Source organism: Populus trichocarpa, chromosome 14, assembly GCF_000002775.5.
Source record: "Populus trichocarpa isolate Nisqually-1 chromosome 14, P.trichocarpa_v4.1, whole genome shotgun sequence".
NCBI lineage: Eukaryota > Viridiplantae > Streptophyta > Magnoliopsida > Malpighiales > Salicaceae > Populus > Populus trichocarpa.
The window spans coordinates 2,938,112-2,992,655 of NC_037298.2; the positions used below are offsets into that span (position 1 = coordinate 2,938,112).

General features: G+C 34.8%; 8 protein-coding genes and 1 long non-coding RNA gene across 10 annotated transcripts; 5 read left to right on the forward strand and 4 right to left on the reverse strand.

Annotated features, from left to right (window-relative positions):
- Positions 1 to 3,865: 3,865 nt before the first annotated feature.
- On the forward strand, positions 3,866 to 12,844 carry LOC18105049 (protein ARABIDILLO 1). 2 transcript variants are annotated; one of them, XM_006375059.3, is made up of 13 exons: positions 3,866 to 4,286; positions 4,528 to 5,934; positions 6,186 to 6,344; positions 6,431 to 6,511; positions 6,646 to 6,777; positions 7,351 to 7,478; positions 8,376 to 8,463; positions 9,925 to 10,019; positions 10,664 to 10,727; positions 10,957 to 11,132; positions 11,228 to 11,449; positions 12,078 to 12,162; positions 12,299 to 12,844. In XM_006375059.3, the coding sequence occupies exons 2-13, from the start codon at positions 4,585 to 4,587 to the stop codon at positions 12,473 to 12,475; spliced, it is 2,757 nt and encodes a 918-aa protein (XP_006375121.3). In that variant the 5' UTR covers positions 3,866 to 4,286; positions 4,528 to 4,584; the 3' UTR covers positions 12,476 to 12,844. The 2 variants fall into 2 exon arrangements, with proteins under 2 accessions (XP_006375121.3, XP_024441028.2); XM_024585260.2 differs by lacking the exon at positions 3,866 to 4,286 and adding an exon at positions 4,302 to 4,440.
- A 3,525-nt stretch (positions 12,845 to 16,369) lies between these two features.
- LOC18105051 (pentatricopeptide repeat-containing protein At2g44880) lies at positions 16,370 to 18,760 on the reverse strand. Its single transcript, XM_024584303.2, has one exon. The coding sequence runs from the start codon at positions 18,583 to 18,585 to the stop codon at positions 16,798 to 16,800; it is 1,788 nt and encodes a 595-aa protein (XP_024440071.1). The 5' UTR covers positions 18,586 to 18,760; the 3' UTR covers positions 16,370 to 16,797.
- Positions 18,761 to 19,497: 737 nt separating this feature from the next.
- LOC18105052 (plasma membrane ATPase 1) lies at positions 19,498 to 27,244 on the reverse strand. The gene is made up of 22 exons (XM_006375062.3): positions 26,538 to 27,244; positions 26,037 to 26,147; positions 25,761 to 25,880; positions 25,576 to 25,674; positions 25,303 to 25,440; positions 25,086 to 25,220; positions 24,738 to 24,917; positions 24,324 to 24,530; positions 24,076 to 24,195; positions 23,496 to 23,615; positions 23,080 to 23,202; positions 22,889 to 22,993; positions 22,652 to 22,796; positions 22,259 to 22,423; positions 21,935 to 22,173; positions 21,799 to 21,831; positions 21,620 to 21,701; positions 21,346 to 21,506; positions 20,923 to 21,135; positions 20,307 to 20,489; positions 19,947 to 20,125; positions 19,498 to 19,764 (listed from the first exon to the last, which is right to left on the reverse strand). Exons 2-22 carry the CDS (start codon positions 26,088 to 26,090, stop codon positions 19,668 to 19,670), a joined length of 2,898 nt encoding a protein of 965 aa, XP_006375124.3. The 5' UTR covers positions 26,091 to 26,147; positions 26,538 to 27,244; the 3' UTR covers positions 19,498 to 19,667.
- A 7,013-nt stretch (positions 27,245 to 34,257) lies between these two features.
- LOC7492779 (uncharacterized) lies at positions 34,258 to 35,122 on the reverse strand. The gene is made up of 3 exons (XR_002977580.2): positions 34,945 to 35,122; positions 34,701 to 34,819; positions 34,258 to 34,619 (listed from the first exon to the last, which is right to left on the reverse strand). It is a non-coding gene; the product is annotated as an uncharacterized LOC7492779 (long non-coding RNA).
- Positions 35,123 to 35,706: 584 nt separating this feature from the next.
- Positions 35,707 to 36,558, reverse strand: LOC18105053 (non-specific lipid-transfer protein A). The gene is made up of 2 exons (XM_006375063.3): positions 36,056 to 36,558; positions 35,707 to 35,937 (listed from the first exon to the last, which is right to left on the reverse strand). The coding sequence occupies exons 1-2, from the start codon at positions 36,397 to 36,399 to the stop codon at positions 35,928 to 35,930; spliced, it is 354 nt and encodes a 117-aa protein (XP_006375125.2). The 5' UTR covers positions 36,400 to 36,558; the 3' UTR covers positions 35,707 to 35,927.
- Positions 36,559 to 39,369: 2,811 nt separating this feature from the next.
- Positions 39,370 to 40,278, forward strand: LOC18105054 (ethylene-responsive transcription factor 13). Its single transcript, XM_006375064.3, has one exon. The coding sequence runs from the start codon at positions 39,438 to 39,440 to the stop codon at positions 40,116 to 40,118; it is 681 nt and encodes a 226-aa protein (XP_006375126.1). The 5' UTR covers positions 39,370 to 39,437; the 3' UTR covers positions 40,119 to 40,278.
- A 2,779-nt stretch (positions 40,279 to 43,057) lies between these two features.
- On the forward strand, positions 43,058 to 43,741 carry LOC18105055 (ethylene-responsive transcription factor 13). The gene has a single exon (XM_006375065.1). The coding sequence runs from the start codon at positions 43,058 to 43,060 to the stop codon at positions 43,739 to 43,741; it is 684 nt and encodes a 227-aa protein (XP_006375127.1).
- A 1,040-nt stretch (positions 43,742 to 44,781) lies between these two features.
- On the forward strand, positions 44,782 to 45,746 carry LOC18105056 (ethylene-responsive transcription factor 13). Its single transcript, XM_006375066.3, has one exon. It carries the CDS (start codon positions 45,017 to 45,019, stop codon positions 45,386 to 45,388), a length of 372 nt encoding a protein of 123 aa, XP_006375128.1. The 5' UTR covers positions 44,782 to 45,016; the 3' UTR covers positions 45,389 to 45,746.
- A 4,010-nt stretch (positions 45,747 to 49,756) lies between these two features.
- On the forward strand, positions 49,757 to 50,674 carry LOC18105057 (ethylene-responsive transcription factor 13). Its single transcript, XM_006375067.3, has one exon. The coding sequence runs from the start codon at positions 49,877 to 49,879 to the stop codon at positions 50,558 to 50,560; it is 684 nt and encodes a 227-aa protein (XP_006375129.1). The 5' UTR covers positions 49,757 to 49,876; the 3' UTR covers positions 50,561 to 50,674.
- Positions 50,675 to 54,544: the final 3,870 nt, after the last annotated feature.

Consider the following 54,544-nt stretch of genomic DNA (forward strand, 5'->3'; position numbering starts at 1 on the left):
AGTGTCAGATTTTACCATATTCAGAGATGCTTTACACCATTATCATGCAGTATGAAACTAGTAAGGATAAATATTCCACGTATGACACAACAATGAGCAGCAGTAGCAAGTATGTACAGCTGCCACAGCCAGAAAAATAAATGAAGCACTGAAACGGTGGAAGAGTCCAGCAGAAAAACTGCAGCAGGCAACTGTGATAAGGAAAAGAACACCTTCCCTCCACGCTGAAGTCCATCTTGAAGAAACTTGACTCGTCATCTTATCCTTCCAGAGAAGGGTTACGATGCATGCTGAAACAACAGAATAACATGTCTGCAACCAGTCTAATACAATTTCAGGTGCATATAACCCACTAATAAAAATCAAAGCACTCAAGCACTACTGATGACAACAAGCATGGAACCTTGATAATCAAAATGCTCAAGCACTGCTGATGACAACAAGAGTGAAGCTTTAAGAACTCAATTCCTGCCTATCACACAAACACATCATAGAATGCCGTGCCGTTTGTGCTTCCATCCATATTGCAGGAACTGGCAGGCACTCTGAGATGTGATTGGTAAGTGCAGGTAGCACTATTAAGGAGCGTCGTAAAAGGGCTGTCGTAAGTCCGGCAACAGCACCTATGCTGATGAAAACAGAAACATATTTGAAGCCCCTGGACATAAAAGCCTCAACCTAAGGAGCGTCTTCCCCAAGAAGATAGTAAAGTACCATCCCATTGATCACCAAACAGACTCCAAATACAAAGTGCAATGCATTTGAAAAGGCTTCGGATGATGCCTAATGGCAAGTCCCACTAAAAATCAAACAAATCAGGAAAACAAAATTTATACAATCAGATTATGTTCATGATGCTTAAAATCATGATTAGAATTTTGCATATTTAGCACCAAATCAACAAAACATGCCTGTGGTCTCCTAGATTCTTCAGCTGAATTTGCAACCGCATCAAACCCAACATATGCAAAGAACACTACAATGGTGACCGGTTTCGAACATCAACCTCGAAAGCAAATTTATCGAAAGAGTTCCTCCAAAGAACACTTCGCCACCATGTCCAATCCAATTTGGAATATTATCTTTAAGAACTGGGAACATCTCTAAAATCGTAACAACATAACTTGTTAAACTTCTTGCTATACTAGCCGCCTCGATGTGATAATCAATCACCAACTGCCCAAAAACAAGAAAAGCAGTCAGCTCATTGAAAGCTGGATATGCATACAAGTATGCTCCTCCAACAACAGCAGGTAAACGTTAAGCCAACTCTGCATAACACAGAGCATTTAACACAAGCTATAACCCAGCTAGTACAAAACTAAATGCCGCCCCTCCATTATAACAGGCCAAAAATATAATTAATAAACAAAATTCAATAAAACCAATCAATTTGGATAGCATTTGGTACATAGAATTGAACAAGACACATCCCGTCAATTCCATCTTGGCTGCAAGGTACTTTTAAGAATTTATCATTGTTTGACTTGCTCCAACCACGGATTACGAGGCCATTATACTAATCATGGCCCTGTGGTGGCCACTGCCATCTTGGCTGCAAGGACCGTCTTGTATAATGAGCGTATGATTTTCAAAATCTGTGTGGTAAGCTATGTAAAACCTATGTCTCTCTAGCAATGATGCAGAACCTTAACATCCTAGGTTCGACATTATTAGAGTATACGATACTCACTCGATTATCATTAACATTCTTTTATTCTAACTATCACAATATTTATAAATTAGCTTTCACATGTCTCTCAACGAACAATGATATTGAAAAATTACAATTTTTTTTTCAAGTAATGAATTTGAAGAGTCGTTGGGGGTCATGTTTTACTACGCTGTGAAAAAACTTCAAATAAAAATTGGATCTTTTACAGTCACGTATCAGGCTGTTGGAGTGATGAACGAAATTGTTCCCGGAAAGCTAATCATATGTTAAAATAGAGATTATTTAATGCTCAAATGAGTAAAATAAAGTTAAAGGGATGCGTATATGTCGAGTTTCTTGTATGCTTGAATGACACATGGCCATGCTGAATAGCCCTGACTTGCAGGCCTTGCTTTCAATGGGAGTAGCTTTGACGGTGGCTAAACTTTGTTCTGTATGGCTGCACGTTGAGCTTGTATTACTAGGAATTGCTTTGGTTTCTTGCCTGGCAATTGAATGTATTCATATGCCCAATACCTTTCTTTGTAGTAAAGAAAAATATATTTATAGAAAATATACTTATGGAAAATTGAATCATGCGTCATGCTCGTTCATGGGTTGAAGTGTCATGCTCTTTCTGGGTTGTTGTACCATGCACCATTGGCTGGAGATTGTGGCCAATTGTTGTGGGCATGGAGAGTAAGGTGGAGCAATTGGTGTAAAAACACGAAGATACCTTGCATAGAAAAACTTTTTGCATAAAAAAGTTTGTGTGAGCTAGAAAAGATTCTTGTTTATGAAAAGTTTGCGTGGTTGATCTAAACGGCTGAAAAAATATTTACATGTATATTTTTTTAATTTTTTTGGGTATTATCAATAGTTACTCTTCCTGTCAAAGAAATATTATTAGTGATCAAATAATTTCTCGAATAAGTCTTGACCATGTCATACATATTTGAATTTTGGCATCTATGGAGTTATTTTTCTCTTGAATTCAAATTCGAAACATAGAAAGCAAATTCACAAGGGTCAAACCTAATTAAGCTTATGAAGGATATAATGATGCCCTTTAAAACATACACATTCCTAGCCATTAATGAGGATTCACAAATTATTCAATGCAAATTATGAAAACGTTTTAATACAAATTAATATCCCCAGCAAAGAGAAATCCTCCATTTTCCCCCCCTGCAATAACTCCATCATTACCAGATTGTAAACAGTCCTCCAATCTCCCAAGTTAACTAAGCAAGAAGGACAAGAAGTAATGTTTTGCGTGCTCGTTTTGTTCTTTGCCATGAAATTTCCTTTATTCCAAGTTACCGCATGCATGCCCGTCACATATTTTTCCCATTCTTGTGGATTGCACGACTCTTCAACTTTCTTGGTCTGAATCTTCACCCAGAGAGAACTTTTGTTGACCACCTGTGCATGAGTAAAAACTTGCGGTTTTTTTAGGTTAGGTATTGCAACCAAACCCCAGTAATTTGAAATGAGAATTTGACTAGGAAAAAGGTTTGAGTAGGAGAGAATTTGAATTTCATTATTCCTACCACAAATGGTAATAAAAAAAATGTTATCCAAGACCATAGAACAACAACACTGAAACCTTGAGTATTGATCCGAAGCCAGAGGCAAGTAGATTTTACCATCTTCCATCATGTTTGATTTGCTATATTTCTCTTGTTTTTTTTTTTTTGCAATTCATTGTAAAAACCAAGACTATAGAGTTATAAAAGAACACATTTTTTATATCAAGTTTTAGATAAAATGATATCAATGAAAAAAATTAAAAGAGAGTAGTTCGAAAAATTTAGGACAATTTGAGATTTAAGATCTTCGTTTTGATTGTGTTTTGGTAGCGTTTCAAAATAAAAATGATATAAACATGTTTAATTAATATATATATTTTATAATAATTTTAAATTAAATTCTTTGTATTCAAAATACAAATTACATGTAAACGTGTCTCATATGTTTTTTTATATCAATTAACTTAGATAATCTATAAAAATTTCACTTTTGTATACCTATTTTAATAGAGTAAAAAACATACCTTTAACTATCATACTTACTCTCCTCTATAAAAGAAAAAAAAATAAAATCAATTGTGGATATCTTATCTTACCAAAACAAACTTGACACCTGATATGATGATTACATATTTTTGTTCTAATAAATAGTTAATCAGAGGAAAAAAAAGAAAAAAAAGAAAAACTATATGATGCAATGGAGGTGAATATGAGCTGTAACATCCATGCCATCCTCCCTTTCCTGACCCATCACAACCTCATTACAGTGAAGTAATTCAATCCCAATCCCATTTTTATCCCCCCACAAACCACAAAGACTCTCTCTTTCTCTCTCAAATTGCCTAATAAATAAAAAAAAGAAGAAAAGAGTAGAGGCATACAAGCCTTCTTGAGGGCTTCCTTTCTCTTCTCCCTTATTTTGCCACCTGAATTTTCTGCCTCTTTTCCTCAATTCTGTATCTCTTTTATAACTCATTGAATCTTCATTGACCCTTTATTGAATGCAGTTACCTTAAGAGAAGCTAACTGATTTAATCCACAAGAAAGCTTCAATCTTTCGGGGGTTCAGTCTTAAACAATCAAAAGTCCAAGCTACCCAGGTTCGGTTAAACCATTGATTTTATTGTATATAATGCTTTATTATTCTTGGTTTTGATGGTGTTGGGTTATATATTACAAATTTTCAATCTTTTAAGATTCGTATAAGCAATTCAGCATTCTGTGTCTACTTGTTTGTGGACTAGGGTTTTAGAGGTGAGAAATTGGTGTGTTTGTGCTTTGGGTTTCAAGTTTAAAGGGTTTATGTTAATGGGTTTTCGCCTGTCTTTTCATTGGCTATAGGGTCGAGGTGTTTTGAGGTGCGTGCAAAGTACTGGGGATTGGTGGCTTGATTGGGATATGAATCGTAGGGTGCGGCGAAAAGTGGCAAAGAAGAGTAAGGAGAAGGTGGGAGTACCTGGTAACCCTGAAATTGGAGATGCGGATTTGTGTCCGGATAGTAATGAGGACGTTGATTGGACTAGCTTGCCAGATGATACTGTCATTCAGTTATTTTCTTGTTTGAATTATCGTGACCGTGCAAGCTTGTCATCAACGTGTAAGATATGGAGGGTTTTAGGTCTCTCTTCGTGCTTGTGGACTTCATTGGATCTTCGTGCCCACAAATGTGATCCTGGGATGGCAGTTTCACTTGCTTCTAGGTGTGTGAATCTTCAGAAGCTTCGGTTTCGTGGAGCAGAGTGTGCTGATGCAATAATACATCTTCAAGCAAGGAATTTGCGTGAAATAAGTGGTGATTACTGTAGGAAAATAACGGACGCAACTCTTTCTATGATTGTTGCTCGGCATGAGGCACTTGAAACCCTCCAACTTGGGCCAGACTTCTGTGAGAGGATAAGTAGCGATGCTATTAAAGCAACAGCCTTTTGCTGTCCGAAACTAAAGAAACTTCGGCTGTCTGGATTAAGGGATGTTTCTGCTGAAGTCATCAATGCTTTAGCTAAGCATTGTCCGAATTTGATTGATATTGGGTTATTGGACTGTCTAAAGGTTGATGAAGTAGCATTGGGTAATGTAGTATCTGTTCTTTTCCTCTCAGTTGCAGGGACATCAAATATGAAGTGGGGTGTGGTCTCACATCTTTGGCACAAGCTGCCTAAACTGATCGGTTTGGATGTTTCAAGAACAGATATTGGTCCAAGTGCAGTTTCTAGATTGTTGTCATTATCACCTAGCTTGAAGGTTTTGTGTGCAATGAATTGCCCGGTTCTTGAAGAAGACAATAGCTTCAGTGTGAATAAATACAAAGGTAAATTGTTACTAGCCCTTTTCACCGACATTTTTAAAGGACTAGCTTCTTTATTTGCCGATACTACAAAGACGGGGAAAAATGTCCTTTTGGATTGGAGGAATTTAAAGACCAAGGACAAGAACTTAGATGAAATCATGACTTGGCTAGAATGGATCCTATCCCATACTCTTTTGCGTACCGCTGAGAGTAATCCACAAGGTTTGGATGCTTTCTGGCTCAAGCAAGGTGCAACAATATTACTTAGTTTAATGCAGAGCTCACAGGAGGAAGTTCAAGAAAGGGCGGCCACAGGACTTGCGACTTTTGTGGTCATTGATGATGAAAATGCTAGCATAGATTGTGGAAGGGCTGAAGCAGTTATGCGAGATGGCGGCATACGTCTTCTTCTAAACCTTGCAAAATCTTGGAGGGAAGGTCTTCAGTCAGAGGCTGCTAAGGTGAATTTCTTCATTGGATGTGCAGCAGCGCTGATTATAGCTCGATTACTGTTCACCCAAAAGATTTTTATAATTTTTTACCATAATCCAGTCTCCCAAATAGTTTAATTTGATATACTACATCCCGCTTTCTTATTCTTCTTATATTTTCTCTCTTCTGTGAAGACTATTGATTTCATGTCTCAATTTGATCTTGATTTTCACTTGAAAACATGGATCTGGATGAATATTCTAAGTTGTTAATGATACAGGCAATAGCAAACTTGTCCGTAAATGCAAATGTTGCAAAAGCTGTTGCAGAAGAAGGAGGAATCCAAATCCTTGCTGGGTTGGCAAGTTCCATGAACAGGCTGGTTGCTGAAGAGGCTGCTGGAGGGCTTTGGAATCTTTCAGTCGGAGAAGAGCACAAGGTTTAATATTTTGCTTTTCTTTATTTTATTATCAGAAGACATATGTCCTAAACTTCTAATTTTGGTAATTTTAAAATTATTGACAGGGTGCCATTGCTGAGGCTGGTGGAGTCAAAGCTCTGGTTGACCTTATATTCAAATGGTTCTCTGGTGGCGATGGAGTTCTGGTGCAGTCTTTAATATCCCGTTCTATGTTCTTAGCATATGAAAGTTTTTCCCTGCATGTGCATTACTTGTGTTAGATTCAAGTAAATATAGTATGACAATATTTTGAATTTGTTTCCAATTTTTCTGTGTCCAGGAACGTGCAGCTGGTGCTTTGGCAAATTTGGCGGCTGATGACAAGTGCAGCATGGAGGTTGCATTGGCAGGTGGTGTACATGCTTTGGTGATGCTTGCTCGTAATTGCAAGTTTGAGGGAGTACAAGAGCAGGTGTGCTATTTTCTATTATTAGGAGATATGTTATGTGAAAAGAAGGTGCATACTAAGATCTGGACAGGAGACACTGATCATTTTACTGTAGCTTGGAGGCTACATGTTTGAATTAGAATTTATTTGCTCTTAATATATACTTTTTAATTTTCTTCTTCTTGCACTGTTGTTTTATTCAACATGACAGCTCGACCAAGTTATAATCTCAGCTACATATAATTATCAAAATTTTTGAACTTTTCAGAAAAGAATGTGGCAAAGAGCCATCAAATGTTCATGATCATGGTGTTTTTGGCTTTGAAAATAACCTCATATGGTTCAGGTTCTGGTGACTTGTATATCCTTAATCATGGTGCTTGAAACTAAGGCTCACATGTACTCCATATTGAAATGCCTTTGCTATTCCTTTATGGTTTGCTGTGCTATGACTGAACGACTTCAATAAGGAGGTTCCTAATTTGAAATTTGAAATTTTAAGGGTCCTATTTATTTTCCGCTAATTATTTCTTTGAAAGATTTTTTCAGTGTGAAATTGATCTGTTGTGAATTATTAATGTATCTTCGTAATGCTAGGCTGCTCGTGCCTTGGCTAACTTGGCTGCTCATGGAGATAGCAATACTAACAATGCTGCTGTTGGACAAGAAGCAGGTGCTCTTGAAGCCCTTGTTCAACTCACACGTTCACTCCATGAAGGTGTCAGGTAATTCCTTTACAAATCTGTATTCTGTATCCCTCATCTAAGCTCTTTTTTGTCTTTTTTTTTGTATCTGTCAAATACTTGTCATTATCTAATTATTCTTTGCTGCTTTCTTCCTGCTATTGAAATGTTTTATCTGGATACAATCTATTGATAATAACCTTATCCCATTCTAATAGCAATTTCTTAAGCACCAGAAGGTAACAATTTCCCTCTACCTGTCTGTTTACCTCTGATAAGAACAAAAGATAATAAAAAGTTCCAGATATGATTTTAGTTTCTTCCTTAATTATTGCATAATCTTAATTATTTTTTTCCTTTATGGAGATTTTGTCTTGGACTGCAGTTTCCACAATCTTTTTTTTTCCCAGTCATCACCAAGGATTGAAGAGTCAATGAAAACTCTTCTTGATGGCAACTTATTTTTTTTTCAATGCTTTTCGAGTTTCTTATTTCATCCCACTGCTTGCTAACTTAACCTAGATGGTCGCCCTTTTCTTTTTATATGATGTAGCTTACCTTTTAGTTTGTTTTCCTTATTGGGAAAGAAAGGTAAAAGGAAGTACCTGGACTGTAATTGTTTCCATCCTTTTATAGGGTGTGATTTTTTGTGTTTGAAACTTTAGTTGTTTGAATTATGTTTTAGGAAAAAATTTGTGTCTGCTCAACATATTTGAAAATTATATTTAGTTCAACCCTGTAACATTCTGTTCTTGCAGCTTAATCACCTTAAATTTATTGAACTTTAGTGTTCGGAATCATTGTTTCTAATGCCTGTGGTAAAGGAGCTGTATTCGTTGGGCCAACTGTAGTTTAGAAATCCATAAGCCATGACTCTTTATATGCGCACGCATTCAATATTTTATCTGAAATGTAGTATTTTAATTGCTTGTTAAACAGGCAGGAAGCTGCTGGTGCATTGTGGAACTTATCATTTGATGACAGAAACCGAGAAGCAATTGCAGCAGCTGGTGGTGTTGAGGCCTTGGTAATATATTTACTTGCTACCTTCAAGTGTTGTTAGTCTGCGAGATTCATGGTAGCATTGGCACACAAGAGGAAAGTTCTTCATTGAAAGTACTTTTTATAATGTGCTTGTTTGAGAGAACAAGGTGCCTCTTAGTTAGCATTTCAACGACTAGCTAGATGATGGATTCCTCATCACTCAAATATCAATTTAAAGACACAACATTAATGACTTGTGCATGACCCATGGCTTTTTCTTTGTTGAAGACAACACATTATAAATATGGAAGTGATGGAGAATGAAGGAAAACTTTTAGGGTTAATATTTAACCATTCAATGTTTTAGTAGTGTTTAGAAATTATTTATTTTATAGCTAGTACTAATTAGCTTTATTAAAGTGTTTCTTCTGTCCTTGTTGGATTTGGTTTCCTATTTGGATTATGAGTTTTGTCGATTTCATTTTATTAGGGCTTTCCATGCTTTGTTTTTTCTGCTCTTATTAGGATTAAGTTTCCCCATGTGGAATATCGTTGCTGCCTATATAAGGCATCCTAGCTAGTTGATCGATCAAATAAATTGACTTTTTAGAGATAGGCTCTGTTTATTTTGTTTTCTCTCACTTGCTTGTACATTAATTGAATATTCACTATTGGAGCTTTCCACAGTATAGAGTTTGATTTGCAAGGCAAGATGTTGTTCATCATTCTGAGATGAAGTGTTTGGAAACTGAAAGCTACGGCCATGTAGTAAAATTATCCACCTCCCGTGAGAGCAAAAACACTTCCAAAAGGGTAGACTGTCTTTTTGAAGCCAAGCTCACATTGCAAAAATAAGTATAATAAATGTGCTTGCTTAAAAATTGTAATTCAGCATCTTGTATTCAGGGTTCCTCTTTCAGTCCTTTACCTTTTTCTCTTTCCCAGAATCCCTGAGAGTCACACATGATCACTTTATTGATTTTTTCTTGAGCAAGGAACTGCTTTTCATACTTCTTATACTAGTTCAGGGAAAAAAAAACCTTCTTATTATCACATTACCACCTTTGCCTGTCTCTCTCGGTCTAGTTTGAACTGATTTGGTAATTATTATAGTTTAATTAAACCAATATACATGAGAGTCAGTAGACATGAATGGTTTAGCTGATCGAGCCAGGTGTATTTTATGTTTTTGATGCTCATTGTCTACATTTATTATGCGTTAACTGCCATTCATAGCATCCTTTATACTGACTCGTGCTTGGTCCAAGTTTTATGGGAAACATTTATTCATCGCTAAAGTTTTACTTTCAGAGGTGGAAAATCCTTTTTATGTTTTTGCTTTGTTCTGTGGGCTAATGGCCAATGACTTTAGCAGCAACAATTATACTTTTGTTTCTTGGTTTTATGATTTTTCCTGATTTCTTTTGATGACCAATGGTGTCTTCTGTGGTAGGAAGTTCCACCATACATGTATTGAAGGTTTCATTTTATGTGGTGTGCTCAGGTAGCCCTTGCACAATCTTGTGGAAATGCCTCTCCAGGTCTTCAAGAGAGGGCTGCTGGAGCTCTCTGGGGATTGTCAGTGTCAGAAGCCAACAGGTAAATCCATTGGTTCATTTTTTTGGATCTCATTTTATCGTGTATTACAGATTGCAAGATATGACTTCATGTACCAAGGAAATATGTATATGTTTTTGTTTGCAACCATCAACTGAAGCCCAGCCACAGGGTAGTTTCCTCGCACTTGTATAGGGAATTCTTCAAACCAGAGAATTCTCTCCCCTGTGAGTTGTGAAAGGTAGAGGGATATTGGCCGCAGCCAGCTGGTGGTATGCTGCATATCGTTTGAGAAAATGCTTTTGTAATTTCCCACATGACGCATGATGATTATTTTTTAGCATAGAATGTTAGGCACAAATAGCCAAAGTAAGAACGTTGAAAAGTATCTCTCCATACTAACAGTATTTAGTCATTATAAAGATAGATAAGCGTGGCATCTCTGAATCATCAAAATGTTGAACATGTACTTTTATAGCTGAATAAAATATTTTTGTACTTTATGCACTTTGACCATACAAATGTCTGTTGTCATCATTTTTATCTTGCAATTTTATGTTATTTTTTCTTGATCTTGTTCTTTTGTAAGAAAATAAACCTATGTATTCTCTATGAAATGAAGGTTTTCTATTCTTAATCTTAGGTTTTATATTAGTGCTAACCATTTATTTTTTGGTCTATATTAGCATTGCTATTGGACGAGAAGGAGGTGTTGTGCCTCTGATTGCTCTGGCACGCTCTGAGACCGAGGTCAGTCTTTCATTCTCCCATTAGCCAATGTCTGAATTTCCTAGTCATTATTAAACATTTCTGACTTTAGGAAAATCATCATCATTTTTTAATGTAACTTCAACATATGTTGGCATCTATAATCAGAGCCCCCAACAAGTTTGCTACTGCTTGAAACTTGAAAAATTCCCATATGTTTCTTGCTTTCAATAAAACCCTGGTCAACCTTAGTGTATGTTTTCTCTTCTAGGATGTTCATGAAACCGCCGCAGGAGCTCTCTGGAATCTTGCTTTTAATCCAGGAAATGCTCTTCGTATAGTGGAGGAAGGAGGGGTTCCTGCACTTGTTGATCTATGTTCTTCATCTGCATCGAAGATGGCTCGCTTCATGGCAGCATTAGCATTGGCCTATATGTTTGACAGGAGGTACTTATCCAATCTCCCTTGCAGTTGCATGGACAACGTATAAAATATTCCTGCATTTTGGTTAAAATTTTATATTGTTTTTTTTTCTTATGCAGAATGGATGAAGTTGCACCAATAGGAACTTTAACAGAAAGCACTTCAAAGAGTGCGAATTTAGATGGAGCTAGAAGGATGGCTTTGAAGCACATTGAAGCTTTTGTCCTTACATTTTCTGATCCCCAAGCATTTGCCACCGCTGCTGCATCATCAGCTCCAGCAGCACTAGCACAAGTAACTGAGAGAGCTCGTATTCAAGAAGCAGGACATCTGCGATGCAGGTGCCTCTCTCTTATGCACATACATGCACACTTGCATGTCGGGCTTACATACATTTATTACCATTCCAATACAATCATTTGCTTTATTTTGCAGCTTAAGTTGCATGTCGGGCTTACATACATTTATTACCATTCCAATACAATCATTTGCTTTATTTTGCAGCTTAAGTTGCATGAATTAAGAACAGTATATGCTGATGTTTGAATTTGCAGTTAGCTGCTTTGCAATTATGCTTGCTTGTTAGTGTAAATCAGTTATGATTGTGGTTGAATTTGTTGAATACATGTAGATGATGCTGATTTTGTGTGACTTCTATACTCAAACTTGCATCTAATTTCCTGGAGGTCTTCTCTCGCACGAAGGCCATCATACATAAATCGACACTCTTTATCACACTCCTCTTTTCTTAAAGTTTGGGCTGCACAGATGGTGTCAATTGACTTGGCCACCCATCTCGTGTTTCCCATAATTGTTCACCCATCTCATGAATGACTTCAAATTTATAGTGCTGACTGGTTCTTTAATTTACCATAATACTCCTATTTATGAGTGTGGTTTCACACCATTTTGTTGCGATAAACCTGAGTAAAATTTTTTCTTCTCGCTTTCTTCCTTGTATGGCCTCAGTGGAGCTGAAATTGGAAGATTTGTTGCCATGCTACGGAATCCTTCTTCTATACTAAAGGCTTGTGCTGCGTTCGCTCTTCTCCAGGTAATCTTGCTCATAGAGACTCTTAAAAATGAAAGCTCCAAGTTGGTTGAGTTCATTATCAGTTCTATTTTTCCACTGAATATTTGATTGGGTAAGTTTAATTCTCTTTTGTGTGAATTTAATCCTTCAATTGCAGTTTACCATTCCTGGTGGACGGCATGCTTTGCACCATGCGAGTCTCATGCAGAGTGCTGGAGCTGCACGTGTCCTGCGACCTGCAGCTGCTGCAGCAACTGCACCACTTGAAGCCAAAATCTTTGCAAGAATTGTACTGCGCAATCTTGAGTACCACCATATAGAATCTTCGATATGAAAACAATCTTAGCCTAGCTGATGGAAGCTAATAGACATCGAGTTCCAAGCTTCCCTTCTTACCCAGTGGAATAGAATGTATTCTGCTTTGTAATCTCTATATAAAGGAGCCAAACAACTTCCTGAAGCAAGTCTGCTTAACTTAATTCTTTCTCCTCTTTCCCTGCCTTTTTTTTTAAGGTATTTAGAGGTGGTTTAGTTGAGTTTGGGTTATTTTTGTCCTCTTATGTAACAATTCCTTGTAGTTATACTGTAAGTACTTTTGGTTGGGGTTTGATCTAGAAACAAAGTACATAAAACATTTTTTTTTATATAATCTGTATTCATTGCGACATTTTCCATTTAATGATATTTGAACTGTTTGAGATTTGACGAGGCTCTGACCAATTCTTTTCTTCCTGGTGTTATGGAAAATAGTTTTTTTAAAAAAACAATAGCTTTGGGAGAGTGAATTTCAGGTCTGGGACTTGATTTTTTTATTTTTGAGGAAAGTGCTTCATAATCACTGGATTGGTGGTTTAATGAACTATAAGTAAGAAATTTGTGCAAAAAAATAATATAATAGTTAATATCATTTTTCTTTTGATTAGTAAGAGTTTTGTGAACGAGATGTGCAAGAACATTTTGTTTCTTTCAATTTGTATCATCAACTCATATTTGGAAAGAAACATTATATTTAATCCCTTCTACTCGAAAGAATAAAGAATTTTTTTTTTTTGATAGAAAATAGAAGTTCAATAGAATGATATCCAAGAGAGTTTTAGGAAAAGAAAAATGAATGAGAAATAAAATAAATGGATAGATATTCATTATGAAGAATGAACATATACTTCTACTGATCATTTTCCTTTTTCTTTGATTTATGATGGTGGTGATAAGAGTTCTGAGCCTACAGCAGAATATGCAGTAAATGCTGATCCTCAGTGCGTCCAGCTAGCTCCATGAAGAAGTTCTTGATTGTTGAAAGCCATCTATAAGATGAAGCTTCTTTTATCATTTGCTGAGTAGGGGTAGTGCTTGTTCCTCCAAGTAAGGTAATATGTATTTCTTCATATCAGTTTGAGAGATATCAAGATGTCCCCTGGACACGTTGATGAGTTTAACTTTTCCAGCTTCATCCAATGTTTTCAATCCGATCCAGTCTTCAATGTATGCCCGAGTCTATAAGGCGTAGAGCGAGTTAGAGAATTAAAAGCTAACAATGATTAGAATTAAAAGAAAATAAAAATTAACTTAAGACATGCAACAAAGTTCAGACAGTCGAAGATGTGTAACTTAAATTAGAGTAAGATTGTAAATATTACCTCTTGTGCTAGAAATACATTATCGAAGGATTCATCAGGATTGCATCCAAACCTGGAGATTTTCTTCGGTGCTGAAACTGTCTTTGCTCAAACTGATAGGGATCAGTAAGTTAAGATGATTACCGAAATCGAAAGATGTAAAGGAAACCCAATAAGGTAGCATTTGGTTAGTGTCTTTGGATAGAAAAGACGAAGACAGTTAGCATAAAAGATTCGAGATAAAATAAGATCGACTCAGATAGAAATGTGTTTGACAGAAGTAACTCACCACGATTAAAACTAAGTTCTCTAAACTAGCGAACCATTCCTTGTATGCTGAATTTCTTGTATTATTGATCTCGTTGTTAAGCTTGGGGAGGAATCTACATCCTGTGAAAATGCAAGAAACTCCTGTAAGAAACAAATTTATGTTGCTAGGACGATTCATTTAAGGCAAATAAGAGGAATGGATGACTTGCATGGAAAATTGAGTCTCGACCAAGGAAAAACTTGATCATGTGACAATAGCACAAAACAAATTGTTAAATTAGCTACTTCTTAATCCAATATAACTATGCTTTTCTTTTCATAATGTTTCAAATTTCTTATTGGTGATTTCTTTCATGTTTTGGGGGAAAGTACAGTGCACTGTTGGGGGATGCATGGAAGCTGTACAGAGCTTGGAATTAGAAGATCAAGAGGATGTATCTTGATATGGCATGACTGTTCAGAATGACCGGTTATGACTGATTATGAAGACCAAGGATATGGTTTGTGTCAAACTGGGAATTCCTTCCTACTTTATATATGTCATCTGTTTACAATGATATTACTTGTCATTTGTGTAATCATTTTGATTATAAAAGGAAATCCTAGTCTTATTGTAAAGATGTTCTAGCATTTCAGGAAAGGCAGAGCAAATTGTTCGATCGTCGAACCTTCAACATATAATTTCAACTTTATTATAATAGATAAACTAAATTTATAGTATGATCGTGAAACCAGATTGAATCCAAGAAAATTTTTGCTTAATCTTCCTATAAGAAACTAAAATAAATAAAACATGAGGATTTGAATAATTAAAAAAATAAAATTCTAAACATAAAATTAATAAATTGATATGTTGTTAACTCAGTTTAAATGGTTCACACATCCATTCCTATAAATCTGTTAATCATCAAAGTAAAAATAAATGTTCTTTCAAGTCAAGTAAGTAAATTTATATCTCCTAAAATTAAGGGGAATCGAGGAGACTATTAGCAAATTAATTAGACACACATTTCTAATCAATTTTTTACCATCAAACGAATTTAATATTAAAAAGAATTTAATATTAAAAAGAAATTCCCATTCATTTGGCAGTAGCTTTAAGAGCAAAGTGTCAAATTTATATTAAACAGTTGTTCAAAAGCTTGACAATTTAACTTAACTTATTCTTTCTTAATAAATTAAGATTAGAGTTGCAACAATTAAAATAATTCTTTTGCTTCCAACTCTAGTCCTTAATAACAATTACAGATTGAAAGAAACTAGAAAGCATACATGTCATCTCAAAACAATTCAGTTCAAATAGAAATCAATGTCATAATTTTGAAATAAAAAAAAATAAGTATTTGAATATTAAAGAATTATAATGATAACATTACTTCTCACAACATGATAATAGAGATGATATATATTCTCCTTTAACCAAAATTAAGAATTCATTACTCATGATTTTTGAAAATTATAACAGCAAAGATGAACTCTCTAAAAATTTCAGTGGCAAAGATTTTTTTTCCCTCTTTTTGGCACGTTGATCTCCTCTTTTTTTTAATTTTAAGAGGCAACTTTCATGATAAGATATCAAGGCTAAAGACTAGGAGGTTATAAGTTGTAGAGAGTATCTATTTGATCTCATCAGATTTGCTTTAAACGGTAGGACTCTCATCTTGTTAGTTTTTTATAAGATCAGGAGACAAAACCTATCATCCAGCTTGCATCAGGATTTTCATCTTGAAAACGATTTTATTTGACCTGGAGCCCTTCATAAAAGTTGTATCTCTTGACATGTAGATGAATTTGAGATTTTAAATCGTCTAATTTTGATATTTGAAACTCAAGACATGCCCGTTTGAATATCTAATGTGAAAGCAGAAAATTCTGCTGCAAATAGAATTCTGACCTGATTTTGCAAGTCTAATTAGAGATATAAATGAGATCGGATTTCTTCCCATAATACCTTCCTAGAAAGCTGGATATGTGTAGTTCAACTTTGATTAATCCACGTTCCCATTCTGTAACTCCACTTGGTGAAAACCCTATCAGAAAATCAAGGTCCGAAACATAAAATGCAAAATTTCTTATCTTTTAGCAATTAATACACCAAGTCTTTTAGACATGCCAAACTCATAAAATTACTTTCAATGAGCTCAAATAAACTTAAAATACATTCAAAGCATAATGTAAAAAGAATAAAAACATATGTATATTTTGCACATTACGAGTAAAAAATAACCAGCAAGTGTTTCCGATTTGATATAACTTGGTTGTACTAGTTTTTCTCTTTTTGGCAATTCAGTAGTAGGAAGTCTGGTTTCCTTTTTTTTTTTTTGAATGAAATGGATGTAGAGTTGTTATGATGACTTCTTGTATTTATTTTCTGTTAGGTGTTAGTGACAAAAGCAGAAACAAGGGAGTAAAACAGTTCACTGAGCTTTTAAGCTAGCGGTCCTGCGTTCAGTAATAAAATACTTTAGAGTCTTGTCCATTGGCAAAATCACTTCCCTAGGTGCGATTCGTCGCCTGATAGTTCTTGTGAAGGATAAATCATTTCATTTTCCCCCATCCAGAAATTCTCTGTTTAAGCATTCAATACACTTGGACTTCTTATCTCTGATGAAATTGCATTAACACTTGGCTCCCAATGATTTTTCAAAATCCCAACAGTGAGTCTAGTTCTTCAGCTATGGTTGATATATGCAGGTTATCAGCCCCTCCTCGTGGGAGTACACAAGTAAAATTCGTGAGTGAATATAAGGAAACACTCCTGGCACTTCAGTTATGGAGTTTGAGCAACCACACTATCCCTCATGTGTATCCACAATTGACCTATGACAGACTCTATAACATCCAATTGTGGGTGAGCTATCCCCCCAGATATGAACTCTGAAACCCTACTATCAACTTCTATAGCACTACTACCAACCTCCTTCTTTGCCCCCCTTCTCCTCATCAATCCATTAATTTCTTTCACATCTTTCCACCGCTCCTCCATGGCATATAAGTTCCTCATCATGACATAGATTCCATTGTTACCTGGCTCCATATTGACAGCCTGATTTAGTACTCTCTGCGCTCTAGTAACATCGTTGGAGAATCCACAGGCAAATGAAAAGGAGCTCAGAATTATTCCATTAGCCTCAAAAGGCATGCTTTTAATCAAATTCTCAGCTTCGTCTAAGCACCCTGCCCTCCCTAATAAATCAACTAAGCATCCATAATGCTCAATTTTTGGGCTAAGCCCAGATTCGATCATGGCTTTAAACTGTCCTTTCCCTTCCTCTACCAAACCACCATGGCTGCAAGCAGATAAAACACCAGTCATGGTAATGTCATTTGGCTTAATTCCTTCCTGTTGCATCTCCGAAAATGCCTCCAGTGCTTCACTAGCAAGCCCATTCATTGCAAATCCATTTATCAAAGCATTCCAGGTAGCCGTTTCCTTTTTAGGGATCTCGCTAAAAACTTTTCTTGCTTTTGATATTTCTCCACATTTTAAATACATATCGACAAGTGAAGTACAGACATTGACTGCAGCATCAAGTTTCTTCCTCTGAACAAATCGATGTACCCATTCACCCAATTCCAGAGCACCCAAAGTAGCGATAGCTGGAAGAATGCTTACAACTGTTACTTCATTTGGTTCAAACACCGTGCTTGACTGCAACTCGCGAAACAATTTTAAGGCTTCATGGGGTTGCTTATTCTGACAGTATCCACCAATCATCGCATTCCAAGAGACAAGGTTCTTCTCCGGCATAGCATCAAACAAAAACCTAGCAGATAAAACATCACCATTATTACAGTACCCATAAATCATACTGGTCCAAGAAATCACATTCCTTTCCGGCATCTCATCAAACAAACTCCTCGCAGATTCCATATCTCCCACTTTAACATATCCATCAATCAGAAGATTAAATGCCGCAGAATCTCTCCCAGGCATCAGCTTAAATAGAAACCACGCATTGCCCATATCCCCGCGCCTCACATACCCACCAATAAGCGCAGTCCACGACACTAAACTTCTATCAGGCATATCATTAAACACCTTCCTTGCCAAACCCAAATTCCCAAACTTTGCGTACATATCCACCAATGCCGTTGACACATACATATCAAAGCAAAACCCAATTTTCACAACATGACCATGCGTCTCTAAACCTTCCCAAACAGCCATCCTCAAAGCACAACACTTCGCCAATACAGTAAAAGTGAAATTATCAGGCACAAAACATGTTTCTCGCCTAAGATCTTTATAAAGAGTGAAAGCATCAGCTAATTGGCGCATAACCACATGAGATTTTATCATAGAATTGCAAAGGAAGGTGTCACCTCTGTGAGACCTATTATCGAACAAGTGGCGAGCATGACGGGTACTAGAGAGCTGCCCACATGTGGTTATGAATTTAGTAAGAATGTTAACATTAGCATCAATGGCGTTCCGAAGAATGAGAGCGTGGATTTGCAAGAGGGTTTTTCTTGTCCTGCATCGTTGAAGAAGAAACAGGCACTCTCTTTCCATTGGACTCCAAAGAATACCTTGTTGCTGCTTCTGGTCTAGCATTGCATAATTTGAATCAATAAATATCACCAATTTAGCTTTAGCACCAAAAGAAAATATGTCTTTAGCTTTTCTCTTCTCTCCACCTTATCATCCAAATTCTTGTTTCTTCTTCTTTGCTTTTGAATCGAGAGGTTCTGCAAATATATGGTAGCCGTCTGCATTTTGATTTTGAAGTCACGATTTAAGACAAACTGGACCTGTTGTCCATTTATAGACTCCCAGGCTCAGTCCATAGTATATTTTTCTTTTTCAAGGAAGCCCGTAGTCTATTGAGGCCTACTTTGCTTCGGCCAGGTAATTAAGGTGGACTAAGAACTTGTTTATTTTTTATTTTTAATGTTTTTGGAAACAAAATTCAATTTTATTTTTATTTTTAAAAAAATTAATTTTTTCAAATATTTTTTTATTTGATATACTAATATAAAAATTAAAAATTAAAAAATATTATTTTAATATATTTTAAAATAAAAAACACTTAAAAAAATCACAATCGAAAACGTTTTCAAAATTATAGTTAAAGTGAACATCTGTAAATTTAAATAACTCAAATATCATATATAAGTTGAAAGTTGATCTTATTATAAAAATATATCTCATTTGAGTCGTATTATAGCTGTTAAATTAATTTAAAAAGTGGTTTAGAAAAATAATTGGACTTGTAAATTACTGAATTAATTATTTTTATTAAAATACCAATATTTAATTTTTTCTTGATGTTGAATAATCTAAATTTAATCGAGTTAATTAATATCATACGGATTTAACTGAAAACTCACTCTTTCAAGGCTATTATATATCAGTTTAAAAATTAGGAGTCTTTATAAGACCTACTATTTGTATTACGGAAGGGATTGATGAGTATATATATATATATATAAAGGCGAATAAGAGAAACCAGGAAATGCCATGGCATGGTAAAATAAACGCATAATTTAATCAAATTATTTTCATAAAGTAACAAATCATGTTAAGCATACAAGACCATATTGTATAAGTCGCCATATCCATAACAAAAGAAGAGTGGATAAAGGAAAAGGGGAGAAGATCTACTGAAGAGCGATATGATCTCCATCAACATATTTTTACACTGTGTAATGCTGATTCATGGAATCAATATCCAAGCCCCTTAGCTTGGCAAATGACTCAACCTTGCCTTTCAGTGTATGAAGCTCTCTCACCCTGCACAATCAAAACACGGAATCAAGACCAAGATTATCCAGCCGTGATGAAACTCTTGTCATCTTAAGGACTTGTGGTGGCCATCAAAATTAAGTTCTCTATCCTTTAAGCAAGTCACAGACATGGATATTCTTTTGACACAGATGTGCATGGTGGTGTGTTCCAGTAGAAGACGAACTAACCTTGCAATTTCTGCTCGCCTTTTCGCTTCTTCTGCCATGAGATTGATGTCTCTGAAGGTATTTCTCTCGGAAAACATTTTTGTCTCAGCGGACTGAAGGCCATGTAGTGTTCGCTGCTCAGCTGCCCATGCTGCCGAACGAGCTTCCTTCCCAAAGTCCTTTTTGTTGGTAAAAGCAGTCTACAAAAATTGAAAAGAAAAACGAATCATGAAATGCATTTTGAAGTTTGCAAGGACCTGTAGAAGTAACCACTCACAAGTTGTTCACAACAGTGAACAAATTCGGAAGTGACTGGCTAATATTATACAATATTGTTGATATAATTAAGGATATTTAGCATTAGTGTCAGAATTTACTCACCCTTTGGTCTATAATATTATTCCAGGCTCTTCCACTTAGAGCGTATCGGACAGCGAATTTGATAGGATCCAGCAGAAAGTAAGTCAATATATTGTACACCCAAATGACGGCTGTCCAGCCCCAACCAATACTTCTGATTCCAGCAAATTTCCAGGTTGCAGTAGCAGAGATGACGGTTGCAATCTGCAAAGATTAAAGCAGTCATAACTACCACTGACGAGACTAAAGGCTCCTTTGAGGAAAACAGTAGGTGTAGAGTAAATGCTAGTGGACATGCTATGAGGCATATATATATAGCAGCAGAGGCTACCCATTTTTCTAACAAAAACAAGGAAGTTAAAGAAGTTTAGACGGATGCTTATCGTTTTTCAGTGCCCCCTTCCCCATCCTTGGATTCTTACTCGTAAAAAATGAAATGTTTTGTTAAATACTCTGATGGCTATAACCTAATGCAAGAAATGTTTTTGTGGGCATTGGTAAGAGAGATGGTTTCTTTCCCCCGAGAAAAGTTGGTGGGGAATCCAGCAAGTTCTAATCATTGTTCCTTGTGACACTTTACAAGTTCACTTCATAACATATATCAGATTATAAAACTATGAAATGACATATCCCATACCAGTTGGGCAATAATGAAGGCAGAAACAAGCAGAAGGCCTGGACGTTCCCGGAATGACCAGCTCCGGGAGCGAGTCACGAATATCAAGGCCTGACTAATGGTGCTGACTTGAAGATACACAGCAGATGCCAATTGTTCTTTAAGTTGATTGGCAATTTTTTCATCCGTCATGTTAAAATGGTGCTGGTTGAAGTCCCTCACATTAAAATGTTCCTGCCAAGAGAAAAAAAAAATCAGGAACTAAAAGAGATCAAGAGGTTGAACTGGTAAAATAATTCGTAGCTTTCTCACGAAGTAATTATAGTCATTTCTCAATCTCAATATGGCATGTATGTGCTCTTTATACTGAGAGGAAAACTTCAGAGACCAGCAGAATTCTACAGTAAATGAGATGAATGCTAGCTAACGAAAGAGGGGAATTACCGGGAAGAAGTTAGTTTCATAAGCTAACCAGAAGAAGACGACAGACATTAGAGCCAGGTAACTACCAAGAACAACACCAGTAGCAAAAATTTCACTGAGCTTCCAACTGTCAGGGAGGGGAGAAGGCTTGACTCTGTCCTTGGATATGGTCATGATGGTACCTGGAAGCAAAAACTTAAATCAAACAACAAGCAAGAGAGATAATAATGACAAAAAAAAAGGAATTTATAACACTTGATAAATAACTAGAGGCAGAGAAGCTAATAATGCTAACCATCATTGAGAATGGCAATGACAAGAACCATGAAAGGAGGGAAGTCAAATTTCCAGAAGACAGTCAGCAACATAAACCCTAGCTGTTGCGCAAAAGCCATTCCAAATGAGACAAGCCAGAGGTAGGATACATTTTACACATTTTCATTTGTAACATTGTAGTTTTCAAGGGAAGCTTACCACTATACGAATAGTGATAGACACAGCATATATCTGTCAAATAAAAAAATATGGATTCATAATCAGAACATCAAGTTTTCACTCCTAGTTTGATCAAACCGTGAATATATTTGGTGTTGAAAGAGTGTAAGCTTACTGTATAATTTTTCATTCTCTGGAAGATTGCACGGCTTGTTAAGACAGCACTAATGATTACACTCAGCCCAGGTTCAGTCAGAACTATATCAGAAGCACTACGGGCAGCGTCTGTTGAATCTGCTACAGCAATTCCAATGTCAGCTTTCTTTAAGGCAGGGGCATCGTTCACTCCATCACCAGTCATTCCACATATATGCTTTCTAGCTTGTAGTCTCCTCACAATCTCATATTTATGTTCTGCAAAAGAGAAAAATGGAATAGGAATCATAAAAACAAGCACTGTTATACAGTTATTGTCTTTAAAATATGACTGATGACATACCGGGGAAGACACCAGCAAAACCATCAGCTTTCTCAATGAGCTCATCAATTGGAAGTCCTCCAACTGCATCATCTTTGCCTTCACCGAGCAGGGATGAAGATGGGTACATATTTGTGCCCATCCCAAGCCTCCTTCCTGTTTCCTTGGCAATTGCGAGTTGGTCACCTAAAGAGAGATTTTCATTAGATGAAATCACAGTTTAAGTGTATACTGTAAATTTAATAACAAAGTTTAACTGAGATACATCTAAAGCCTGACATGCAATTTTCTTATTTTGTTTCCTCAAACTTTGATAATCAAAAGATAAAAGAAAACAAAATCATTAAACAGGAATTATAGGTGAAATAAAGGACAAGAATCACACTTAAATGTTGGTAATATTAGAGCCTCTACCTGTAATCATTTTAACACTGACACCAAGATCCAGTGCTCGTCTAATTGTTTCAGCACTGTCGTGGCGTGGAGGGTCAAAGAGTGGGAGAAGCCCAACAAATTCCCAGGGTCCACCTGGACTGTCCTTTGTACCAGCAGGCACTCCCTAGAGAAGAAAGGTACTTCATTGTTTCAAAAGGTGCACAGAGAAGAACATATAACATGCATGTATTAGAGCATCAAGATTTCAGCAGTCACCTGGCGAGCAACTGCAAGGGATCTTAGCCCGCGTTCTGCAAATTTGTCAATTATTGAATGTACCCTTCGCTCGATTTCTGTTTTGTTGTGTGCCAGATGAAGAATCTACGCAGCATAAATACTAAAGATGTCAGATGTTGCATATTATGGTTAACTGGTTATTCTTGTATTCTTGATATTTTATGTTCTACCTGTTCTGGTGCACCTTTGCTGACTCTGTGCATTTTCCCAGCAGCGTCTATGTATGTAAGAGCAGTCCTTTTGTCAGTTGGATTAAATGGAAGAAAGTGAACTTCTTGAATGCCAGCTCGTGCCTTACAAACAATTACAGAATACATAACAAGGGTTTGTCAAAATTCATAGGGAAAGCCGGGATCAGTTACACAAACTGTAAATGTAAGCCCTGCAGAAAATGCCCATATGGGGTTTTCATGTGCAAGTCAAAAACTATCTTCAGACACTAAACCCCAAGAAATTGTTAGTAGATAGCTCATCAAAGTATTGAAATCCACAAACTAACTTCGTAACATTAACATTTTGACTCTTGAAGAAATTCTAGAATCAATGAAATGAGAAGCCCAACATTAAAAAAAATATAATGAAATACCTCCTTAGGGTCTGCCAACATTGAAACAATTGCACAATCAATAGCATCTTGGTTCTCTAATCTAGACGCTCTTGCAGCCATAAGCACAACCATATCCTTGTCAACACCTTTGGCAAAAACCTGCAAGAGCATGGATAATGCTTTAGATCAAAGTAATTTCTATACCATATATCATTGTTAGAATAGGAAAGATTCTTTGGATGGCCTTTTAAGCAGTTAATTCTCTGCGTTTGTTGAGTGGAAGGAAGTAAAGTAAGAAGGATCATGGTTTCCCTTTTCTTTTACACAACCAACTCTTTCATTCATCTCTGACATGCAAGATCTTATGCAGAAGAAGCCTTTTTAGCACACGTTAATTCTAGGAGCATCATGCATCGTTAGTTTGTCTGCGTGGATTCATCTTCCTCTGATGGAAGCCCGTAGAAGTGAACTAAATGGTCCTTTGGTTTATAGAATTTAGTGACTGTAGTAGAGCCAGTTCCAGTTTCTTTTTTTTTTCTTTTCTTTTTCCTGTGAGTCTGTCTACTATTTTTTAATCCAAGCTATCATAAGTTGAGCATAGAGAAATCAAGAGTACAACCTCAATCATATTTTTGTCCACTGTAAGCTTGTTAAGAGTCAATGTGCCTGTTTTATCACTGCAAAGGACATCCATTCCAGCCATTTCTTCAATGGCAGTCATTCTCTTTGTTATAGCACCCTGTGGAAGACATAGATGGCTGTTATTCGAGTACTCTTTCAACTGTCTCATCATCAATCAGGACTCTTTAAATTAAATGAATGGTTTTGTAGCTAATAAAAAAATTCTTTGGATAAGATTCCACAAACCTGCTGAGACAGGCGATGCGAACCAATAGCCATTGTAACTGACAGAACAGTGGGCATTGCAATTGGGATCCCACCAATTAACAGGACAAGTAGATTATCAATGCCAACTCGGTATCCCCTCTCTTGAATCCCATATATCACGATGATCTCAATAACCATCCCAGCTGCAATTGAGCAAATGCAGAAGTTTCCAATTGCTGTTAAAACCTGGAGCCATCACACAAATTTAACTGGTTACCTACTTGTGTGGAAACAGTACTACCATGGTTTTCACTTTAAAAAAAGGTTAAGATTGATAACGACAATATCTGTTCTTGGAAATGTTTCAGAACTCAGGCATGAGATTAAGAAACTTCTTCTCATATAGCCTCATTTTTTGCTATTATACAGAGAGTCATAAAGCTCTTAACGAACCTTTTGGAAATGTCCAACATGTGTAGTGTTCTCAACAAGATGAGCTGCCTTGCCAAAGAAAGTATGAACTCCAGTTGCAATGACAACTGCTTCAATTTCACCCTGCTTGCATGTTGAACCTGAATAAACTCCGTCACCAGGACTCTTGGTTACTGGAAGTGATTCTCCGGTAAGAGCAGACTGCAATTACAATATTTGAAAACCAAAGGTAAACGTTCGAAGTTTCACTTAAAGCAGTTTACTCTCTCATCACATACTCGAAGAGGCATGAACAGAGATCCTACAACTCAATTTTTACCCACTAAAATTATGTACTTGTATGCTCATACTGTTGTAGTCAATAACTACCTGGTCAATCTTTAAAGGATCTCCTTCCAAAAGACGTGCATCGGCAGGAATAATATCACCAAGTTTTATGCTAACAATATCCCCAGGAACCAACACCGAAGCTTCTTCTTCACTCCATCTTCCATCACGTAGAACCTGGTAAGTGGAGATAGAAGTCAATCCAAGCGGCGATAGGATAATGGAAAATACAAATAAAAGGGAACTAGCGTTTGTAGACCTTAGCTTTCGGGGCCAACCGAGCCATAAGAGCAGCAGCTGCATTGCCAGCATTGTTTTCCTCTATAAAACTGATGGTTGAATTGATTATAAGCAAGGTGATGATGCCAACAAAATCATGATAGTCTGCACTCTTGTTCTGCAAAAGAAGGCTTTATCAAAATCTACGCCACCTCTGATACAAATCAACCATCTCTTGATTCAAGTTCCTATACCGATCGTCAAATTACACTGCAAATGCATGATAAATGGATTAAGATATAGATTTAATTACCCCTCCATGTGCAAGACCAATGGCCATGATTGCTGCAGCTTCCATGACCCATGACAGTGGATTCCACATAAATCCCAAAAACTTCAGTAGCTTACTTTCCTGCAGAATAAGGAACAAATAAATCATCAAAAATCACATAAAACACAGATTAAAAATGATGCAATGATGAACATTTCGCTTCCAACCTTTTTCTCTTCAAGTTTATTGTACCCAAACAAATCCAACCTCTCTCGAACTTCATTAGCGGTCAGACCTTCTCTTGTACACTTGAGATTGTCGAAAACTTCTTCAAGGGGTATATTTTCCTGCATGAAGCCATTTTCATTTTTACCAAACAGTGGCATGGTACAAGACATTCAACGTAAGCATCAAAGAACAACCCTATTCCTATTTTCTCTTCTCCTTTTCCTTCTCTTAAGAAGTATAATTAAACACGTATCATTTTACAATAAAGAACATACCAGATCTACAGCTTCCTTGTTAATGGCATCAAGGGCAATCGAATTCTCAACCATCTTTTATATCCTTCAGCTTTTACTCCCCACCTAAGATGATGGTCCTTGAAAGAGATTCTGCACTGCCAAACACTTCACATCAGATCGCAATGACATTCTCTCCCTACTGAAGCTAAAAATCCCACTTGACTTGCTTAACTTTATGATTTCATAGAGCAAATTCCTTCAGTTTTCTAAATTATGATCCCATAAAAAATCAAAACAAATAGAAAGGAAAAACAAAGAAAACGGCTATAATTTTGGAACAAACACAGCTTAAGCAGAGCCAATATGGGGAAAGAAAGAGAGACATTAAACAAAAATGAAACTGCAACCTCAAGAAAATTAATATGCAATTAAACAAGAAAATTCAAACACATTTATGTGCATTAACTACTAAGTAATTCCTACTAGCATATAATCACACCAAAAAGCCCCATGCCAAAAGGAGAAATAACAGATTCATACCTTTGCAATGCAAACAATCAAATATTCTTTAAGGACCCTTTGAACCTTGACTTAAACCCAAGATTCTTCAGGTCTAAAATGGTGCAAATATGTTGCCTGCATGACCTTAAAGGTATAATTATATATATATATACTATAATCCAACAAGAATATATTGACCCTATCAAAATCAGTTTGAAATGGACAAAATAAGATAGAAGAATAAAGAATTAGTAATATAAAACGTGAACATCCAGATGGCGTAGAAATGGAGGGGGGAGATAAGGGAATGGTTCGAATGATTATGAAAGCTCCATTTGCTATAAGACGATTCCATTTGCCTGTGAAGATCCGCCGGCCACCACCACCAACTTCTGTCCAAAAAATTTCAAGTGACAGTTAGCCTTGCCGCCAAAAGAACAGATGGTGCACAAAATTTCTGCTTTGCATATACAGATGATGCCACCTTCCAAAATAAAGCATATTTCTGGTCAGGGAAATAGTTTTTGTGTATTGTTTCTGATTACAGCTTGGAGTTTCGACTCTTACAGGAACATAAGAAGGCAGCAAAAGGGAATTTCTTTGAATTAAAATATTGTACTTTCCATAAGCACTGTTAGGAAGAAAACGAGATCATTGCTTGGGAATTAATGCATAGTTATTTTCCAAGTTATATTTTTGTTGCATTAACAAAAAGTTATTTTGCCCATTGTGAATCTGAGAAGCTGTTTATTTAATTTCTTCTCCATGCACTCTTTTTAATTGGTCACCCCGATCCTGATAGGGACCATTGCAGCAACAAGTAATAATACGAGGACCAACTGCACCAACCAATCACGGTTTTCGTCTACATTTCTGACTAATGTTTTTTTTTTTTCCAATAATTATTGAAATATTGTATCAAATTAAACTGATGACACGCGGCATAGCAGCATAATAGTAATCAGAGATTTATAAACAGGCAGCTGTACCATATCAGAACATTAATGGCAGCAATGACTCAAATTAAAAATATTTTCTTTCTTAGTGCTGGCGCACAAAGTTGCACAGCAGTTCTTCCGCATCTGGAAAACCAAGGACTCTTCACATTGTCTCCATAAACATCATTGATTGTTAAGCAAAATCATCCTACCTACGTGCTGCAATTACAAAAGGAAGGAAGCAACGTCATTTCCAAGGGGACCCAGTGGACCATCACTTGTTTTAGTTCCTTTCAACGTCCAGAGGATGGCATAGTACGGCATGCCCCTTTTTTTAAATGACAGAAATTGCTTAGCGAATGCAACATGCCAATCCTCCGAAACAAGATAGTTAAATACTAAGCTTGAAATTACCTATGCCTACGCAATTTTCGAGGCTTTCTTTGTTTGTATTCGTAAAGACACCCCCTTTTTCCTTGTGATCAAGCATTGTGGATGTACGGAAGTGCACATCATCATCATCATCTTTGTCGGCATGGAGCTTATGGAACATTCAACAAACATCCATGTCGTCAATTATTTCAAGTGTATTTTCAGATGGGGCCCCTGTCACAGAAATAATATTTCTCACACTCCCGTAATTTCCCTCCAGTTCTTCGAGCTTCAGATGAACCATTTTGTCATTTTCGTTACGTACCAAAACTCGGTTGCTATCACACCATTGTCTAGGAGTTCCGTGGAGGAAATAGAATTCCCGGAGCACCTTGCATAATACGTTTGATATTCTTTCAAAAACATCAGAGCCGGTGATAATATGTATTTTTGTTAGAAAATAATATAAATTATATCTTGAAATTTTATTTAATAACTTAAATTTTTTAGTTAAAATAGTTCTTTAACATTATATTAGAGCCTTGATGACTAAGTGGTTTCAAGTTCGAATCTCATTATTCTTATTTATTTGAAAAAAATTAAGCATAATGTATTGTGAACATGTGCAAGTTTCAAGCCCAAAAGCTTTAAGGGGATGTGTTAGAGAATAATATAAATCATATCATGGGACCTCATCTAATAGCTCAAGCTATTGGGTTGAGATGGTTCTTTGATATGGTATCAGAGCCTTGATGACCAAGCGGTCACGAGTTCGAATCTCATCATCTCTATTTATTTGATAGAAATTAAGTACAAGGTAATGTGAGCATGTACAAGTTTCAAGTTGTTTGAAAATAATATAAATCATATTTTAAAACCTCACCTAACAGGTTAAATTTTTGAGTTGAGATGGTTCTTTGACATGTTTATCTTCGGGAGCTATGGGTCACAAATAATTTTGTTTTTGAAAAGACTATTGAGAAGAGAGATTGTAATATAGTTACATCATCACATGCAATAACAACAAAATGTGAAGCCAGCTATGAAACCAGCTAGGCAAGCACTAATTAGTGCAACTTGCGGCACTAATTAGTATCAATTATTGCAGCACTAATTAATGTCAATTAGTGCCACTTGCCTTGCCACTTGCCTTGCTCTTATCTTTTGCAAGACAAAGGCAAGGATGCTTGCCTATAAATAGGCAGTGCATCCTTGCCATAGAACACACACCAAGAGAGAAATAAGAGAGAGAAGAGGAGAGTAAGAGAGGGAAAGTAATCCCACATAATTGTGAGGTATTTTGTGAGATAGCAAGTGAGGTGTTTTCTCCTAGTAATAGAGAGATTTCAGTTGTTCTCCTATTAAGAGAGAGATGTTGTAATTCCCACATTACTTAGTAAAATCCTTCTATACTTGCCCGTGGATGTAGCCAAATTGGGTGAACCACGTAAATTCTTGTGTGTCTGATTTCTCATTTTATCCTATTCTTAGCCTTTGATCTTGTCGGGTTTGCATGCCAGTATTTCTAACAGTGGTATCAGAGCCTTCTGGTTGGTGTTGTTAATACACAAAAGTTATTCGTGTATACGGTTACTATTCACGTCTACGACACTATTCACCTATACGACACTATTCATCCATACGGTACTGTTCACATATGTTACTGTTGGCGTATATAGAAAGTCAGTGCGGTGATTAAATACAGTCTAGGAAGTTCTGTCTAAGGAGATTGGGTTTTAAGCGGGACCGTTTGTGACCCCTCCAATCTTTCTTGGGAACTTACTTAGTGAAGTATTATTCACACGATACTATTTCTATATACGTTACAGATCTGTGAAACGGTGATAGCTGAATAGATCTCGGTGAATACAATGGCAGCAAAGTACGAGATTGAGAGGTTCAAGGGGAGCAATTTCTCACTGTGGAAAATGAGAATCAAGGCAATCTTAAGGAAAGACAATTGCTTGGCAGCAATTGGGGATCGGCCCGCGGAGATCACTGATAATGCAAAATGGAATGAAATGGATGGCAATGCTATTGCTAACATACATTTAGCATTAGCCGATGAAGTGTTATCAAGTGTGGCGGAGAAGAAAACAGCTAAGGAGATATGGGAGACTCTAACAAAGCTATATGAGTCCAAGTCTTTGCACAATAAGATTTTCTTAAAGCGGAGACTTTATACCCTTCGAATGGCAGAAACCACGGCGGTGACTGACCACATCAACACAATAAGGACTCTATTTTCACAACTCACTACGTTGGGTCAACAAATAGAGGAAAGTGAACGTGCAGAGCTTCTACTTCAAAGTCTTCCAGATTCGTATGATCAGCTCATTATCAACTTGACCAATAATATCCTCACAGACTATTTAGTCTTTGATGATGTTGCAGCCGCCATCTTGGAAGAAGAAAATAGGCGCAAAAATAAAGGAGACAAAAATAGTTCAAACCAAGCAGAGGCATTATTAGTGTCAAGAGGGAGATCAACGGAGCGTGGCTCCAGTGGGAGTCAAAGGCAAGGGAGGTCCAAATCAAGAAGCAAGAAGACTGTGAAATGCTACAACTGTGGCAGAAAAGGGCACTTCAAAAGGGATTGTTGGTTTAAAAAGGGTATAGAGAACACTGCAGAGTCATCAAAACCTCAAGGATGTGTTGCGAGCACCTCAGAAGATGGGGAGGTTTTATATAGTGAAGCAGCGACAATCTCTACAGATAGAGAAGAGCTTACTGAGGTCTGGCTAATGGATTCAGGAGTAACATGGCATATGACTCCTAATCGAGATTGGTTCCATACATATGAACCCATCTCTGGAGGCAAAGTGTTCATGGGTGATAATCATGCTGTAGAGATTGCTGGCATTGGCACCATCAAATTGAAGATGTATGATGGCTTAATTCACACTATTTCAGGAGTGCGACATGTGAAAGACTTAAAGAAGAATCTTTTGTCCGTGGGACAATTTGATAGTCTTGGCTGTAAGATCCGAACAGACAATGGAATAATGAAAATTGTCAAAGGAGCGCTGGTGGTTTTAAAGGCGAGAAAGACAGTTGCAAACATGTTTGTATTAATAGGAGAAACACATCATGGGGCAGAAGCGTCAATCGCATCAGCCAGTCCTGCAGAAGAGAAGACGATGATGTGGCATCAAAAACTAGGCCACATGTCAGAGAAAGGTTTGAAAGTTCTCTCTGATCAGAAGTTACTCCCTGGGCTTACAAAGGTTACTTTACCCTTTTGTGAGCATTGTGTTACAAGCAAACAGCACAGGTTGAAGTTTGGCACATCAACAACTAAGAGCAAATGCATCTTAGACCTGATTCACTCTGATGTTTGGCAAGCACCGGTTGTATCCTTGGGAGGAGCAAGATACTTTGTATCATTCATAGATGACTTCTCCAGGAGATGTTGGGTGTATCCAATTAGAAGGAAGGCAGATGTGTTCGCAGTCTTTAAAACTTTCAAAGCGCGGGTGGAACTTGAATCTGAAAAGAAGATCAAGTGTTTGAGAACTGACAATGGAGGAGAATATACCAATGATGAATTTGATAACTTCTGTCAACATGAAGGTATCAAAAGGCAGTTCACAACGGCATACACTCCACAGCAAAATGGAGTGGCAGAGCGGATGAACAGAACTCTATTAGAAAGAACAAGAGCAATGTTGAAGACTGCAGGTCTAGGAAAGTCATTCTGGGCAGAAGCAGTCAATACCGCCTGTTATGTGATAAATCGATCTCCGTCAACTGCAATTGAGCTGAAGACACCGATGGAGATGTGGACTGGAAAACCAGCTGATTATTCTCGATTGCATATATTTGGAAGTCATGTGTACGTGATGTACAATACACAAGAAGTTAGCAAGCTGGATTCAAAATCCAGAAAATGTGTATTCTTGGGATATGCTGATGGAGTGAAGGGGTATCGTTTGTGGGATCCCACTGCCCACAAAGTAGTCATCAGCAGAGATGTCATATTTGCAGAAGGTAAAATGCAAATGGAAGAACATAATAGCATTCTAAAGGAGACTACAGCAGTCCAGGTTGAAAATACTCAGAATCATACTTCTTCTGAAGCTGCACCAGAGCATGAAGAGCAAGAACAAATAGAGTCTGAAACTCCTGAAGTTCGACGGTCAACTCGTGAAAGAAGACCACCGGCTTGGCACTCAGAATATGTTACTGAGAGCAACATTGCATACTGTCTTCTAACAGAGGATGGAGAGCCATCAACTTTCCATGAGGCTATCAAAAGCACAGATGTATCTATGTGGATGACAGCAATGCAAGAGGAGATTGAAGCTTTGCACAAGAATAACACTTGGGATCTTGTTCCGCTACCACAAGGAAGAAAGGCCATTGGCAACAAATGGGTTTACAAGATAAAGCGTGATGGCAATGATCAAGTGGAGCGGTATCGTGCAAGATTGGTGGTGAAAGGGTATGCTCAGAAAGAAGGGATAGACTTCAATGAGATATTTTCTCCGGTGGTGCGACTTACTACAATCAGAGTAGTCTTGGCGATGTGTGCTATATTTGATCTTCACTTAGAGCAGTTAGATGTGAAAACTGCATTTCTTCATGGAGAACTTGAAGAAGAAATTTATATGCTCCAACCAGAGGGTTTTGCTGAAACAGGCAAGGAGAACTTGGTTTGCAAGTTGAACAAATCTCTATACGGTCTCAAACAGGCGCCGAGGTGTTGGTACAAGAGATTTGATTCCTTCATAATTAGCCTTGGGTACAATAGACTCAGTTCAGACCATTGTACGTATTACAAGAGGTTTGAAGAAGATGATGTTTTCATCATTTTGTTGTTGTACGTGGATGACATGTTGGTAATAGGCCCCAACAAAGATCGAGTCCAAGAATTGAAGGCACAGTTGGCTAGGGAGTTTGATATGAAGGACTTGGGACCAGCAAACAAGATTCTAGGGATGCAAATTCACCGAGACAGAAGTAAAAGGAAGATTTGGCTTTCTCAGAAGAATTATTTGAAGAAGATCTTGCGTCGCTTCAACATGCAAGATTGTAAGCCAATTTCCACCCCAGTTCCTGTTAACTTCAAATTATCCTCAAGTATGTCTCCTAGCAATGAAGCAGAGAGGATGGAGATGTCTCGAGTACCGTATGCATCAGCAGTGGGAAGTTTAATGTTTGTCATGATATGTACAAGACCAGACATTGCACAAGCAGTGGGAGCAGCTAGTCGATACATGGCAAATCCTGGTAGAGAGCATTGGAATACTATTAAGAGGATCTTGAGATACATCAAGGGTACCTCAGATGCTGCATTATGTTATGGAGGATCAGAATTTACTGTCAGAGGTTATGTTGATTCAGATTTTGCTGGCGACCTTGAGAAAAGAAAATCCACGACAGGCTATGTGTTCATAATTGCAGGAGGAGCTGTGAGCTGGGTCTCTAAACTTCAGACTGTTGTAGCTTTATCCACAACAGAAGCTGAGTACATGGCAGCTACACAAGCTTGTAAAGAAGCAATATGGATGAAGAAACTTATGGAGGAGCTCGGACACAAACAAAAGAAGATTCTTTTGTATTGTGATAGTCAGAGTGCTTTGCATATTGCAAGGAATCCAGCATTTCATTCAAGAACAAAACACATAGATGTTCAGTATCACTTTGTTCGCGAAGTGGTGGAAGATGGAAGTGTGGATTTTCAGAAGGTTCACACAAAGGAAAACCCAGCAGATGCTTTGACCAAACCAGTCAATATTGACAAGTATATATGGTGCAGATCCTCCTATGGCCTAACTAAAATGTAAGCAGCATGAAGATGGCAAGTATACAAAGGATAGAAGAATCACAAATGATCAAGTGTGAAGACTTGATTAAATCATCAAAGTCTTCAAGTGGGAGAATGTGAAGCCAGCTATGAAACCAGCTAGGCAAGCACTAATTAGTGCAACTTGCGGCACTAATTAGTATCAATTATTGCAGCACTAATTAATGTCAATTAGTGTCACTTGCCTTGCCACTTGCCTTGCTCTTATCTTTTGCAAGACAAAGGCAAGGATGCTTGCCTATAAATAGGCAGTGCATCCTTGCCATAGAACACACACCAAGAGAGAAATAAGAGAGAGAAGAGGAGAGTAAGAGAGGGAAAGTAATCCCACATAATTGTGAGGTATTTTGTGAGATAGTAAGTGAGGTGTTTTCTCCTAGTAATAGAGAGATTTCAGTTGTTCTCCTATTAAGAGAAAGATGTTGTAATTCCCACATTACTTAGTAAAATCCTTCTATACTTGCCCGTGGACGTAGCCAAATTGGGTGAACCACGTAAATTCTTGTGTGTCTGATTTCTCATTTTATCCTATTCTTAGCCTTTGATCTTGTCGGGTTTGCATGCCAGTATTTCTAACACAAAACAGGATAATGATTGACATCAATAATTATTATTACTCTAATGCAAGAACACAGTGCAAGATCAAAACAATAATGGATTCATAGAGCAGTAAACGCAGCAAACAAAATAGTTAACAAGTTGATATATGCCGGAACAACCCTATAATTTACCAAAATATCAGCACAGACGGAATAAATTATACAACTGGGTTATACGATTTTGGCTCCCCGTATCCATTCACAGGTGGAATAAAGTCTTTATAGACAGAAAAACTGCCATTGAAAACAGGTGCCTCAATGACATAAGCATTAACACAACCACGGAATTTAGACCCCAAAATTTCAGCTATTTTTTTACAAACCAGACAATCTCTCAACCACTGGATTCTTGGTCCCTTCAACTCTATCACCGTTGAAAAAAAATTGCATTTGCAGCAGGCAACTGGGTGTCAAAATAAATGTAAACAATTCAAACTTTTTTTTATATATGTATTCTTCGAAGTTGAAGCAAAAAAGGACTTACAGCAAGGGTTTTGGAAGCGGTTGAGAGGCAGAGAGGTACTGCAACTTTGCAGTCACTTGTGCTAGTAGGTGTCAATGGGACCTTCAAAACACCAGTCCAATAGTCCATTGATAATTCAACTGTTTAAGAGAAAACACGAATTCACACACACTACGTTTCAGTTGGGAATTTTAACAAACACGAGATGGGTCCATTGATTACAGCTACATTAGGGAAAAACAAAAGGATGGTGATTTTATTCTACCTGTTACTTGACAGGGCCTAGTTGTTAATCGGGCCTAGATTCTTCTGTTCAAGGCTTCTTTTCATGCCACTTGATAGATCTTACCGCTATAAAAACAAACATGAGTTTTAGGCTTAGAGATTCACAATCACTGGTCGAAAACTCCTTCTGTTCATTTTATTTTTCACTTGCATCATTATTTTCTCAGGCCAACATTCACTGTCTTCTCAGATATGAAATTGTTTGTTTTTATATTTAAAAAATATTTAAAAAATATATATATTTTTTTGTTTTAAATTTTTGTTTTAAATTTTTATTATTTTAATATGTCAATATAAAAACTAATTTTTTAAAAATAAAAAAATATATATTATTTTAATATATTTATAAAAAAAATATTTTAAAAAATAACTTCAATAAAAAAATATATTGTATTCATTCATTTATCAACTTTGTCATCGTACGGTCTCGCACTACTCATCAAAGAGACTTATTTTACAAGTGGATCTCAATAATTGTTTTCCACCATCAACCACCTGTCTATCTCTTCGTAGTAGGTTTAGTTGCGACTAAATTTACTTATAGATATTTAAATGTTTAAACATTTCTGAAAGTTCCATAAATAGCTATCTGGAAGTGTATTTGAAGAAGAGATGTTGATATTCCGTAAATAATGTTAAGATTTATTTATTGTAGGAAAAACCAAATTTAATATTTATTGAAATTTAAAATAAGCATTATAAAATCTTGAGATTGGCCATGCGAGTGGATCGGTGATATATATTCGATGAAATTCCAATGATAATATATGATTGACTTATAAGTCTCATAAATTCCATTACAAGAATCACAGCAGAACTAGGTGCCTTACTTCGACTCTTGTATATAACAACTTTTATTTATACATAATTTAAGTAGTGAACACTAAATATGAAGATCGCCCATCGGCAACACCCCAACCATCCAAAGGCTTTATTTCTGCACCCTGCATGTTTCCCTTCATCTTAGTGAATGCTGCACCAGTGGAAGATGGAGGGAAAATGAACATTAGTTAACATAGATTGGTAAAGATCAGGTTCGTGTAATAATTTTTTATCATACATTGATTTTTAATGGGGGAAAAAAAACTTACTCGGCACAATTGAAGTTTTTGGAGATGGGAACGTCCACTTGAACCTTGCACTTGGCAGGGAGAGAGGATGCAGCCTCATCCTTCATATCTGGGAGGCGAGCAGCGGCTGCCTTGACACATTCACATGCAGCTTGCTTATCTGCAATGCTGACAGCACTTTCCTTCAATTTGTTCACCCCGGCACAACATTGTGGTGGAGGGAAATCGCCACCTTTTCCGGTGAGATAGGAAACGCAAGCAGACAAGTCTGAGTTCACGTCCCCACAGGTGATGGCCTCTCCTGGCTTAACCATGAATTGAACCATGGCTACAGCAACCAACATGGAAATGATTGCTCCCTTCATTTTCTTGCTACTGTAAGAGTGAAGTGCTTGGTGACTTGAGAATCTTTTGGGGGATTGTATATATTCTGCGTGGGCTTCCGTGATTGATGAATCAAACAGGAGACTGAAATGGGGTTTATATAACCTCTTCGTGACTACAAGAAGTTAGAATTTGATGATCAGGTCACGAACTGCTTGTGGCATGACACTTTTTGTTAAGCTATTTTGGCTTCTTTCTTTGGCTTGAATGCAACTTTAACTTTGCTTACTTTTGAAAAGTATTCAAGAGAGGTAAGCATTTGGATCACAATTTTCATCCTGCAGAAGCTTTGGATCGATTGTAGCACTCATTTCCATGTCTAACCATATCAGTTGCCATTTGTTGCTTTTTGCTCAAAACCATCCATATGGGCAAAGGCTCCAAAATTCATGTCCTTTTCTTATTCTTTTAATTGATTTTTGGCAGATTGATAGTTGTAGAGTGGGTTTTTTTCGCTAAAAGTGAATGAAAGATAGATTATTTCAAACTCCAAACATATAATATATTACACCATAACATTTACCATGTTTATATTAGTGCGAAACTCACAAAATATATATATATATATATATATATATATATATCACTAAATTATTTGGTTGAAATAGTTTTTTAATATGATATCAGAATCTTGATAATCAAGCGATCACAAGTTCAAATCTTATTATTTTTATTTATTTAATAAAAATTAAATACAAAATAATATGAATTTGTGTAAATTTCAATCACAGAAAAACTTTTATTTAAAAAAATACATTAAAAATAATATTAATTATATTTTTCAAAATTGTCTTTATCATTTTTACTAAAAGCTTTTGTTTTTTTTTGTGGGAATTCATGCATTCATAATAAATCATAAAAAAAAAAAAAGACATGTTTGCTTATGAATGCAAATAACATATTTTTCTTGATTTTTTATGCTAATATTCAAATTAAATGGGATTGAGTTAAATGAATGATTTTTTTAATTAATTTTTTTAATAGTTAATAGATATTTTGTTTGTCAATTCCAAACAATAAATATTATCCTCTCAAGGATTATTTGATTATTTTATGGCATCCTTAATAAAAATGAACTCAATTTCTAATGAGTTATAGATTTTTAACTGAAGGTAAAAACTAAAAAGTACAATCATAAGAAAAATAAAGAGTAGAAACTGTAAAGTTTTCGAAACACAGAGTGCAATGTATATTTCTATATATTATTCTAAATATGATTAATTTGTATCATTCAAAACACGGAGTGTAAGATTTTAATAGGCTAGCTAATTCAATCATTTTGGACAAACCCAGACCACAAATTTTGGCGTTTAAAATTTAGGTCTAGGCCCTATTAGGCCCAAGGGATAATGAAATCGGCTTTAATTAAATTAATTTCTTGGAATAGCATTTTAATTTTCTGGTTTTCCTCTCAACTAGTCGTATGTTCTGCCTAAGATATTTAGACTTATAGTGTTTAGAAGAAAAATAATTCAGTAATTTTTTGTTGCTTTTAATTTTATTACTTTTCAATTGTTTTCATTTCAAAATCAAAACGGTCTAGATTAAATTGTTTTGCATGTAATTAAAGTTTGCAAGTCAAGATTTGGCTAATTAAATTAATTTTAAGATTTTTAAGTCTCCCAAATAGTATTGCAGTTGAAACTCTCTTTTTTTTTATGATATATGATTTGGGTGAATTTTTTATGACCAAAGTTTCACAACCTTTTATTGAATAGTTTATAATTAGAGATTCCTTGACGAATGATCAAAATTTAATTTGGTATTGGTGTTTTAACTTATTAAATAGAAAATTAAATTTGAATATGAATCCATAATTAATTTAAGTTGATTAAAACAAAGAAGCTTATGCATGTGAGGCATGCAAAATTACATATAAATATGATAACTAATAAATCCTCAAAGAGTTCGATTCTAATGATAACTCTGAATGATCAAATATATGTTAAGAAATATATTTTGTTTTATTTTATTTATTAAGAGTAGAATAATATTTTTATTTTAGTTTGTATATAATTTTTTTGTATTTATATTAATATAATTTGTTTTTAGAATAAAGTAATCATGTAATATCAATGAAACCTAACTTATCTCTCTTTTATTTTTGTATTTTTTATTTAATTTGAATTATTTAATATAATATTAAAATCTAATTTAATAGAATGAAGTTAAATCACAAACATAGCTTTCATTGCGCCGTTAAAAACTATATCAATTATTGAATCCACAGAAACAGTCTTTGAGATATTCACACATGTCGAAAAACAATTTTTTTAATCCTATACTCTTATATAGGATTAAAAAAATTAGCACCACGATATCCACATGTCGTGGAGAAACAATTATAAATTAAGTCATATGCTTGCATAAAATCCTGAACCAGGTATAACCTTTGTCTAAAGTTTTCTTTAACAAAGGAAAAGAATGTGGAGACTAGTGGGGACTCAACACAAGGCAAACATTGCAATGAGTGAGTGAGTGTTTGTTTTTGTGTTAGAATTTGATTTTTAAAGTGATTTTTAAATTTATTTTTTATTAAAAATATTAAATTAATATTTTTATATAGTTTTAATATATTAATATCAAAATAATATATAAAAATATTTTGATTATACAGCATAGTAACAAATATTACGCATGCATTGTTAATAATTTGATATTATAGAGGATTTGCATCGTTTGGCACTATTAGGCTGCTAATAACTCCAAATCTCTATGATGGGGCTGAAAATATACTAAAAAAATGGACAAACCAAAAATTATGCATTTATCCATAGAAAATCAATTGTAACACGTGACAGAAAAAATAAAAAAAGAAATGTATTCCACTCAATGGTAGGAAAATTCATAGAAACCCCACAAAGTTTCACCTGTAAATTGTGATGAATCATAGGCAGCCATCCTCAACTTCTCCTGATAGTTCCTATATAAATGGCAGTAACAAATCTTCGAACTTGCTCACGTAGAAAACCCAAAAAGTAAAGGAGGGAAACCGCATCCTACAAAAGTACAGGTCAAAATGTTTGGAGAGAAGAGCTTGGAATCAGGCTTTGATGTTCTTGAATGCAATATTAATACTGTTGCCAGTACCAGTAATGTTAACGCACCAACATTTTACAAGAGCCTCAGCTTTAGTAATATTTATTCAACAGAAAGCTGGGGTGATTTGCCATTAAAACAAGATGATTCAGAGGATATGATCGTTTACAATGCTCTCCGAGATGCTGTTAACTTCGGATGGCTTCCATCAATATTGTCGTTGCAATCTAATATGACCACGACGACAGAAGAGTTTCCACAAACAGCTGTTCCATTGGAAGTGGCACCGCGCGAGTCTGGACCACAACCGCTGAAGGAAAAGGGATTGCAGTATAAGGGTGTGAGAAGGAGGCCATGGGGAAAATATGCGGCAGAGATTAGGGATCCTAAGAAGAATGGAGCGAGGATGTGGCTCGGGACTTATGAGACGCCTGAGGATGCTGCACTAGCTTACGATCGAGCTGCTTTTAAAATGCGTGGCTCGAAGGCTAAGCTTAATTTCCCTCATCTGATCGGATCCAACAATAACTGGGAACCAACTAGGGTGACTTCTAAGAAGCGGAGTTCACCAGAGCCTTCATCTTCTATATCTATTTCAGATTATGACTCACCACGTTGGACGAAGCAAAGCAAGATCAGTTCTGGGATTTGTTTCCACTGACACTTCGGACGAGTCATTAGTAGCCAGTTATTTTTTTTTTATTAAACAAGAGACATGTTAAAGTTTCAATAAATTTGAGTTTTCTCAAGGGAGTTGGATCTACTATGTACGGCTAAATCATCATTGCATCAATCGAAATATAAATTTACACTTCTTTTTATGAGTGGTTTTAGTCCTAATTAATACTCTTAATTATATATGACCACCGTAGAGATTTACCGCTATAAATATGTAATGAGTTATTTGTAATGGCCATCATGACAACTATTTAGACAAAAATCAATAAAACTAATTATTATCCTTTTAACTATCTTTAATTAGTCTTAATCATAAGAATTAATCTTTGGTTTAGTTTTAATGTAGATTTCATCACTTTTCTTGCAATCTATCATTGGAACGGACTGATCACAATCGTTTGGTTATTTTTATTATCAACACCCAAGAGCTGTGACAAATCAGTGGTTCGTGATTGCTGTCTTGTTCTGATATAGAATTAAAATGGTATCATCTGTCCGAGTGTGGTGCTGCAGTTTGAATTGCTTGGTTTAATCTCTTAGTTATGGCATGAGTTTTGCCAGGTTTCATGAGCAGTCCTAGTGCCTATTGTTCGAATTTATGCACCTGTTCGCAAGAGAAATTCTTACATAACCTGATCCATTGGACGAAACACAGATTGGTTGGAGCAATACTGTACAGATGATCAGTTAAGCCTGTTCTGCTGTTATAAATTATAACCAGTTGATGGAGTGAATTAAGACAATGCGATTCATTTCGTCCAAAGAACCATGTTCGTGTAATAATTTCTCTTTTCAAGCATCATCCATGGAATTTTGCACTTTGCATCTGCAGATATATATGGTGAAGTCCCATAGAGACAGCTGAGACGTCTTGATGTTTGTGTACCTGCTATCTCCCTTCAAGTTTATTATATCCTATATTATTATTTTTTAAAAAATAATTAAGTTAGATTAGGTTTTAATCAGATGAATCGAATTAATTTATATCAATTTTAAATTGATTTTAAAAAAAAAAAACTGACCAGATTCAGCTGAATTTAATAATGGTGATATAATAAAGAAGAAAGAACTAAGTCATTGCGCACGTGATGACCAAGAAATATATAAATAATACTATATAATATGCAATGGCTCTCGCACATGAGTATGATTGTACTTAATATAACTGCAAAATTTTCCTTCATTCGTTGAGGAAATACATTGGATGCTTCTGACTACTTTTTTAATTCTCTCTCTTCTTTTTTTAATATCAATCAACATATTCAATTCATGAATTAAATACTATACAAAACCAAAATATCCTGTCATTAATTAATTAATCTTACATTAAATATTATTATATTTCCCTTACCTCTTTTAGCTTTGTTTATTTTAAAGCGCGTCAATTAATTAATGAGAAAGTAGTTAGAATAGAGTATACATCATTATTGTACTCTATCACTTTATTTTCAGAGTTGTTTTTTTTTATTTTAGAAATTTTTTAAAAAAAGATTAATTTTTTTTATTTTTTCTCTTCCCTTTAAATTATTTTAAAAAAAATTATATCATTGATATCAAAAATAAATTTTAAAAAATAAAAAACTTATTTTAATATATTTTTTTAAAAAATAGTTTAAAAAATAACCACTATTATAATACCAAATAAAATCCTAATTTTCTCCATAACAATAGTGTCTCTCTCATTAATCATGATATTGCGTTATTAGCGACGAGTACAGAAAGATTACTAATTAATATATATACCACATGAGTAGAGTAACAAATAAAAATATAATAAGATTAAAAGCACGTGACTTTTAAAAATATAATCAAATTGTAATTAATATTTAATTTGTTGAGTGGTTATTTCTTTAACATGATAAAACTTGTCATTTTTTGTGTGTAAAAATAATGTTAGAGTCTTGAGCACAAAACTAATGATGAACTAATGTAACTGTCAGGTGTCCGTCCCTTTCGTTAATTTGACATTATATTACCTTTAACTCTTTTAGCTTTAATGTAATGTCAATTAATGTACGAGAAAGCAGTTAGAATGACGATGGCATTAGCATCTATATCAATTTTAAAAAAAAAAATCAAGGAGAAGTGAAGTTATTGTAATTCTAGTAACTCCTAGCTTAACCCTTTTTTTATTATATATTAATGAAAAGATTATCTTTTCACTGTTATATAATTGTCTTATACAAATTTTATGGGTCAGTTTATTTATTTTATTTTTTATTATATAGTATAATTATTAATTTAACCTTATAATTAAAAATATAAGTTTGCAACGTTATTTCTATCATGTGTCCAGGTTAATTAACTCATATTTCTTTTCGTTGTTTTTCAGCGAAGCACTGCGCCACAAATATAATTTTGTACTGAAACACTAAGTTTTTTTTGTCATCTAAGATTTGCGATGAAGATTGTACACAATCTTAAGGAGCTGGTGTGATGGTTAAATTGTTTTTTGATTTTCTCGGTTTAACCCTTGAATATTTTAAAAAAATTATGCTTTAGATTAATATAGAAAACGCACCATTAAATTATTCAAAAATAAACTTAACCTTAGTTGATATACAAATTAACAAAAAAAAAAACCTAATAAAAAAATAAAACCCACGCACTTGTTGATAGTATATGTCCTTCGCAATCATTCATAAAAAATAAGAAGAATAATTTACATATTTTAAAGAAACAGGCAAGTATAGAAATATATATATAATATAAGATCCAAAACATTAAAAACGTGTGATTGAATACCAACATCCCACTATACTAAAGAAAAATGAAACTTCATAGAAACATCGAACGACGTTGAAATGTTATCATATATAAATACATAAACTTAAACTCCTGAAAAAAGTCATTCTCACTCTCTCCTACAGGACTTACAAGCAACCTATTCTCTTGATCGAAGCTAATACTCCAAGAAAAAAAATGTACAGTCAAGCTGCCTCACGTTCCGATTTTGCTCTATTAGAATCAATTCGCCATCACCTTCTCGAAGATGAACCAGTTCCAGAGAATAACAATGGCATCCAAGCTCGGCCGGTTTATTGCGAGAGCTTGAGCTTTAATAGGCTTTTCTCAATGGAGAATTGGAGTGATATCCTATTACAAATAGATAACTCCAGTCAAACCATGGCCTGTGACACTCAGGTACCAGAGTCCCTTGATATGCAATGGTCTCTGTGGAATCAAGTTGATTCAATGACCACTACATCTAACTATGAGTTTGAAGTAAGTGTGGAGGATGCATCCAATTACTTGCCACCACCAAAAGGGAGGAATTATAAGGGAGTGAGGAGAAGGCCATGGGGAAAATATGCAGCCGAGATTAGGGATCCCAAGAAAAATGGTGCACGACAATGGCTGGGGACTTATGAGACACCGGAGGATGCGGCTATGGCTTATGACCGGGCCGCTTTTAAAATGCGCGGTGCAAAAGCTAAGCTTAACTTCCCACATTTGATTGGCTCGAGCAATTACGAACCTGTTAGAGTGACTAACAAGCGTTACTCGCCTGAACCATCTTCCTTGTCATCGCCGGTTTCATCGTTGTCGGAAGTGGATGATGAATCTCCGAAGTCCAAGCGGAGAACATATAGATTTGACTCTTGATGTGCAACTAGAGCCATCGGATGAACAGATGTTCTAGGCTGGCCAAAAATTATAGTTCAATTATTTATATACATTATTATTTTAATTCCAAGTTTTGTTTCTTTAGATTCTCTTGATTTACATCTCCTGAAACTAAACAAAGAAAAAAAAACAACCAACAGGGCTACGAACTGGTTAATACTAAGATTAAATGAGTGATCGAGAAATATTGAGGTTAATACTTAGCTTTCAATTTTCAAACCATGTGAAGGAAGGGATATTTTCCTAAAAAAAGTGGATAGATCTTAAAAAAATGAAAGAAAGGAAGGAAGGAAAGATCAGTGGCTTGTAACTCGTTTGCCAAGCAAGAGGTGTGAGATTTTGAATCGAATTTCGAGTTTTCTTAGACCAACTAATCTCCAGTCTATTATACAGCGAGTTCTTAGTTGCCTCATTGAAGTTAAGGAGGTTATGTCGCTCCATTGAATGCGAAAGAAGGCTAGAATAATCCTTTAATTTTATTTTATAGCGGTGATTGATCAAGCAATCTTTAAGTATGATGCTGCCCATGAAATGAGACAATTGGGTGATAAATATCGTGAAATAAAGTGAATATATTAACTCCTGTTAAGTTCAAAATTTATGTTCTCTCTCCATCAAATCTTCTTATACATGATTAATTCCAATCTCATATAGTGGAAATCCTAAGGAAGCCTTAAACTGGAAATTAATAAAGCTTTTCTACTTGTCATAAAGCTAGTGAAATCCCATTATAAATAACCTGGGTACAGTTTTGAATGTAAACAAAATGGACAGTCTAAAAAAATAAAGAAAGGATAGATTACTGTTTCGAATTTAAATCCTTTGAAGATTCCCAACAATCGCACATGAAACAAGTTCCAAAACAAAGGCCTCTGTTCCGTTTGTTTGCCTCTTAATTCGAGGTATTAATCGGATAAAATAATTAGAATGCATGTGAAAGAGTATATATTGCCTTCTTCAAAAGCCAGCAATCTCTTCTTATTGCACAGTTGAAAAAGAAAAAAAACTAGGAGTTAACACGAAAAAAATATACGGTCAAACTGCCTCACCATCCGGTTTTTCACTGTTATAATCAATCGGCCAGCACCTTCTCGAAGCTGAACCAGTGCCCGAGATTAATGCACCAATATATTGCCGTAGGGCTTTGAGATTTAGCTTCTTGTCAAGCGATCAAGCTGGAGTGATATCGTATTAGAAATAGATAGCTTGGGTCAAACCGTGGTCAACGACGCTCTAGAACAAGAATCCTTCGATATGCAAAGGCAACGGGTTCCTTCGGATCCTAATATTGATTCAGTAACCACTAACACGGTTAGCTATGAGGCTGAGAGAGATGTTGAGGGTGCATCTACCACAGCACCGAAGGGGAGGAATGATTATAAGGGGGCGAGGAGAAAGCCATGGGAGAAGTATGCGGCAGAGATCAGGGACCCTACGAAGAATGGTGCAAGAATATGGCTAGGGACATATGAGACACCTGAGGATGCAGCTTTGGCTTATGACCAAGCTGCTTTTAAGATGCGGGGAGCAAAAGCTAAGCTAGATTTTCCACATTTGATTGGCTCCATTATTGCTCATCAACCGGTTAGAGTGACTGATAAGCTCTCGTCACCGGAGCCGTCGTAGTCGTCCTTGGCATCCTTGTCTTCAGAATTAGATGATGGATCTCCAAAACAGAAGCCAAGAATGAAATGGATTTGACTCCTGCCAAGAAGCACTTTTTGGTTTCCAATATTTTTTGATCAATGAATTGTGTATAATATTTTTTTTAATTTTTTCTTCTTATCCTTTAATTCATTTCAACATTTGGTCATCATCACCATCGTTCTTTTTAATTTTAAGCTGAGAAAACACTTAATGGAAATGAATACAAATTACTTGTTCAGTCGAAGAAATTAATAAAATAATTGCGGACCATTTCATTCATCCGCAAGAGTGCTTCATTAGACCCTAGCTAACTCTTTTTGGCCTTGGCAAGTCTAGTTGCGAATGCGAAGGAGTGGGGATATATTTTATACATAACTCATTAATTTATGATATTTATGAATAAATAGATTAAAAATAAGGTGATGATCTCACATGTATAAACTTGATAAAATATTAAATCCAAATAACATTGGTCTAGTTTTATTTTCAGACTCAATATCATTGAGCTCAACTACATTATGAGCCCAAACATCTGTGGGTTTGGCAAGATGTCTGATCCAACACCCATAAGCTCGGCTATGTGCTGAGCCCAAACATCTATGAGTCTGTAAGATATCAGACCCAACTCTCTTGGGCTCGGTTACAGCCTAAACCCAAGCACATGTGGGTTTGTTAAAATGTCAGACTCAATCCTCTTAGGCTCAGCTGCTCACTGAGCCCAAATGCTTTTGGATTTTGCAAGGTGTTAGACTCAACTCTTTTTGGCTTGGTTACACGCCGAGCGTAAGCGCATATGGGTCTAGTAGGACGCTAGACCCAAATCTTTCAGGTTTGACTACTCATTGAACCCAAGAGTACAAGAGTACATGAGTACAGACTCATCTATGAGTCTGTAAGATATCAGACCCAACTCTCTTGGGCTCGGTTACACCCTAAACCCAAGCACATGTGGGTTTGCTAAAATGTCAGACACAATCCTCTTAGGCTCAGCTGCTCACTGAGCCCAAATGCTTTTGGATTTTGCAAGGTGTTAGACTCAACTCTTTTTGGCTTGGTTACACGCCGAGCGTAAGCGCATATGGGTCTAGTAGGACGCTAGACCCAAATCTTTCAGGTTTGACTACTCATTGAACCCAAGAGTACATGAGTCTGACAAGATATCAAACTTCAATCCCTTGAATTCAGCTATACACTAAACCCAAACATACATGAGTCTAACAAAACATGACCTTAGGATAATCATTTTCATACACCTCTAAATATATAAAAGTTCTCTAAAAGACGATTATATTTCAATCGATATTAATATTGCGATAGGGTTATTCCCATCAACATTAAATTTTGTGTGTGGAATAAGGTATAAAAATATTTTATAGCTCTATTGTTTGTCAATCATCACTAATAATATGTAAGGATAATTCCCATCAATATTAATATTGCGTTAGAATATATTTTCATCATCATTAATATTAATATAAAGAACTTTTTCCTTACTAAGATATTCAAGAGAGAAAAATTTTTGATCCCTTGAGCAAAATAACAAGATTCAAAGTACAAGGGTTATAAATACTATTTGAACCACTAGTGTAAAGAATCTTTTTATCATATATTCTCAAGGCATTTATTACACAAAAGCTAAGATTAAGCATCCTTGTTATTAGAGTTTAATGCTCTTCTTCTCATTCATTACAATCACTTACAGTAATGTTACTGAATAATTATCGGAGGGTCTCTAAACCCTATAAAAATAGAATGTTTTGCAAGAACTAAGACTTGTACCACTAATTCTCTACTCTTTTTGTTTATAAAAATGAAATACTGATATGAACATGTGATGATTCATTTTTCAGATGCTAGAACTTTATTTCTAAGTATATTGAATTTTGGAAGAGCGCGCGCATATATATATATATATAACGGATTTGATAAAAAAAAAAAAAGGGTCATTTCCTAGATCAAAAGGGGTCTAATTTTAATCAGGAAGAGGTGAGAGGCTCGTTTTTATTTGTTCTTTTAGTCGGGAATTTGGGTTCTAATTAGGATGCAACATTCAAATCATATTGAGGGCAAATTTGGGTCATTCAAAAATAGGAATGGAATTGAGAAATAGGGTTCAATTTATTCCAAATAAAATCACATTTTAATTTTTTTAAATAAATTACTAGTATTATTTTTTATTAAAAAATACAACACGTGATGTCTAGTGAAATTAAAATTCATGTTATTAGCGAAGCAAATGAATTAAGAGTTTCTTTTCATTCCCAGTTCTCTAGCAATTAGAGACAATATATATATATAGTCGAGTAATGAATAGATTGTACGTAACTTTAAAAAGATTTTCTAAATAGCTTTTTTGTTATTGTTTTGAAATAAAAAAAAATAGAGATAGTAAAAACATATGGTACATGTTTTATTGTTTTTCTACAAAAATTCACATGGAAACTTATTTATTTTATTTTATTTTATTTATTTTTTTATCCTTGAAAACTAATCAATCTACCTATCTTCATAGGAATTAATCCAATGATCTTAAGAAGATATAAAATCATTAATCCTTTTGACATAATTATGAAAAAATGTTTTTTTTTTTTTCATTTTGAAATATCTTGTCATGAGACTCCTGTTAGTGAGTAAACTTCGATGAAGGAAGATTAAACAATCACCGACCGTACCTTATGAATAGCACATGCTATATATTCCACATGTTTCAGAGCGCGCACGCCATGAATACAGACCACCCTTTTTCTTGAAAAAAAAAAACAATTATTTTTCTTTTTCGATAACTTGAGTCAAATAGAAGCCATCCAGTACTGCATATAATAGCGTGTGTATGCGTGTGTTATTTGAGATTATTCCTGAGGAACAAGTGTACTTTAATAATTTGAAGTACTATATAAGAAGGAATAACAAGTACATATGAAAAAAAAATTATGAATACTATACTAAATTAAATAAATACAAGGTCTAAAACATTAGAAAAATGTGAATAATGCCCAGTTTGTTTCATATTTTCTTATGTTTGTTTACCATTAAAAAAATTATTTAACAGAAAACACTTTTCAATCATAGAAAAGTTTGACTTGTTTTTCAAAAAAGTATTTTCTTTTTATTTTGAACTGAAAATATTTTTCATAAATTGTGGAAAATTCATGAATGTCTTATTATTTGTTGATTATATCAAATTTGATTCTCAATCTTTTGATTGTTAGATATTTTGTTTTCAATTTGTTTTTCAATTTCATCCCTTATAATTTGATTTTTATATAAATTTTGGTCCCTTTTTTATTGTTATTTTCTTTTCTCCTATCATTTTCTTAATTAAAGATTTTTATATATCATATTTGGTTCTTATTCTTTTGATTGCTAGTTTTTTTTTATCTGAAATAATTTATGAAATTATATTTTTTTAATTTCATTATCTTTCAATTTTTTTATCTGTCGGATTTGGTTTTTATTATTTTAATTGTTATTTATTTTATTTGAAATAACTTATTAATTTTTTTTAATTTCATCCTCCAAAATTTTTACCTGAGAGATTTGGTTTTTATTCTTTTTAATAAACTTGAAAAAAAAAATATTAATAAGTTATTTTTCCACTTATTTTTCATGATTTAGCTAAATACCGAAAAGTTTTTTCTAACTCATGTTTCATAACACTATCAAATATCAAAAAATAATTTATTTTACAGGAATTTAATTTTAAAAAAACACAACTTTTTTTAAAAAATAATTTCCAGCAAATAAACAAATACTTCTCAAGATCCCTGCGATAATGAAAATTCAAAGAAATATCAAATTATACTAAGTAAAGAAGTTGACATCTTAACCAAAAAGAAGAAGAAACTGCACTTTATTTTGCACTCACACACACTTTATTTTGCTCTCTTGAAAAGCCAATAATAACTTCTGATGGCACATTTTGACAAACGAACCAAAATTCTAGAAGCTAGTTAATTAATTCAAAAGGGAAAACAAATGTAAGGCTGATTAAGCGTACGGGCTCACCAGTGTGAAATATATTTCGCTGATTAAACGTGTTTTGAAGGATGTAAATAATTGTTTTTATTAATAATCCAATCAGGTGGAAATTTGAGCCTGTGTCAGCAGTTGTCTAGCTCTAAACTATTTTTGAAATCCACAGCACTGTCTGTTTACCCATGAAGTTGTTCAAATTGTTCAAGTTATTTTGAAATTATTCACCAATAATTATAAGGAGATAAGTAGTTTACAATCCAAGGAAATACCCTCAGAGATGAGTACATAAATAAAGAAAATAAATAAATGAACATTAGAAACATGTGAATGATGAGGCCATTTGCCCACTCCCACACAACAACGAAGCTTCAAAGAAATACCTTTCGAGAAACTATAATGTATATATAGCCTTACCCTCTTCAAAAGCCAAGCAATCCCTCCTCACTGACAAACAAACCAAAACCCTATTGCCTAGCTAAAAAAGAAAAAAAAATGGACAGTCAATCCGATTTCCATCAGATAGAGTCAATTCGCCAGCACCTTCTCGACGATGAATCTTCACTGGGGATCAACACTAGCAATTCATCTGTATATTGCCAGAATATGAGCTTTAGCAAGCTCTTCTTGACAGGGAACTGGAGTGATATTCTTTTAAAAATAGACAACTCCGCTCGAATCGTGGCCTGTGACACTCGAGAACCAGAACCCTTTAATAAGCAAATCCAGTATTGGGTTCCTCTGAACCCTATTGATTCAACAATCACTGCCACAGCTAAGATTAAGAATGAGCCTGAGAAAAATGTTCCGGGTGCATCGCCCACGCCGGCACGAGAAAAGAGGAATAATTATACGGGAGTGAGGAGAAGGCCATGGGGGAAATACGCTGCTGAGATTAGAGACCCTAAGAAGAATGGTGCAAGAGTATGGCTAGGGACTTATGAGACACCTGAAGATGCAGCTCTGGCTTATGACGATGCTGCTTTTAAGATGCGAGGAGCAAAAGCTAAGTTAAATTTTCCACATTTGATTGGCTTTAGTGACTATCAACCTGTTAGGGTGACTCATAAGCGCTCATCGCCGTTAATGTCGTCCTCCTCGTTATACTCATCGTCATCGTCATCTTTGTCATGGGAACTGGATGATGGATCCCCGAAACTGAAACGTAGAATGATTTAGGTTTAATTCTTGTCAGGATGGATAATATTGACTGTACTGTTGTATTGGCAAATTGCCAATTTGATAGCCATTTATCGCATGTGCACATATTGAATTTCACGATCAATTTCAGTATTAATTCCATCATGATCCAAAAAAAAAATACTTAAGTGTATTGATCTTCGATTTACATTGCTTTTACGCAAAGAGATTATGGAAATCCTAAAAGATTTTACTGCATTTATTTGGTCCCTATAGTCTTTCATTTCTTTACTTGGGTCTCATGTTCTTTTTTTATTGATTAAGTCTCTTTATTTTTATTTTTTTTTGTTCTATAAAAATCCTTCTATCATAGCGTTGTGAGTGTGTTTCTACCTGACACATTTCTGTTAAAGTAAAAATTACGTAATTAAAGAAATGAAAAACAAGCACATGAAAATTAATATTCTTTAATCAATTAAGTTCTTTTAAGTTATTTTTTCAGTTAACTTATTTTATTTTAATTATTTAATTTTCACCTCAAACAAGAAAACTTTAAAAATGAAAGTGTTTTTAAAGACTATATAATGAGTAAAACACAAAGGAAGCCTTCAATTACAAATTACTTCAGTTCAAATAGAATAAAAAAATAAACAAATAATCAAAGTGCACGGATGATTTACATTCTCGGAAAAATAATTTTAAAAAATAGGAACCATTTAATTTCGTTCGTGAGACAAGATGATTGAGCTAATTATTTGCTTGAAAAATAATTGAAAGCCTCGACCGATAAAGATTTGAGAATTGAATAAGAGAACAACTGATGTGCAGACAATTCATTTATATATCTGCACTTCTAGGATGTAATTTCATGATTATAAAAAATTATTTTTTAATCAATGTTAATAAACTTTACTTGCTTTAATAGGTCAATTATTGACTTATGAATCCGATCAATCATTAATTAAGATCGAGTTTCAAATAAAATGAGATGAAAATTAACATGATAATTAATCTATTAGCCAATTAAAATTTAGTTTGATTTAAAAAAATTTAAATTAACTTGATTCAACAATGATTAATTCATCTCAATCCTTAATCTCAGACTGAATTATAAATCATATTGAATTTAATAAGAAGAATTTGAGCTGCATATTCATTAGCGTAATTTAAAGTATATTGATAGACACTATAATCTATATATAAACGTTTTAAATGTAGAATTCCTCAATCACGTATGCATGGAACTCAGCAAATAAACATTATTAAACTAAAAAAAAAACATTATTAGCCAGTCTCTGGTCATAGCTCCCTCTCTTGTGTTCATATGTGATTTTTATATATAAAATAAAAAATAATAATAAAGAAACGCGTTGTTCTCTCGAACGTTTTAACTGGATCCATGGTAAGACTCCTCTGGTCAATCATACGAAGGAAGTACAAAGGGATCAAAGCACAGTACTGTTGACTGACTGCACCTGCTATATATATTCATGAGTTGAAACGTGCAACAATCTTTCAAAGAAAGGACGATCACATCTATCAATCAAATTCCTCTTTTTTTTTCTTTTCTTTTGAACCACGTGCATTAATCAAATTCATGGGAGAATATTTCGACAAATATTGTTTGTCTGGAATATCTACGCAAATTAAAAGAAGATATTATGCACAGCGCCCTTTCCTTTACTGTGTAGAATCAGAGCTTGTCTTTACTTTAACCAAATAAAAAAAGAGCAGTAGACTATTCCAATTATATGGGCTTATTAATCTGACCAACATATTAATTTTGTCTAGTTTATATTCTCCCATGATGTTAACGTCAAATAGATGATCAAATTCAAAACCGAGTATACTGTGTAATCTATATGATTTGATTCCTAGCTATCAAAAAGATATATCTGTATAGTTCTAGACAATTAAATTAGTGGTTTTCCACGTCGTTGAAAAAAATGAATCGGATATAGACAAATTGTGTTACACGCATGGACTTTCTTGAGTGATTTCATACTAAACTGACTTGTTGATGTAAAATTTTTTTTTTTTTGTGTTTTAAAAGTGTTTTTTAAAAAAAATAATTTTTTTATTTTAAATTAATATTTTTTGGTGTTTTCAAATTATTTTGATGTGTTGATATAAAAATAATTAAAAAAAAACATTTTTTTTACGTATTTTCAAGCGAAAAGCACTTTAAAAAGCAATCGGTATTATACTTTCAAACATCCCATAGTATAATACAAGTTGAGTTCTTTTTAAAATAAATAATTAATTTAAGAGTATGTGTTAATAATTGATTTATTATTTTTTCATAATAAAAACAATTATTTTAATTCAAAATCAATCCATGTTACTTTAAGCGAAATACGTACTTTAAATTGGATGATACATAATTGATAACAATTAACCAGGGGCAGAACTAATTATGATTTTAAGGTGTGAGGTGTCGAAACTGAAAATAAAATATAAACAAATAATGGTTAAAGAATAACAAATAATTCTTTGGAGGTGCAAAGTGCATATTTTTTTATGAAATAATCCTCAATTTCAATGGTATATTTAAAAAAATCTTAAGACATTTAGGATTAAAATGAAAATTTGGGGTGTGATGGCCCCTCCTATTGGTAATACAAGTGTACAAGTTAAAATCAATGATTCATGTTTATTACCCAAGTACAGTTTTAATGTAAATCTATAATATTATTACAATAAAAAAAGATAAATATATTATTATAACTAACTCGAATATTAAAACAATTTTTTCCTGTGTGAGTATTATATTATATCGTCTCCAAGGGGCATAGCGTGATGGCAAAGGATTTAAGATCTGCACAGCAGGTCTCGAGTTCGAGTCAGGGCGTGCTCACCTGGGTCCATAAAGTACGCTTTCCGAGGGGTGGGGTTTCCTCGAATCCAAAAAAAAAGTATTATATTATATCGGTGCTTCCACCGGTGAGTTGCTTTACTGGCTGAATTTTCTGGAAAGGTTGGACCACAACCCTGGTGTTCATGATCCTTCTGGTATAGATGTTTTGTTCAATAATAAATCTTAACCTAAAATGTTCCACATTAAAAGACAAATTTCTGCTTCAAAAAAATATTCCTTTATAGAGTTACTGTATTACTCTCAATTATCTCATCCAAGTCGATCGATGGGTTGATATATATAATCATCACATGCTTTGTCGATCTTGCAACTAAATATGTTTGTAAATTTTATCAAATTATTAAGATTCTCTTTGTCATTTTCTTTCTGCAAAATGGTAAGAAGGAATATAATTACGTGTTTCCATTCATTCTTGCCCCCCCTTCATTTTCTTTTTCCTTTCTTTCTCTTAATGGTGCCCATGTTCTAGCTAGGAATTATAGCACCGGCCAAAAAAAGCAAAAAATAATATTTATATATATATAAGAGTTATTTTAATTTATTTTTTAGTTTAAAGTTTAACTATAAACATGTTTCATCATATTTTTTAAAAAAAATTAAAACAAACCTTGTTTAATTTATTGAAGAAAGAGTCATTATTGGCATCAAAACTTAATTATTTCTTCTAAAAAAAGTTTTCATTGTACAGTTATTATGCTATATTCTCTTGCATTACTTTTCATCATATTCCTTGAATTTAAATTGTTAATTTTAAATTGAGTGAACATATTAATTAAATACAGGACCTATCCTTTTTCTAACAAAATTTGAGTTATTAAATTCAAAAGAATAATGAAATTTAGAGCACAATTAATCATATTTCTTATTAAATACAAAAAAGATAAAAGTCCAAATCCGCTTATCTAAGACAAGAGAGTCAGTTATGCACTATTTCGTGTGTGTTTGGGATTGTGTTAGTGGTGATGGTTTAAAGTGTTTTTTGCTTAGAAATACATCAAAAAAAAAATTATTTTAAAAAAATTGTTTTTGATATCAATATATAAAAATGATTTAAAAACATAAAAATAATTAAAATTTAAAAAAACAAGATTTACACGTGTTTCCATTCAAGTCCTGTAATCACACCTGCTGGCACAAGTGACGCT

Bases quoted from the DNA above. Each gene is read 5' to 3' on its own strand.
- LOC18105049 (XM_006375059.3), top strand. From the start codon at position 4,585: ATGAATCGTAGGGTGCGGCGAAAAGTGGCAAAGAAGAGTAAGGAGAAG. The intron at 6,512-6,645 runs GTGCAGTCTTTA...TTCTGTGTCCAG, and splicing joins CTGGTGGCGATGGAGTTCTG to GAACGTGCAGCTGGTGCTTT. The intron at 7,479-8,375 runs GTAATTCCTTTA...CTTGTTAAACAG, and splicing joins TCACTCCATGAAGGTGTCAG to GCAGGAAGCTGCTGGTGCAT.
- LOC18105051 (XM_024584303.2), bottom strand. From the start codon at position 18,585: ATGCTAGACCAGAAGCAGCAACAAGGTATTCTTTGGAGTCCAATGGAA.
- LOC18105052 (XM_006375062.3), bottom strand. From the start codon at position 26,090: ATGGTTGAGAATTCGATTGCCCTTGATGCCATTAACAAGGAAGCTGTA. The intron at 25,675-25,760 runs GTTGGAAGCGAA...CTTATTCTGCAG, and splicing joins ATAAACTTGAAGAGAAAAAG to GAAAGTAAGCTACTGAAGTT. The intron at 21,136-21,345 runs GTAATTCCCCTC...TTCTCTTGGCAG, and splicing joins ATGAAACTAACTTCTTCCCG to GAACATTTTAATGTGAGGGA.
- LOC18105053 (XM_006375063.3), bottom strand. From the start codon at position 36,399: ATGAAGGGAGCAATCATTTCCATGTTGGTTGCTGTAGCCATGGTTCAA.
- LOC18105054 (XM_006375064.3), top strand. From the start codon at position 39,438: ATGTTTGGAGAGAAGAGCTTGGAATCAGGCTTTGATGTTCTTGAATGC.
- LOC18105055 (XM_006375065.1), top strand. From the start codon at position 43,058: ATGTACAGTCAAGCTGCCTCACGTTCCGATTTTGCTCTATTAGAATCA.
- LOC18105056 (XM_006375066.3), top strand. From the start codon at position 45,017: ATGCAAAGGCAACGGGTTCCTTCGGATCCTAATATTGATTCAGTAACC.
- LOC18105057 (XM_006375067.3), top strand. From the start codon at position 49,877: ATGGACAGTCAATCCGATTTCCATCAGATAGAGTCAATTCGCCAGCAC.